The sequence below is a fragment of the Schistocerca nitens genome, chromosome 6 (assembly GCF_023898315.1).
Source record: "Schistocerca nitens isolate TAMUIC-IGC-003100 chromosome 6, iqSchNite1.1, whole genome shotgun sequence".
Classification (NCBI taxonomy): Eukaryota; Metazoa; Arthropoda; class Insecta; order Orthoptera; family Acrididae; genus Schistocerca; species Schistocerca nitens.
Genome location: NC_064619.1, coordinates 554,359,067 through 554,431,155, shown reverse-complemented (window position 1 = coordinate 554,431,155; position 72,089 = coordinate 554,359,067). Strand labels below are relative to the sequence as shown.

The 72,089-nt window shown below is 42.7% G+C and overlaps 2 protein-coding genes across 2 annotated transcripts; both read right to left on the bottom strand.

Annotated features, from left to right (window-relative positions):
- Positions 1-20,096: 20,096 nt before the first annotated feature.
- LOC126263457 (trypsin alpha-3-like) lies at positions 20,097-40,587 on the bottom strand. Its single transcript, XM_049960550.1, has 3 exons — positions 40,470-40,587; positions 26,368-26,756; positions 20,097-20,508 (listed from the first exon to the last, which is right to left on the bottom strand). The coding sequence occupies exons 1-3, from the start codon at positions 40,585-40,587 to the stop codon at positions 20,113-20,115; spliced, it is 903 nt and encodes a 300-aa protein (XP_049816507.1). The 3' UTR covers positions 20,097-20,112.
- Positions 40,588-40,620: 33 nt separating this feature from the next.
- LOC126263456 (trypsin-2-like) lies at positions 40,621-47,762 on the bottom strand. The gene is made up of 2 exons (XM_049960549.1): positions 47,391-47,762; positions 40,621-40,794 (listed from the first exon to the last, which is right to left on the bottom strand). The coding sequence occupies exons 1-2, from the start codon at positions 47,760-47,762 to the stop codon at positions 40,621-40,623; spliced, it is 546 nt and encodes a 181-aa protein (XP_049816506.1).
- Between the last annotated feature and the right edge of the window lie 24,327 nt (positions 47,763-72,089).

Below are 72,089 nucleotides of genomic sequence, written 5' to 3'. Positions count from 1 at the left end.
TAACCTGCGTCAACTGATCTTGTACTTCCCGGATTTCTCTTTTGTACTGTGTATTGATTTGATTTTGATTTTGTTTGAATTTTCTAATTTGTTCATACTCTTCTGTGTCAGTGAAGGCTACAGGTGTAGTGTCATTCAGATCATCATCTACCTTCGTAGATAAGTTAGTGAACTGATCTGAAAGTTCGGCTACTTTATCCGATAGTGTAGTTATTTCCTCAGTGTGTTTTTCTGAACCAAGTTTCAGAGTATCTACTGTGTCCTTTAAGTTTTCCTGAGATTTTGCAAGTTGCGTAACCGAATCGGTAGATGCAACTGAGTCAATTTTAGCTTGCAAAGTCTCATGATTTTCATGAACAATAATTTGCAGTTCTTTTATGGCTGCTTCGTGATTCTGTAATGCATTTTCATGCCGCGAAAAAATAGGTTGAAAATGTTCACAAATTTGTGTTTTTACGTCATTACAGACTTTTTGACATTTCGATTCGATGTTATGTAACTCAGTAGTTAAATCCTCACGTGTTTGTTCAAGCTTATTTTCCACTGAGTCTAACTTTTGAAGCTGTTGTTCCATTGCGTCTAACTTTTGAAGATTTTGTTCCATTTGTTTCTGATTTTGCTCCATTGTGTCTAATTTTTCAAGCTTTTGTCCCATTTGTCTCTGATTTTGTTCCATTTGTTGCATTAATTGCAATAATAATGTATTAGTGTCTGGAATCTGTTTCTCTATGTTTTTTGGCAGTGCATTTTCACCGGCAACATTCACATTTTGACAAGCAGAAAATGTGTCTTGACTCATTTGAGAAAACGGTGATGACCCAGAACCTGAATCTACAGTATTTGCGAAATTGTGTCCTGTCATTTCGGATTCCTGAGGCGAGCTGTTGCCGACCGACCGATCGATAATGCTTCCCTGTTCTCTAATTGTTTCGCTGTCTACACCATTGATTGCCGCCCGCTCCATTTCCCTATGCACAATTACCAAATTATTACTTTGAACATCAGTTAATTCATTACTCGGTGGCACTAACATACTGCTTTCGTCTTCGCTGTCATTTCTCAATTTACTTTGGAGCCTAGTGTTACGTTTTTCACACGCCATTATTGTCACAGTATTTCACACGACAACACAGAAAAACACAATTTGAAGAGCAAAAATAAGAGAACACATTAACATAACACTGACAATAATATCTAGTTAATTGCAGCTGCGAAATACTTGGTGCAAATCTACAACAAATCTACAACAATGAAAGACTGCAACTACAAAGGAGATTTTCTCTACAATTACGCGCTAGCAATATACAAAATCTACACTAATTACACAAACTACAAGAAAAAAAAATCAGAAGATTCCAGTGAGGTATCCTGGCAGGGTCGCCATATGAAACTTCCCCTTTGAACAATTTTACACGACTTCCCCTTTGAACAATTATACAAGACTGTGCTTGAACCTGACGCACAATATTTTTTTTAGCGCAACGCAATCTGACTTTCAACACACAATATTTTGTTAGCGCAACGCAATCTGACTTTCAATAATCTCTAGAAGAGAATGGCCCTGACTAACATTAAACTATCTCTTTCACAAATCACTTACCTCACAAAAATCATCGCTGCTCAAGCTACTGCAATACAGCGAGCGCCACTACTGCCAGCTAAATAAAAGATTCAAACTATGGAAGGCACTAACTACTGATAGGGATAGTTAGCAAATGAAAGATATTAATAGAGAACAAACAATGTATTTACCTTGATGTCATGACAAATTACAAAACTCCGCCATCTCTCTCCCCACATCCACCACTGCTGGCGGCTCACCTCCAACTGCCCAACGCTACGCGCTGTTCACAGCCAGCTGCCTAACACTACAATGGTTGAGTATTACAACAATGCAAAGCAGCCACAGACTGCACACGGCACAGCCGGTGATTTTCATACTGAGGTGGCGTTATCAATAAAAAAACCTAAACAGCCTACTTACAACTGGACATGAACACATGTCCAAAGAAACTTTGGATCGTAATCAAAATAACACAGGCACTGTAACATCGTATAAAACTGGCATGTATCATTGACGAACTAGCCATCACGCGATCTGCACTCTCAGCATCGAGACAGGACAGATTTTATAGCGTTACAGGAAGAGACGTACAGAACTACGAAGGAATCACTACCAGCTTCTCTGACCACGGCGCAGTTACCCTTAAACCAATGGTTTACCCCATCCCAGCACAATAGGGAAGCGGTACTGCAAGTTAAACTGCGATCTGCTCCAAGTTGAGTGAACGAAAACAGAATTTGGTGAATGGTATCGAATATGGGTTGGTTGGAAGTAATTATTTATCAGATTTCTTGAATGTTGGAATAAACTTGTGACAACAGGAATTTGTAAACTGTTCAAAATCGTAGCGTATAGCGTAGCTTGACACTAGAAGGATAAACATCGTATACTATTACATGATTATTCGAGAATCCCAAGAAAAAGTGGATAATGGACATGATCGTTCTCGAAAATTGAATAAATTCAAGAAGGACGTCCTAGAATTGAAGGAAAGGTACTGGTAGGCAAAACAAACACTTGCAGAGGCAAGGAATGTATCCCAGGCGAAAAATGGAGCATTTACCACCTCAGTAGAAAAATGGTTCAAATGGCTCTGAGCACTATGGGACTCAACTGCTGAGGTCATTAGTCCCCTAGAACGTAGAACTAGTTAAACCTAACTAACCTAAGGACATCACAAACATCCATGCCCGAGGCAGGATTCGAACCTGCGACCGTAGCGGTCTTGCGGTTCCAGACTGCAGCGCCTTTAACCGCACGGCCACTTCGGCCGGCCCACCTCAGTAGAGGACGGAAGCGGTGCGAACAGAGATTTATAGGAAATCTAATGTCTTTCAGAGGGAATAATACGGTAAACACGGAAGATATTAAGGACCATTTCCAGAAACTGTTCAGCAAATAACCTACCAGGTCCTACTGAGACAGCAAATTTGTTACACAACTGCATGACTTACTTCGGCATCAAAAAAGTCACTATGCTCGTACAGCCAATATCAGAAGAAGTAACTGGAAACATTGTAACTCATTTACCTAGATATAGGTCCCTGCGTTGCAGGCATAACGTATGAATTTTACCAAGTCTTTTGGTCCCTTACCAAAACGAATCTCACGGAGCTCATGAAAGAGAAAGAGTGGGTCAAATAAATTCAGCGAATGAGCCAGCAACTATAGTCCTTGTACCCAAAACTTCGAAACGAGGGAGAATAAGATAACACGCCAATAACTTTGTAAAGCGCAGGCTAAAAAATAATGGTGCGCACTATAGCCGCAAGACTAAAATATACTCTTTCTTTGACAATGAAGCCTCTCCAAACGTGTAGTGCCTCGAAGTGGAACGGTAGGGTTACTAAAAATCGGCCTTGAAAATGTCTTTAGCAGAGTCACTCATCAGTAACAAAGGGCACTGTTCGCCCGGGCCACAATAGACCTACTAATACCAGAAGGGAATATAGTGGTCTCAAAAATTCAAATTAACCGTCAAATCTGAGGAGAATTCTCAATTCAGCGTTCATTTACCGAGGGACGCCCGTCATTAATTATACCGTGTTATCTATAACTTCCTAGGAACCAGTGACCAGCTCAGCCGCAACCAGACCTCTGGAGTACATGTGTGATTAGATTAGATTATACTCAGTTTTAGTTCCATAGACCCAGAAAATGAGATGATTCTCATGGGTGTGAAACATGTCAGAAAACATAGAATAAAAACATAAAATATTTGAATGCAATACATACTACCCTGATCATTTGTTAGGAGATTGTCGAAATAAGTGAATACAATGCAGTAAACAGGAACAGCTAATATTTACAGAATTAACACGCTGTCAGAATGAAACACTGTTATGCACTATTAACAAACGTTCACCGTTAACGCTTGCGCCAACGATATAAGAATTGTAAACACGCAGCGTCAAGACACTGAGAAGTATTAGAAGCAATGGATACTTTCAAGGCACCAAAAATTAACAAGACCTGAATCATGGAGTTGAACTAAAGTTCATAACTCACACCGCATCGCTTCACAGAAATCGACGAAATGGAAGTGCTAAACGTTGATCCGCAGAAGAGCATGAAGTAACTGGTAAATGATACGATATTGCAATGACTTTGATGTTAAGAGAAACGATGTTCCGTAGGACATACATGTCCACCTCGCACTCTTAATGGATTTATGGACATCCCTGCAGGATTCATGGTGCCATATGCATATGCATATGTACTACGTACTCAAGGATGGAGGTGAATCTATAATTGAATTAAAATTACTTTTGAACCAGAAACGGGCAAAATTATAACAGGGAAAAGGAAAAATTTGGGTGGTCCATACAGTTTTTATAAAAGCAAGGATATCATAAAAAGGGAGGCACCAGGAACTTACGTCTCAGAGGAAGTTTCGAGTTTATGTTCAAGTACAGCTTAGTTTCTGCATTTTAAATAAAGTAAAAACACATTTTCAATTCGTCTAGGATGTCATAAATTAACAACAAACGCTTTACAAGAAGGTAGGTAAGGTTTTCAGAGGTAACAGAAGTTTGTCGTTAATTATAACGAAGAAGAATTTAGTTCACTAAAAAAAGTTGAATATGGCTTAAGTAATCTAGACGATGAAGGCCTAATCTAGCGACCGCAAACACGGGCTATGTTGCAAGAGTGGTCGGAGGTAGCCGTTTCGAGCTCTGATTGTGGATAACAGTTTCTCTCCCAGTGTTTGGCTGGCCAGGGGAGGAGATGTTCTAGGATAAAGGTCAAGATGCCCGCCCGGTTAGCAGTGCGGTCTAACGCACTGCTTTCCGGGCGAGGGGGCATGCCGGTCCACGCCATGAATCCACCCGGCGGATGAGTATCGAGGTCCGGTGCGTAGGCCAGTCTGTGGATGGTTTTTAAGGCGATTTTCCATATGCCTCGGCACCTGCGGGCTGGTTCCCCTTATTCTGCCTCAGTTACACTATGTCGGCGATTGCTGCGCAAAAAACTTTCTCAGCGTACGCGTACACCATAATTACTCTATCATACAAACATTGGGGTTACACTCGACTGGTGTGAGACGTTCCCGGGAGGGTCCACTGGGGACCGAACCACACAATAACCCTGGGTTCGGTGTTGGGCGGCTGTGGGGTGAGTGGACTGCTGTAGCCTGTTGTGAGGTTCTGTAGCACTGACGGCTACGTCGGGGACGAAGACTCTCCGTCGTTTCTAGGTCCCCAGTTCCACACAGCATAATAAGATACAAGGTGCAGATCAACAATCTTTGCACCTGTGTCCTGAATTAAATTCGAAACATCTCTGCAATGTCTGAATTGAGGCCATGTGACACAGTTGATGTCGATTCATCCGTCGGATGGGGACGTATAAGTTGGCCGACACCTTCGGTGTAGGCTACGTGCCGGCATCGGATTCTACCCTCTCCCTTCTTTCGTCATCAAACCACATAAACATAACATTACACCATCCGCCACGTTCACCTACGATGTACAAATACATACACAATCACTCTCACAGATCTACAAGAAACGGGCCCTTTGTGCGCAGAGGCAGAAAACCCCCTTCTGACAGGAGACTAAACCCATCCGTGCGAAAACCAGTCAACAATACCATCAGACACAACATTTGTCATTGTCTCAGATGAAATAAACACAATTTAAGAGATGGCAGAATAAAGCAGAATATGTTATCAAATGTTTTCGTTTCATTTCCGATTAATGCACGACAGTGAGAAGTGAAACTTGCAAATAAAGGCATCATACACATAGTCTATACTGCACTTTCTTTGGGACCCTTAGTATTAGTACTTAGGGCCGTTTCTGTTTTGCTATGGCGCTGTGACCAAATTCTTCTTCCAGTAACTACGCCCATTTCCATCTGTCTAGAAAGTTAGACAATGGAAAATTCAGGACCGACTCTAGCAATATTATAAAATAGTTGCGACTCACAATATAGCGGAGATGGTGAGTCGCAGATAGGCAAAACAAAAAGACTGTCGGAAAGTGAGTTTTTGGCCAATCAAAGCCTTTTTCGAGAACAGACAGCATACGTACACTCTCACGCAAACACAACTCAAACAGACATGGCCACATTCCCTGGCACCTGAAACCAGACCAAGACACAATCAATCCGACTTGCCTTTAGTCTCATTACCTGTGGTATCAGCACCATGTATGTATGTATTGAAGTGGGGACCTAGAAACGATGGAGAGGCTTCGTACCCGCCGTATCCCGCAGTGGTTCACAACCCCACAACAGGCTACAGCAGTCGACTCACGCCCCCGCCGAACCACACCCGACTCAGGGTTATTGTGCGATTCGGCCCCAGTGGGAACGGCACGCCTTCGCGATCGGGAAGCAGTGCGTTAGACCGCGGGGCTAGCCGGGAGGGCTATGACCATCATAGTATGTCCAGCTACTTCGTCCCATGATCAACATTTTCTCCAAGTTCTTAGATTAGGGTATCATTGAACATGTCTGCCAACTGTTGTCCGCAGAATGATATCTCTTACGTTTTGTATAAAAAAAGAAAGTTTTGAAAAACGTCTCTCTCGTGTTACAGGTAATTTACCGTAGTTTGTTAACAAAGAATAAACTTTATACACCTATATTTAGAGTATAACTATACAAAAGAAAGAAATCTTTATTGAACTCTGCATTTTTACAAAATTATCGAGATCGAAGTTTAACGTGTAGCGCCACCAGAGCGTAGCAGATGAGCTTGATCACCCAGAGACAGTGATGCCAATGAACCACACACTCATTCCAACATTAAAATGTACTCGATTAAGATAACGAGCTCAGGCACTGTCCAAAAGTTACGTTGCCTCAACGATAGCTGACGCAGCCATCCACTTAGAGTCACTTCGCACTCATCATTCACTCATATTAGATACAAAGATATATTTCTACATGAAAAAGACTATCAGCAACTAACAGAATGGAAAAACACTGCAATGTCTCGAGTGTTTTCGCAACGTAAACTGATAGTCGTCTAGGATAAGCACATACCTCTAGAGTGATAATATTTCAACGCCGCTCGCCGATAGATAAGACGCTGCAAATAGCGACGTCTTTGAGAACAGAGATAACAGTACGGAGAGAGTCTCTATATATATGGCTTGGTCATTCACTGAGGAGTGATTCACGCTCAGGCTGCGCAGCTGCGTCTGGTAGCGCCCCGAGCCCTATGGGTGCCAACACAGAATCACCGGTGGCGTACACGCCACCTCTGCCCACTACCCTTGGTAGCTACGTACAACGGCTTCCAGCAGTGCGGCGCTGCATAATCGGCCTCCGGTGGGCCCTCACTGTCACACATAGTCAGCTGGCACAAAGCGCATTATAACGCTACGTACAGTGTACGCATCGGCTCCTCCAGCCAAAGCAGCAGCGATATTTACCAACATGAACACCACGATGGCGTTTCTGTAGAAAAAGATATCGCGCCCCTGCTGGTAACTGGTCGTTGACAATGTTGGAGAGAGGTTAGAAAAATACCTCACCCAAACTACCTGCAATTCAGTATTGCAGTAGTACGGCCAAATTGCCGTGGGTCGCTGTCTGGAGCCCACCACGCTTCTGCTAAAACATTGACCGCTACTGTACATGTACACGTTTCTATTTAACAACGTATTACATCTCTCGCAGTGTCTCAAACGGAGCTTTAATACTTTGAGCCATTTTCCCTGAGAAATGCCTTTCGAGACGACAAATCCCCACCTCTCGTAATGCTGTCATTTATTAACACCGACAGCGATAAAATTCCGTAGATCCTGTTATGGTGGGGAGCTGCTATACCTTGATATGACATTGAATCAGTTGCATTATTCTTGTAGAATCAAGTTTGTCGAGGTCGCTAGGAATTCTTTCTATTATTATGATCGGGTTTGGCAGGTATAATGACTCATCTGTCTTTGTAACATTAGAAGATGTATATGCTTACTGCAAGAGTAAAGTCACATTGAGACGTTGCCCGAAATAAAACGTGGTAGGGAACATCAGCGTGTTAAAAATAAAATAACTCACAGTGATAACACACAACATATGGTGCTGATGTCCCAGCATCCACATACTTGAGAGTACGCTGGAACATCAGCACAGCAAGTTGTAAGTTACAACTGTGTTTTTTTTGTGACACACTGACGTTCGCTGCTACGTTTTATTTGACGCTACGGCACTATGTGACATTCAGTATTCCAACAAGCATGTACTCCTTATAATGTTACAAGATCCTGTCCCAGTAATGAAAGGAATTGTTAGCGATCTTGTCAAACTTGATTTTTCAATAATAATACAAACATCTAGTGTTGCCCTGAAGTAGCTTTAACCGGGTCAACTAGTGTCCTCAGTAACAGCAGTACGAAAACATAATAAATAAATTTCTTTTGTTACAGTCCATGACAACAAAATTGTTAGGTGCTTCGGTTTCGGTCAGCGATGACCATTCTCAGGCATGTTCTAAAACAGATCTGAAGGTGGGCGTCTCATGTAGCCTAAGGACTTAACGATCTTGGCTCACAGACGGATATATTAGAAATTTATCCTACACTTTCTGGATCACTGTTCTATTGGCGAACAAGTTGCAGCTTGTGAAGATAATCAATATTTGTCGTGAAAAATGTTTTTGACAAATAAAATTAAAGCAGGAGAACAGACACAATAATTCTGGAGTTGTTTTAGTTAAAGAAATTAAAAAAAAAATATTTTAAATTACCGTTTCCTAGTAGAGAAGCCACGCTTAACTAGTACCAAATGTTTGTTCCTACAGCCGTTTCGTAATTTCTCGTCTTCATACACATTATACAATATTACGTACTGTTGTTGTTGTTGTGGTCTTCAGTCCTTAGACTGGTTTGATGCAGCTCTCCATGCTACTCTATCCTGTGCAAGCTTCTTCATCTCCCAGTACCTACTGCAACCTACATCCTTCTGAATCTGCTTAGTGTATTCATCTCTTGGTCTCCCCCTACGATTTTTACCCTCCACGCTGCCCTCCAATACTAAATTGGTGATCCCTTGATGCCTCAGAACATGTCCTACCAACCGATCCCTTCTTCTGGTCAAGTTGTGCCACAAACTCCTCTTCTCCCCAATCCTATTCAGTATCTCCTCATTAGTTATGTGATCTACCCATATAATCTTCAGCATTCTTCTGTAGCACCACATTTCGAAAGCTTCTATTCTCTTCTTGTCCAAACTATTTACCGTCCATGTTTCACTTCCATACATGGCTACACTCCATACAAATACTTTCAGAAATGACTTCCTGACACTTAAATCTATACTCGATGTTAACAAATTTCTCTTCTTCAGAAACGCTTTCCTTGCCATTGCCAGTCTACATTTTATATCCTCTCTACTTCGACCATCATCAGTTATTTTGCTCCCCAAATAGCAAAACTCCTTTACTACTTTAAGTGTCTCATTTCCTAATCTAATACCCTCAACATCACCCGACTTAATTCGACTACATTCCATTATCCTCGTTTTGCTTTTGTTGATGTTCATCTTATATCCTCCCTTCAAGACACCATCCATTCCGTTCAACTGCTCTTCCAAGTCCTTTGCTGTCTCTGACAGAATTACTATGTCATCGGCGAACCTCAAAGTTTTTATTTCTTCTCCATGGATTTTAATACCTACTCCGAATTTTTCTTTTGTTTCCTTTACTGCTTCCTCAATATACAGATTGAATAACATCGGGGAGAGGCTACAACCCTGTCTTACTCCCTTCCCAACCACTGCTTCCCTTTCATGTCCCTCGACTCTTATAACTGCCATCTGGTTTCTGTACAAATTGTAAATAGCCTTTCGCTCCCTGTATTTTACCCCTGCCACCTTTAGAATTTCAAAGAGAGTATTCCAGTCAACATTGTCAAAAGCTTTCTCTAAGTCTACAAATGCTAGAAGCGTAGGTTTGCCTTTCCTTAATCTTTCTTCTAAGATAAGTCGTAAGGTCAGTATTGCCTCACGTGTTCCAGTATTTCTACGGAATCCAAACTGATCTTCCCCGAGGTCGGCTTCTACTAGTTTTTCCATTCTTCTGTAAAGAATTCGAGTTAGTATTTTGCAGCTGTGGCTTATTAAACTGATTGTTCGGTAATTCTCACATCTGTCAACACCTGCTTTCTTTGGGATTGGAATTATTATATTCTTCTTGAAGTCTGAGGGTATTTCGCCTGTTTCATACATCTTGCTCACCAGATGGTAGAGTTTCGTCAGGACTGGCTCTCCCAAGGCCGTCAGTAGTTCCAGTGGAATGTTGTCTACTCCCGGGGCCTTGTTTCGACTCAGGTCTTTCAGTGCTCTGTGAAACTCTTCACGCAGTATCGTATCTCTCATTTCATCTTCATCTACATCCTCTTCCATTTCCATAATATTGTCCTCATGTACATCGCCCTTGTATAGACCCTCTATATACTCCTTCCACCTTTCTGCCTTCCCTTCTTTGCTTAGAACTGGGTTGCCATCTGAGCTCTTGATATTCATATAAGTGGTTCTCTTCTCTCCAAATGTCTCTTTAATTTTCCTGTAGGCAGTATCTATCTTACCCCCTAGTGAGACAAGCCTCTACATCCTTACATTTGTCCTCTAGCCATCCCTGCTTAGCCATTTTGCACTTCCTGTCGATCTCATTTTTGAGACGTTTGTATTCCTTTTTGCCTGCTTCATTTACTGCATTTTTATATTTTCTCCTTTCATCAATTAAATTCAATATTTCTTCTGTTACCCAAGGATTTCTACTAGCCCTCGTCTTTTTACCTACTTGATCCTCTGCTGCCTTCACTACTTCATCCCTCAAAGCTACCCATTCTTCTTCTACTGTATTTCTTTCCCCCATTCCTGTCAATTGTTCCCTTATGCTCTCCCTGAAACTCTGTACAACCTTTGGTTCTTTCAGTTTATCCAGGTCTCATCTCCTTAAATTCCACCATTTTGCAGTTTCTTCAGTTTTAATCTACAGGTCATAACCAATAGATTGTGGTCAGAGTCCACATCTGCCCCTGTAAATGTCTTACAATTTAAAACCTGGTTCCTAAATCTCTGTCTTACCATTATATAATCTATCTGATACCTTTTAGTATCTCCAGGGTTCTTCCATGTATACAACCTTCTATCATGATTCTTAAACCAAGTGTTAGCTATGATTAAGTTGTGCTCTGTGCAAAATTCTACCAGGCGGCTTCCTCTTTCTTTTCTTAGCCCCAATCCATATTCACCTACTACGTTTCCTTCTCTCCCTTTTCCTACACTCGAATTCCAGTCACCCATGACTATTAAATTTTCGTCTCCATTCACCGCATTACGTACTACACACGCATTATTACTATTATATTCCTATTAAATAATTATTAAGGCAAGTACGTCGATAATACAAACACCTTACGAAGAATGGGCGTACGGTGAGCATTATTCTTTGTGCACTTGTATCACCATAGCTTGAAAAGGTCATAAAACCCTTGCTTGATAGCTAACAGCCCACGCGTGCGTATCTGTGGAATTGATACACATCATCAAATACAGGTTACTATATTCAGATTCAGTCCTTTCAACAAAAATGTTGATTTTTACATATTAAACCCGAAGGCAGGTTTGAAGCAGTAACTAAAATGCATTTGTTGAATGATAAAAGAAGATGACATTACAGATTCTTTATTATAGGCCGTAAGACACAATTGTATCAACAAAAGCTGGTAGATTATTAACAGCAATTATGCTTAAAAATCAGTACTGTTTTCCAGAAAGGACGTTTACCTATTACAGTCACTGAAAACATGTACTATTCAAGAAAACTTGCATCTACCTGAGCAACATAATTTTCGCTATTATTCATATGCAGATGCGAACGTTGTTTGACGCACATATTGTAACTAGTAGCTGCACTTCAACATACTACAGATCCCTACGTACCGATCCCGTAGATGTAGTGAAGGCTACAGTAGTTCCAAGTCAGTGGCGTTCAAACATTCATTCTGCGTTTCGCGATTGAATAGAACAGGAAGAAGCTATAATAACTATAACAGTCTCAGATGTTCGTAGAGTACATATGTAGATTTCAACAACGAAGAGGATTGACGAAGGGGGAAGATTGCCAGAAAGAATGCAGGAACGAAGATTTACTAGAATTTAAATTCACCGGGAGACATATGAAGAGTAACAGAAGGATCAAGTCATCGAAAGTACAGGAAATAATCAGCCTCATTGACAAAATGTGTGTAAGCTATGAATCTACAGAGACAGTGTGCTGAACAGCCATCCGCTTTATTTTGATTGAGTAGTGACTCAACAACAGCCGCGATACAGACAGTATGGAGAAGTCATTATTCAGTGATATCGTATTGTTGGATTAATTGGACTGTGAGCGTACAGTATATTTGTTAAATAATCTGTTGTGAGGACCTCAGTTTGATTGTTATTTTAAAGTAAAATATTAATGAAGTCACAACACACGATTCTGATACGTTATCAAGTGAGTGTCCATTGTTGTGTGCATAACGCAGTGTATATATTTCACTCCAAACACATCCTAGTCCCATACTTTCCAAAGGTTTACTGAGTGAGAGTCCTACTACGGGACAGTACATCAAGAATAGTGGCTGGAATTGATGGATACTTTTATAAAATAAATTTTTCATTGTAAAGGTTGTGCACACCGTCTCATAATTTTCCCATGGACTGCCAAACAACCGTTACGCTACGATGCAAGCGATTGTCAGCTACAGTAGCAGGATCCTAGAAGAGCCGAGGTAAAATGGCAGTAACTCACTTCTGACACCAAACATGGCTTTTAGTTCCCTGTAAACATTTATCTCATAGCAGATGTTCAGTGTGAACATAAACTAAAGTTAGACAAATTCAAAGGACAGTGCAGTTCGCAATTAGTTATTGACAAGAACAGTAGTTCAGCTAAATTTATTTTATTTTGGAGTCAAATAAAAATTTAAAGGAAAAGCTAATTTCACTGATATACACGCAACCATAAGAAAAAGTACCTACTCTTCCAATGGCAGTTGTGTTGTAATGTCAGTTAAATTGTCCTGTAGGGTATAGAGTGCTCATTACACTAGTTTGTTTATACCCTCTTAATGCCTAGTAACAAAAGACTTGATAAAAACAAGTTTACTGTAGATGATTAAAGCGAGTCACAAATTTTGTGTGGATATATTATTTGACATTCTGTCATAAGGAATGACACACACAGAAAGAGGCAAAACGTGTTTTCTTTTTTTGTGCATATTACAAGGGCACTGTACGAGTCCCCTACGGGCTATAGCGATGTATTCGATAGTCAACTTCTTCCCACGTTCGGCGCAGCGTTCCCCTGTAAGCCAATTCAAAAGCACTATTGGTGTGAACTCGCATTTCTGCTGCGTTCGTTTGTTGATGATCCGTAGATGTTGATACTTTCACTCAGCTTCACACAAAAGATTTCATGGGGTTAGGTCGAATTTTGTGGACTACATGCGAAAATCGTCAGCACGCGGTCAACCTTTTCTTCGCTCACTGCAGGCCGGTCCGTTGATTTCTTCATGCAGAAGCATCTAGATGCTCTAAGCTGCGCATACTGTCGTCAAATGGAGTTGGTAGTCGGTGGATGTTCGTTGAACTTGTTCTGAAGTGTGCTTTTTCTGTTATGGCAGGCTGATGTGAATACATCTCAAGCGAATCCTGCGTTTTCAAGGTGCCTGTCGCTGTCTTACCTAACTCCTCACTGCTGCGTTTTTGAGACAGAAATTTTAAGTGCGCTTGAAACAACATAAATTTCTTTTCAGTTGTTCTGTATGGATGCTGAGTTTTGTGACAATATGCCAAATAAGGTAGCTAAAGCGAATTTAGGAAATCGCTTGTTTCATTTGTATTAACGTTCTATGTCGCTTCTTAACATGTCTTAAGTTGAACTCACAGCAAGAGTCTATTTATCCGTGCAGTTATATTTAGGAATGTCGTTGCGAATTTGTATTTTTTCCTATTCTCATGTAAGTGATAATGTGTGCGTGTTTGCGTCTAAGGTCGACTGTCATAGACAAAAGCCGTAGCGAGACTACAGATTTATATGTTCAACTGGAGTAACAGTCGGACGTTGTTGGTAAAAAAGTAGCAATCAAACGTGTGGCATTTAGAGAGATAGTGTCAACCAGAAGTCATTCTAGCATACGTCAGCAGTCCTCAAGCAAATTAAATCTGTATTACAGTGTACTTGGGTAAACAGGTAGTAAGAGTCACTATGTTATTACGAGTATATTATTCAGGATACTGATTCAAATCGTTTTAGTAGTCAAGTTGGCGAACAGGTAGTGAACACGAGACTGCTGGGAGATTTACAGTTCCAGCAATTTATATTACACCCAAGGAAAGATTCACGAAACACTGTCGAAACGGGTGTACTAAACCATTTTCGATTTATTTTGGTGTCAATGTCGTTTGAAACAAATTTATAATTTGTCTGGGCGTTTATATTCTGTTGTGTGTGTGTGTGTGTGTGTGTCTATGTGTGTTTTTCCGTGTGGTCTTGAGAATAAATGTGAGTCGACAGGGCCCTTGCTGGTATGCATTTGAGTTCTTTCTAATTATTTTAATTGAATTCTTTAGCAAACACTACAGCCATTACAGTTGCATAGGATAGAGTCCAGTTAAATTGTAACTACTCATGAACTATAGTTGTGTAAAATAATGAAATTGCAATTCAGAGTTTTATATGTAAGAGTTTTATCTTTGCTTCTTGTAGGTAACTGGCTAGTACACAATCGCTTTTCATGTAGTTCTCACTCTTTAATGTTTCAATATTTGTTGGTAACAGAAACTTAATTTTTGCAAGGCTTCTCCACTGTTTATTTTGATGTGAAGTAAGTGGTGTAGCCCGTCAGAAAATGAAGTGGTCAAGATCTCCGTTGTTTTCTGGATGTTCGGTGCATGTGGGAGTGACTACCACACGAATGCGCTCCTGCTATGCAGGGAAAAAGGCATGTCCCAACCTTATTCCGGTAACTGATGTTACGTACCTTGTTGGGAGATCTTGCTGACAGTTCAACGACTATATTGACATATTGCACTGGGCTGAAGCGAAGGAAAAGCCCTTGCTCTGCTGCGATGTTTACCACTGTTTTCCTCATTGATTTTATATCTCTCTTTCCGAGAGATGGAAGAAGTGAGAATAAGGAAGCTGCTTAAATGTCAGGTCCCCTTCTTTGACGCTCTCTCTTGGAAAACCATCTACTACGTTGTTTTGCTGAATAGCTGTGTGGCGTTTTATCCATATCAGATGTATGGCCGACCGGAGTAGAAGAGCGGTTCTAGGCGCTACAGTCTGGATCCGCGCGACCGCTACGGTCGCAGGTTCGAATCCTGCCTTGGGCATGGATGTGTGTGATGTCCTTAGATTAGTTAGGTTTAAGTAATTCTAAGTTCTAGGGTACTGATGACCATAGATGTTAAGTCCCACAGTGCTCAGAGCCATTTGAACAATTAGATGTTTGGATTTATTTTCGTTTCATTATTAATTCCATCACATCGTAGATACAGCTGTTTTCAGCTTTCCACTTTCTACCTCTTAACTGCTCCAAAGCACTTCCAGATTCAGAATTAACGGTCTAGCTGTAGCCATGCGGCCGTCCGTCTAACCTTCTCTGTATGACGACGACTTTTGTCTTCCTGTTGCTCCTCCAGTACTGGCGTAGCTGAGTGGCGCCTACAGGACACGTCCAAAACGATCATTTATGCGCTCTAATCGAGGCTTCGAGTTTTCAGCCACGAAGTCGTGCGTCATGCACTTCTGTCGGCGTCGTATAATTCATCCGGCACCAGAACTTTACCTTGATTACGATCCGCTCGCTGTAGTGGAGACATTTAGAGTCTTAGGACTGGTTTTTGATGTCAGATTGACTTGGCTTCCTCATACTCGTCAGCTGAAACGGAAGTGCTGGCGGCACCCCAATGCCCCTCTGCCTGTCGAGCACCAATTGGGGTGCAGATCGCTCTACACTGCTGCGTTTCTACAAAGTCCTTGTTGAGTCCCACCTTGACCAAGGGAGTCTGGTTTATGGTTCAGTGGCGCCCTCAGCGTGGCGGTTGCTGGACTCAGTGCACCACTTTGGAATTCCACTTGCGACGGGAGCTTTTATGACGAGTACAGTGATCAGCCTACTGGTGGCGGCTGGGGTCCCTCCATTGCAGATCAGGCGCCGACATCTGCTCTTGAATTATGTCGCCTACATTCGCAGTTCTCCTGAGCAACCAAACTACCGTTTCCATTTCCCAACCACGGCAGTGCACTTCCCGCATCGGCGATCCAGGTCAAGCAAAACGATCTCTGTTCCCATCTGATCCCTTCTATCTGAACTACAGTCCTTTCCTGTGCCACCTCTCCTCCGGGTCCATTCACATACGTCTCCATGGCCTACAGCCACACAGCAGTTTCAGCGAAAAACCGCATAATTGTGGTGGTTCATTTTCTTTCTCAAAATTACATATAAACTTCATGACTCTGATAGCAGCTTCATTACACCCAAGGGGGCAAATTAGCTGTTCGCTAAATTGTGGAACATGATTTTTAAATTAAAACAATAGCCTGCTCAGGAAAATGTAACTCCCTCAGAAATTTCACTATTGCTTTGGAGCTGACAATAAACAAGAATTCTCGCAAAAGAGAAATAGTCAGCTGTGCGAAATACGCTACGGCTGACACATTAGTTCAACTTGATACGCGATAAAAGGTGCTGTAACGTTAATACCCATGACGTAAACATGAAAATGGGGATTCGAGCTTCAACAGGACGTTGTCATGGCGTAGTTATGCTGATGCCTTTTTCGAGTGTACAGATTCAGTTCTTTTTAACTTTCCAAATTAACCAGCAGTTGATTAACTGATGATTAGAAAGCTGTTATCGTTCAGTTTCAATCGCCCTTAGTTACATGAGATCTAAAGTGTACTACACTCTAGTGGGAAACATATTTCTCGGTAGATTAAAACGAAAAGTTGTTCGAACAAAATAGTGATTTCTTGTGTCGAAGTCAGCTGTAGTGTTACAGTGTGTCATGTTCTAAATGCAGAGCGACATGTGCAGGAAGCTGTGGTATAGCTTTTCCAGTATCTTGGTAAGTGCACAGTTAAGAATTCTCACTTAATATCATTCTTTATTAATTGGTACCTGCGGGATAGTGCTTCCACATTAGCAGCCCAGGTTTCGGCCGTGACTAGTAGGCAGCCAATAATGCTTGCAGAGGCAGAGGCGGCAGGCAGTGCGCTTTGACCTTTCTGACGCAAGATGCGTTGCCAGCTTGGTAACGTAGGCGCAATCCCAATGACAGCCAATACTCCCCACGCTCTGTGATTCTGGTAGGAAGTGCGCAGTCTCCATGTCCAACCCAAGGCTCTCGTACACTGGTGGAACCATTTCGAAAGTGAGAAACATGTGGATGACGAATTGTAGATTAGCGTAGACACTGACGCTACTCTACTAGTCCGGAGTAGCTAAGCATACATTCTACGAGATAAGTCACAAATATGCAGGAATTTCCAGAAAACTCATTATTTACTTATAAAGACAGTTGGGGCTACTGTGGTGACGTGCGCCTCGCTCGAGCTGCATCACAACAGAAAGGAAGTCGGTAGTGTCGCCGGCCGCTGTAGCCGAGCGGTTCTGGGCGCTTCAGTCTGGATCCGCCCTGTTGCTACGGTTGCAGGTTAGAATCCTGCCTCGGGCATGGATGTGTGTGATGTCCTTTCTAAGTCTAGGAGACTAATGAGCTCCGATGTTAGTCCCATAGTGCTTAGAGCCATTTGAACCGGTAGTGGCAGCGTAAACATGTTTGCTACGCTAGCTGATTGCACGAAAGAAGAACAAAGTCCAGTAATATGATTTCTTTGGATAGAAGGAGTGAAAAGGGCTCGTACACTGTTAACACAATACACGGACAGTACATTGCCGCAGTCAAGCTTCTTCGAATGCATCGAAAAGTTCAACAGTGGGCGGAGAAATGTGACACACAAACAGGAAACAGGGCGCCCGTCTACTTCCACAAAGGCTGACAAAACGGAGCAGGATCAGTTGATGGTTTTATTTTCCAGTATAGTCTCTCTTCTGCGAAACGTACTTGGTGGGGCAGTCCTCCAGATTTTGTGTTCCTGCCGAAAAGAAGGTTTTCGGTTGGTTGTAAAGCTACTGACGCACACTTTCTTGCACATCTGTGTCTGAAGCATAGCGTCTTTCAGCGCCCCAAACAAATGAAAGACTGTCAGGGAGATCTGCACTGTAAGCAGCTCGAGATCCAATTTCAGTATGGTTTCAAGGTTTGCTGCGAACTGCTAGCTTAAGTTTGTTAGTCGACAGTGCATAGTAATAGACTTCGATGATTTTTTTGTCCTTCTCCATGTAACCTTCCACTATAGGCCCTTTTGCACCCCAAAATGTGGTTGGCATAACCTTTCCGCCAAAGCTGCAGCGTTGTATTTCCTCTTCTCTGGTGATGATCGGTGTTTCCACTCCATACTCTGCATTTTGGTTGTGGCTCATAATCGTGAGCCAACGTTTTATCACACGTCACTGTTCTTTCAAAAAATGACTCGCCTTCTCTGTTGAAATGGTCGAGTAAGCGTTGGCAGATTTCAAGACATTTGAGTTGTTGTTCTTCAGTGAGTTGTCATGGCAGCCATCGTCAACAAACTTTACAGAAGCCAAGCTCATCATAGATGATTGTGTAGGGAGAACCATGTCTGACGTTAAACCCAGACTCTATGCCATCGACAGTAGCCCGCCTGTTGTGAAAACTATCAATTGAGCTTGCTCCATTTTGTCGGCCGTTGAGAAATTTGACGGGCGCCCTACTTCCAGTTTGTGCGTCATGTTTTTCTGGCCGCTTTTGAACTTTTCGATCCACTCACAAAACACTTGACCGCAGTAATGTACTGTCCATATACTGTGATAACAGTGCAGGGATGAATTTCAGCCCCTTTCACTCCTTCTGACGAAAAATGTTGTATCACAGCCTTTTGTTCTTCCTTTATGGAACCTGCTAACGGAGTGGACATGTTTACACTTCCACTGCTGGTTCAGTTTTTTTGGGATGAAGATCAAGGGAGGCATACATCACCGCAGTGGTACCAACAGTGAACACTCATCGCGGAATGCAGTGCCACTACAGCAAAATTTCTTGTACGCCAGTCTGAAACTCAAACTACAACACGTAACACTTCTAACTTTCACACATTGTTGAACATGAGATGCAGAGCACTATATTATCATATTTTCACAGATTTGTAGCCTCTCTGTCACTATGTGAAGAAACCGCTACACCCCAATGTGGAACAATACGCGGTTCTAAATGGTTCAAATGGCTCTGAGCTTTATGGGACTCAACATCTTAGGTCATAAGTCCCCTAGAACTTAGAACTACTTAAACCTAACTAACCTAAGGACATCACACACACCCATGCCCGAGGCAGGATTCGAACCTGCGACCGTAGCAGTCCCGCGGTTCCGGACTGCAGCGCCAGAACCGCTAGACCACCGCGGCCGGCAACAATACGCAGTGATATTGTCCATGTAGTGCTGGGATACTAGTAACAGCCTCAGTCTGAATGTACAATAGGTACTGAGAAGATATAAGATGGAAAATTTCTGAATTTCCAGCTCCAAATTCGACGGGGCTCCTCGTGGCACGTGATCTCATTATAAGGGCCAAGACCGTTCTGTTTGTCTCTTTTCTTTCCTTTCCTTTTTTTTTCTGTTCAATGTTATCAGGACGAAATTTTAAACTGCATTAGCTGATAATCGGTGGAAACTGATGAAGTACACTAGAAATTTTCAGGTGTGTGTGGTAGATTTTTCGGGTTACAAATAAACTTTGCAACAACTTCGCAAAGGAAGGTAGTTTATTAACGCTGCTAGGTAGCGAAATTCCTCGGTCTTCGTTTATTTTCCAGTGCAAATAATGTATCAGGATTAGTATAACAATATAATAAAATTGAGGAAGTTGAGCTTCTTGTCGAAATCATTATGTTATTTCAGTTTTGTATGTGAGAACACAACACAGGAGGTACAGCTCTGGCTAGTGTTCTGTTATGGCTGTCAGATGTTGGTAACGTTGGTTACCCACGAACGTAAGTTGCCCACGTTGGCGTAGACTCCGCCCGCATAATCGCAGTTGTCACTCCCCCACGATACGATGCCCAACTGCGTGCTGCCGCTCACCAGAGGACCGCCGGAATCCCCAAAGCACGGGCTCTTGCCAATCTCTCCGGCGCACAACATGCGCGGGGTCACTTCGCGACCGATGTCCGGGTAGTAACACGCGGAGCGCCCCATGACGCTGACGTCCACCTTCTGCAGGGTGCTGGGTTGGCTCGTCGTCTCTGTCATTCCCCAGCCTCTCACTGTGACTGCGAGCCCGACTGGAGGGTCGTAACCGTCCTCTGGTAGGTTCACGACTGCCACGTTGGTGCCGAGTGGGAACGAACCATCCGGCTGCAAAATCAAACGTCAGTTAAACTGTAGGAAGAGAATTGTTCGGTTTTAGCATTTCAGGATTAAGAGGAAGCTCATGACAGAGCTAAATAATACAGTCGATTGTTTTAATCAATGGTATTTTACAGCTGTTACTAAACTACAGTAAGCAACTTGAAACGCAACTACTGGGTTCAAAAAAATGGTTCAAATGGCTCTGAGCACTATGGGACTTAACATCTATGGTCATCAGTCCCCTAGAACTTAGAACTACTTAAACCTAACTAACCTAAGACAGCACACAACACCCAGCCATCACGAGGCAGAGAAAATCCTTGACCCCGCCGGGAATCGAACCCGGGAACCCGGTCGTGTGAAGCGAGAACGCTACCGCACGACCACGAGATGCGGGCTACTGGGTTCCATAAGAACGTCTGTATTCGCTGCAACATGTGAATGATAACGAAACTTAAATGCTATGTTGCTCAAGCAGTACACCTTTTCTTGAATGTTACCTGTTTCTCAGTCATTGTAATGTGATAAGGTTGTTTCGGAAAAAACAGAACTGTTTTTTTTGGGATGTAATTGTTGCTTTCATGTCAGATTATGATCCAACAGTTTTTTCTCACAAACAAAATTATGTCTGACTGCTTGATGTCGTCTTTTAGTGTGCAATAGGTACGATTTTCAGACTGCTCTCGATTCTGTCTTCGTACTTAACCTGTCAGTATCAGTATGTACAGGCCCTAAATACCGTAATAATGTAGTTTATCAATTTCATTGTACTCGAGACACCCATGTGTGGACTTCTAGCTTTCAAGAAAGTGTTTTGCAAATGATTCAAGTTTGACTGATATGTCTGTACAGATTACATAGTTCATTGCGGCATTGACAATATGCTATGTCGGGGTTTTCTGTATCAAGGGGATATGTGTATGAAAGTAAGAAAATATTCTGCTGTTCATTCTGTGTTCGCAGCCCGGACGCCATTATGTTGCAGGACCGCTGCTGGATAAGTATTGCACTAGTGGCAAGAAACCTTTCCCAAATGTATTTAATCCAGAGAGCAGCCATCCAGAAGTAAATAGACGAGGCGAGAGGCATTGCTTATAACAATCTGCGACGCAATATTAAGTCTGTTTAAAAATAAGGCATATAGTAAAAATACATTAACCCCTGTAATAAATCTACCTCCCTATCAGTGGCATACCATCCAAAAGGTCAGGCTTCAAAATAAAATCCGTTACAAATTTGAATAACTGCTTACATTCAAAAAATGGTAAAGGAATGGGGATTCATGAATCAGTCTTCACGGGACTTTTGGAATCGGTTATAATATGTATTATTTTCTCTTTATTAAAGTGTTTGTGTAGCCTAATTACATACAATAATCACTCATCATCCATTACAAAATCAGTTTTTTGGTAAAATTTTCGACGTCGCCTATAGACTTGAAGATAATGTACGAAATGCTGTGAAGGGATTTGAGTGCACAAGAATTTTCCCTACAGTCCCAACAATAAACCACTCTAAAAATTCCTTCCTTGAGTCGTGATTGATGAGTCCCTCTCTGTTACCAGAGTTTCAGAAGTAAACCCAGGCGCTCAAACTCCTGATCTTCCAAGAAATACAGGAAGTCAGATCTCAGCAACATCACCATCATTTTTTCCGTTTCGCCAACTACAACGAATACCACGGGTACCAAACGTAAGAAGAGATAGGAAAACTGGAAAAGCAAATTGCAGTTTGAAAACTCCCAAAGAAAGAAGGTGAAGATTGCACAAATGCCCTGGGTTTTCAAGAGAAACCTTCCAATCCAGAAAAAGATTCATCAAGATCTTCACCTGAAGCAAAATATCTTTTGGTTTCTGCAGTATTAAATATTATGACGCTATATCTGTGAAAAAAAAAGACGAATTGATTAGGTACGTTAAGCGCTAGGAGTAGTTTCGTGAAATTTGTATGGGAACTGCTGGTCGTAACTAATTCCGCTGTGGGAAATGCATGTAACAACTACTGGTACAGTTAAAAGTTATAGTATTTCATATTTTGTATAGCTGTTCACAATGATTTACGTAGCCTCATATACGTTTCAAATAGAAAAACATTTTTCCGTTGTTTAAACATTTTAAATGTAGCTATTTGCAACAATGAAGAATAGATCTTGAAACAATGTACCTAATGTTACCGCTTAGCAGGTATTAGGAGGACCCCTTAGCAGGATATGACAAAGTCAAGATCAAATCCTGGAAAAGTGACGACGCTGTTCCATATTACGACCTTGCTTGGCAGTGCGAATTTGCAGTGCCCAAAGATGTTACATGATCTTAATGGCTTTCGAAAATCTGGGATCTACTTCGTGACAAGAATGCGTATCGAAATGAAGATTTCCTACGATCAGCAACCACTGATAACCACCGTTAGCAGGAGCGCCACACTCGTCTCGCAGAGCACGGCTGCAAGCTCCATCACAGGGGGCAATTCCTTCACCACAGTCAGAGCACATCCCATGCCACCTTATGGCGTAGCGGTGGCTCCTGAACGTAGTATACAGGTTTCCTGTCTAGAGAGCGTGTTATTAACTCCAAAAGCAGCGCAGAGAAACAAACGAGTGTCAAAAGATTGAGGAAAAATAGCTATTTCGACATTTACATCTACATGATTACCCTGAAGTTCACAATCAAGTGCTTGGCAGAGGGTTCATCGAACCACCTTCAAGCTGCTTCTCAGGCGTTCCATTCTCGAACAGCGCGCGTGAAAGGCAAGCACCTAAATCTTTCCGTTTGAGCTCAGATTTATTTTATTTTGTTATGATCACTTCTCTTCATGAAGACGGGTGCCAACAAAATATTTTCACATTCTGACGAGGAAGTTAGTTATTTAAATGTCATGAGGCTGTCTTGCTGCAGCGAAAAACTCCTTTGTTTTAACGTTTACCATCCCAATTCGTGTATCATATCCGTGGCACTCTTTCCATTATTACGCGATAATACTAAATGAGTCGCCCATCCTTGAACTGCCGGCCGGAGTGGCCGTGCGGTTCTGGGCGCTACAGTCTGGAACCGCGCGACCACTGCGGTCGCAGGTTCGAATCCTGCCTCGGGCATGGATGTTTGTGATGTCCTTAGGTTAGTTAGGTTTAAGTAGTTCTATGTTCTAGGGGACTGATGACCTCAGAAGTTAAGTCCCATAGTGCTCAGATCCATTTGAACCATTTGAACCATCCTTGAACTATTTCGATGTTTTCCGGCAATCCCAGGTAATGCGGAGCCGCCACAGCACAGTAGTACTCCAGAACAGGGAGGACAAGCGTAGAACAATCAGTCTCTTTAGTAGACCTGTTATGTTTTCTAAGTGTTCTGTTGATAAATAGCGGTCGTTGGTTTGCTTTCGCCATAACAATATCTATGTGGTCCTTCCAATGAAAGTTATTCGTAATCGTAATTCATAACTATTTAGTTGGGCTTCCGGCCTTTATCCATGTGAGATTTATAGTGTAACTGAATTTTAGTCGATTCATCCTTACAGTACTCATGTGGATGACTTTATACCTTTATTATGAGTCAACTGCCACTTTTTTCCCTGGTACAGATATCCCGTCTAGTTAATTTTGCTGTTCGTTTGGATCATCTGAGGACTTCTTTTAAGTCGGAGCTAATTAACGCGGAGGAAGAAGAAACAAAACGAAAGCCGTGCCATACAGACCAATGCCTGCAAAACGGCTCCTTGAGCTGTCGGAGGGAGTCCACGTAAAATCTGATGAAGCAAAAAACATAAAGATAGAAACAGACCGAATGCAACTAAGAACAGTGGTCCTAGCTCCAAAACATCAGCAACTAAAGCAGCCGAATTCGTCCAGTGATGCGGTAAATTATAAGAAGTCGATGAGGACCTCTACTTTGATGAGGGTTATATCACTTGCAGCGTGTGCCTCAAGTAGGCTCACTATTCGTGTGCATTGGACGAGGTTGTCCAAGTGTGCACTCTATGTGAAGCATAACGCTTATAGTTTATGTGTGATTTATAGCTTTTTTTATGTGAAATACATTTAAGCTGTAAGGATTTTCATTTACGACTAATTTTTTATATATAATATTGTTCCTTAATTTGTCCCAACAATTGCGCAAAATAGAGAAAACTAACATTTATCAACTTTTTCAACAAAAATATAAAGTCAGTTAATTAAAGATTAAAACTGTGTAATGCTTTGAAAATTAATACTGTAATAAAGATGTCTGAAGCAGTTTAGTTATTTATTATAATTTTCTTGTACCTAAAATGACAAACATTAGGTACCCCGTTCTGCCGAAGGTTCTCCTATTTGCAATAGCCATAGTTATAAGAGTCGAGTTGCATGAAATGGAAGCACAAGGGAAGGAGAGTAGGTTGTAGCCTATACCCGATGCTATTCAATCGGTTTACTGAGCAAGCAGTAAAGGAAAGAAAAAATATTTGCAGTAGGAAGTTCAGGGAGAAGAAATAAAAGCCTTCACGTTTGCAGATGACATTGTAATTCTGTTACAGAAAGCAACAGATTTGGAAGAGCAGTTCAACAAAGTGGATAGTGTCTTGGAAAAAGGATATACAAGGGCTATTCGGAAAATGAGATTCAGTCTGTCCCAAAATGGAAACCGCAGTGAAAATCATATACTTTTATTTGCAACAGTTAGCTACACCCTACAGCTACTCGTCTACATAGTAGCTTATATCACTCAGACATTTGTCCTAGCGGTCTACCAACTTTCAAATACCGTCGTCATACAAGGCAACAACCTATACTTCCAACCAATTCTCTACGCTGGACTACAGCTAGTTGTTTGAACCAAAATGTAGTCTTCATAGCCAGCGTTTCAGATGCGCAGAGATGAATGTCAGGGGAAGCCAATTACAGACTATATGGTGGGTGATCAGACACTTCCCATGGAAAACGCTGCCGGAGCGTCTTCACTAACCCTATAGAGTGTACCCAAGAACTGTCATGAAGGACACGCATGACCGTTACGTTGTGTTCGCTGCATGACATCAGGCGAAATTCCTGACCAGACCCTCATACTAGGCCGAGACTCTATTTCCTAGGAGTCTTTACGTGCTCACTGTGCACTAAGTACTGAGAAGAGCGACATGATGCGATCGACGGGCATACTAGAGTAACTGCCCAACACATATGTTCACAATTTAATCGGATTTTCGCTGTGATTTTCGTTTAGACCCAATCGGACCTTACTTTCCGGATAGCTCTCATAAGATAAATATTGACAAAAGGAAAACAAAGAAAGAGGAATGTAAGCGAATCGAACGTGGTGATGTTGAGTGATCTAAATTAAGAAAAGGGTAGCAGATGAGTTTTGCTACTTGGACAGCAAACTAACCCTTGATGGCCTAAGTAGAGAGGGAGTAAGATGTAGACTGGTGACGGCAAGAAAAGTGTTTCTGAAGCAAAGAAATTTGTAGTCACTATATATAGATTTTTAGTGTTATAAGGACTCTCTGAAAATATTTGGTGGATTGTAGCCATGCATGGTAGTGAAACACGGAATAATGCTGAAAATTAGATGAGTTGATTACGTAAGTAATGAGGAGGTACTGTGTAGACATGGGGTGAAAAGAAATTTGTGGGGCAGCCTGACTAGAAGAAGGGTCGGTTGACGGGACACAGCAGTGATATCTGGGGATCACCAGTTTCGTGTGTGTATGTCTCAGGGGGAGGGGGGGGGGAGGATGTGGCGGGGGGCAGCTAAAAACAGCAGAGGAAAGCCAAGAGATTAATACGTCAACCAGATTCGGAGGGATGTAAGTTGCAGTACAAACCAGTCTTCGAGCTGAAGACCACAATAACAAAATTTTTCTGACTTCTCTTTAACGTTACCAACGGGCGCTCACCCGTACAACTGCGACGTCGTAGTCACCAGAAGTGCTGTCGTACTGTTCGTGTTGGTAGGCCACGGCCATGTCCAGCACAGTGCCGCCGCTGTCGCGACTGGAAGAGCCAGCACGCAAGTGGTACAGGACGTACTCTGAGAAGGGAACGCAGTGGGCGGCGGTCAGCGCCCACTGGGGACCGATTATGGAGGCGCCGCACGCAAGGCTGGCGGCGTACGTCAGGTACAGCTGCCTCGGAAGTCCTCGATGCTGGCGTCGGAGCCGCCTATGATACGGCCTTGGATACTCGTTCGCAGCCGCAGCGCCCATGAGGCCACCAACTGCAGCTGAATTGCCAGCAGCAGGCACAGTGCGGCCACGTGGATGCGTGACATAGCTGGTCTCATATCCTAGTGAACGAGAACGTCTCACTTTATAATACCTCCATCTGCTATATCTGCCGTTTTCTTACTGTTATCATGGTAGTCCAAATAACTCAGATAAGGCACACTATCACGATGTCCAAGAGGGGATTCCGGGCAGATTTCCAGCTATCGGCGAATAGTCTCCAAATCTGGTAATGCGGCCATTACGTACTACGTATCGCAGATGATCATCAGCTTACGCTTCCAACTCGCTCGATTAATACTGCAATATTCGCATACATAAACAGTAAGCCCTCCACAAATCTTGGACCTTGCCGGTGGCTGGCGTGTCCCAGCGATACAGACAGCCGTACCGCAGGTGCAGCCACAATGGAGGGGTACCTGTTGAGAGCCCAGACAAACATGCGGTTCCTGAAGAGGGGCAGCATCCTTTTCGGTAATTGCTGGGGACTGACAACGTCAACCAAAACGACACTGTTGTGTTGGTACTGCGAACGGATCCAGGAATCATCTTGGGTAAAATATTACTGTTGTAAAATAATCTCCCTCTCGCATCTCCGGGCGGGACCTACTCAGGAGGACGTCGTTGGTTCAAATGGCTCTGAGCACTATGCGACTTAACTTGTGAGGTAATCAGTCGCCTAGAACTTAGAACTAATTAAACCTAACCAACCTGAGGTCATCACACACATCCATGCCCGAAGCGGGATTCGAACCTGCTACCGTAGCGGTCGCTCGGTTCTAGACTGTAGCGCCTAGAACTGCACGGCCACTCTGGTCGGCTGAGGACGTGGTCATCAGGAGAACCAAAATTGGCGTCCTATGGTTCAGAGCGTGGAATGTTAGATCCATTAATCAGGCAGTTAGCTTAGAATATTTAAGAAGCAATATAGATTGGCTGAAGTTAGATATAGTGGGTTTTGGTGTTGTCTGGTAGTAGGAGGAACAGGAAAATCACGAAGCAAAATTGTGTAAGTGGAAGATGTGGACACACTGGAATGTTTCAGGTTGATTATCTAATTGTAAGACAGCGATCTCTGAACCATATTTTAATTTGTAAGAAATTTTTCGGGACAGATCTTCGTTATGACCACAATTTACTGTTTATGAACTGATGATTAAGACTGAAGACACTGAAAAAAGGTAGAAAATTAAGGAGGTGGGACGCGGATAGGTTGAAAGGACCAGAGTATGTTGAGAGTTTCAGAGGGAGCATTAGGCATCATTTGGCTAGAAAAGGGGGAAGGAACACAGATGAATGGATAGCATTGAGAGATGAAACAGTGAAAGTAGCAGATGACAAAATAGGTAAAACACAAGGCCTAGTAGAAATCATTGGATAACACAGGAGATGCTGAATTAAACTGATGACAGAAGCAAGTATTAAAAATGTAACAAATGAACCAAGCGAAAAGAAATACAAACGTACAGAAATGAGATTAGCAGAACGTGAAAAATGGCTAACCACGAATGGCTGGACGACTAATGTTAGGATCTAGGGGAAAGATAGATACCGTCTGCAGTGAAATTAAAAAAGCCTTTGGCGAGAAGAGAACAGCTCTATGAATATCAAGAGCTCAGATGGGAAATCTGTTCGAAGCAAATAAGGCAAAGCTGAAAGATTGATGAAACATATAGAGGCTCTATACAAGGCGGGCCTATACAAGGACGGCAATATAATAGAAATCGAAGACGACATAGATAAAGTATAGACGGAGATATGGCACTGAGAAAAGACTTTGACAGAGCAGTGAAAGACGTAAGCCGAAACAAGGGTCCTTGATTAAACGACCGTCCCCCAGAACTACTGATATCCTCGGGAGAGCCAACTATGTCGAAACTCTTCCATCTGGTGGGCAAGATGTGTGAGGCATGCGGAATACCCTCATCCTTCAAAAAGAATGTAATAATCATAATTCCAAAGAAAGCAGTTGCTGACAGGTGTGAACATTACTGACCCCTCAGTTTAATAAGTCGTGGGTGCCAAATACTAACACGAATGCTTTACAGAATGCTTTACCCTACGGCGTATCTTAAAACACAGGTTAAGGACAGGCGTGCCTACGCTTATAGCAATTGTAGACCTAGAGAAAGCTTCTGACGATGTTGACTGCAATAGCCTCTTCCAAAATCTGAAGGTAGAAGGGGTAGAAAACAGGGAGTGAAAGTCTATTTACAACTTGTACAGAAAGCAGAGGTGCATGAAAGGGAAGCAGTGGTTGAGAAGGGAGTGAGACAGTTTTGTACACTATCGCCGATATTACTGTATCCGTATACTGACGAACAGTTAAGAAACAAGAGAAAAACTTATAGTGGGAATTAAAGTTCAAGGAGAAGAAGAAAAAGCTTTGAATTTTGCCGATGATGCTGTAATTCTATCAGAGACAGCAAAGGGCTTGGATGAGCAGTTGAAAGGAGTCGACAGTGTCTGCAAAGGAAAATATAAGCTGAACATTAACAAAACCAAAACAAGGATAATTTAATGTAGGGCTTGGAAGAGCAGTTGAATGGAGTCGACAGTGTCTTCAAAGAAAAATATAAGCTGAACATCAACAAACCCAAAACAAGGATAATTTAATGTAGTCGAATTAGAGCAGATGATGCAAAGGGAATTATATTAGGAAACGAGACCATTAAGTAGATAGGTTTTGTTATTTGGGCAGCAAAATGACTGCTGATGCCAGAAGTAGAGAGGATATAAAATGTATACTGACAATGGCAAGGAAAGCGTTTCTGAAAAAGAAAACATATTAATTTCGAATACAGTTTTAAGTGTTGGTAAAACTTTTCTGAAGGTATTTGTTAGGTGGAAGTGAAACATGGACGATAAGCAGTTCGGACAAACAGGGAACAGAAGCTTTCGAAATGTGGTTCTGTAGAAGAATGTAAGAAATTTGGTGGGTCGATCACTTAATTAGAGAGGCGGTACTGAACAGAATATGGAAGACAAGACACTTGCCGAACAAGTGCCCAAAAGAAGGGATCGATTGGTACGTCACATTCTGAGATATCAAGGGATCACCAATTTAGTATTCGATGAAAGCGGGTGTTTGTGTGGGGGAGAAGGGGGAAGGGTGGAGAAGGGTGAGGGGGGGGGGATCGTACAAAAAAGTGGTTGAAATGGCTCTGAGCACTATGGGACTTAACACCTGTGGTTATCCGTCCCCTAGAACTTAGAACTATTTAAACATAACTAACGTAAGGACACCACACACATCAGTGCCCGAGGCAGGTTTCAAACCTGTGACCGTAGAGGTCACGCGGTTCCAGACTGAAGCGCCTAGAACCGCACGGCCACACCGTCCGGCGAAATCGTAGAGGAAGACGAAGAGATGAATACAGTAAGCAGATTTGGAAGGATGTGGGTTGCAGTAGTTATTAGGATATGAAGAGGTTAACAAAGGATAAAGTGGCATGAGGAGCTGCATCAAAGCAGTTTTCGGACTGACGACCACAAAAACCGCAACTTTTTACAGCGGGTTAGGACCTCTGCAATGAAACAATTGTGAAAATAAACAGACTCTTCTTGGGAATGAGTAACACCCGAATATGTAAAACAGGCTAGAATTGATATCGTAGTTCAATTAAAAGAGTGTGTGGTGTCACCGCCAGACACCACACTAGCTAGGTGGTAGCCTTTAAATCGGCCGCGGTCCGTTAGTATACGTCAGACCCGCGTGTTGCCACTATCAGTGATTGCAGACCGAGCGCCGCCACACGGCAGGTCTAAAGAGACTTCCTAGCATTCGCCCCAGTTGTACAGCCGACTTTGCTAGCGATGGTTCACTGACAAAATACGTTCTCATTTGCCGAGACGATAGTTTGCATAGTCTTCAGCTACGTCATTTGCTACGACCTAGCAAGGCGCCATTACCAGTTACTATTGACGCTGTAAAACATGTACCGTCAAGAGCGATGTTCACCAATTATGGATTAAAGTTAAGTATTCCAGCAGCTCCGTACGTTTTTTGCTAGTCTCATTTCCCTGACCTGTTCCAGACCTCACGCCAGCCTGCGTGAGCTTAAACGCGTGCGTTTCGGCTTCCTCCTAGTGGATTGGCTGTCTTGCCAGTCCACAACAGAGTGCGTATACAAAACTGAAGCCCACTGCTGGAAATAGTTTATTTCCTTATTTAAACAAATGCTAGATGGGGCCTTGATAGTCTTGCGCTTTCACACCGATTCCGGTTTTCGCTGTGGCGCACAGTCCACGGATAGAATCGCATTAATGGCAACATCCACTATGGAGGCCTGCCTCATTGTTGTTTTGTGTTGTATTCCACGTCCAATTAGGTGAATACTGGGCCGGTAACCACGTTCCACCTCAGTTACATAATGCACAAAACATTTCGAACAAGTTTATCCCAGTTTCGCATGGGACAATATGATCTGCAGACACATGGGGTGCATAAATTTCGTCCCAGGCGAGATGGAATGGCGAAAGGAATGGCATCTGGCCGCGCTCTGCCACTAATATTGCCAAATCCGGAATTACATGCCGACAACGTTAACATACGGGAAAGTGCTAGAAAAACGACGACCGAAAAGGATAACTTATTCTGAGCTAAATCGTACAGCTGCTGTCATTGATATGAACTGGAACGGAGAAAGTATAAATGTGTTACAACGTTACCGATCTATAAGTAAACATGGAAATGGCATCGGAAATGTGTAAACAACTTCTCTGACTCGATCATTGTTTAGGCATTGTTCTAACGTAGTTATAATAACGACATCTGCGACTGTTAAGATTCCATTGTAGTGAGACCTAAGGACATCACTGACATCCATGCCAGAGGCAGGATTCGAATCTGCGACCGTAGCGGTCTCGCGGTTCCAGACTGTAGCGCCTAGTACCGCTCGGCCATTCCGGCCGGCCACGCGAGATCAGACTGTCTGCTATTGTCCACTGGCATAATATATTTATTAAAATATTAAAATTAAACTTGTATCAACGAAAGTGCAGCTCTAATGTTACAGGTTGCAGTGTGCTCCCTGCCGCCGTTGGATAAGCAGCTGCAGCAGCAAGTCGTATACTCCTAGCTCACTCATTTGTTACATAGTTTAATTCTTAATTTCTTTGCGTGTTTTTGGTACTTGCATTGTTTGATACATAAACTTCGGGCGTATTATAGTATTTGAGAGTTGTAGCATCGCGTTTTAGTACCTGAATAGTGTAAATTCGCATAGTCGTTTGTCCTCTGTTTTTGTTTTGAACGGCCAGTGTCGGTTGGTCACAGTCAGTGTGCTCCCTGCCGCCGTTGGATAAGCAGCTGCAGCAGCAAGTCGTATACTCCTAGCTCACTCATTTGTTACATAGTTTAATTCTTAATTTCTTTGCGTGTTTTTGGTACTTGCATTGTTTAATTCATAAATTTCGGGCGTATTATAGTATTTGAGAGTTGTAGCATCGCGTTTTAGTACCTGAACAGTGTAAAATCGCGTAGTCTCCTTCCGCTGTCGAGCAGTGTGTCAGCAGTGCGCAAGTAGCAGCATTACTGCATTTACTAGGCAATCTTGTATTTTAATAACCGTTTAAATTTTGTCGATTTGTTTGCGCTCTCTGTAGATTAGTTCAGACGTTCTTTGCAAAACAGTTTTTAGCATGGATAGGGACTGCAACTGCTGTGTTCGGATGCAGGCTGAGTTGGCATCCCTTCGCTCCCAGCTTCAGGCAGTGTTGGCTTCGGTCACACAGCTTGAGGCTGTTGCCAATGGGCATCGCTGTGGGGGTCCGGATGGGGGTTTGTCGGTGATGGCCAGCTCGTCCCACGCATCCCCCGATCGGACTACGACTGTGGTTGCCCGGGATACTGCCCGCATTGAGGCTGATCCCTCACCTGTGGTAGAGTGGGAGGTCGTCTCAAGGTGTGGCAGGGGGCGAAAGACATTCCAGAGGGCTGAACGGAAGGCCTCTCCAGTTTGTCTGACGAACCGGTTTCAGGCTCTGTTTCAGGCTGATACTGATCTTCGGCCTGACATGGCTGCTTGTCCTGTTCCAGAGGTTGCCCCTCAGTCTGCAAGATCCTGGCGGTCGCAGAGGGTGGGCTTACTGGTAGTTGGGAGCTCAAACGTCAGGCGCGTAATGGGGCCCCTTAGGGAAATGGCAGCAAGAGAGGGGAAGAAAACCAATGTGCACTCCGTGTGCATACCGGGGGGAGTCATTCCAGATGTGGAAAGGGTCCATCCGGATGCCATGAAGGGTACAGGGTGCACCCATCTGCAGGTGGTCGCTCATGTCGGCACCAATGATGTGTGTCGCTATGGATCGGAGGAAATCCTCTCTGGCTTCCGGCGGCTATCTGATTTGGTGAAGACTGCCAGTCTCGCTAGCGGGATGAAAGCAGAGCTCACCATCTGCAGCATCGTCGACAGGACTGACTGCGGACCTTTGGTACAGAGCCGAGTGGAGGGTCTGAATCAGAGGCTGAGACGGTTCTGCGACCATGTGGGCTGCAGATTCCTCGACTTGCGCCATAGGGTGGTGGGGTTTCGGGTTCCGCTGGATAGGTCAGGAGTCCACTACACGCAACAAGCGGCTACACGGGTAGCAGGGGTTGTGTGGCGTGGGCTGGGCGGTTTTTTAGGTTAGATGGCCTTGGGCAAGTACAGAAAGGGCAACAGCCTCAACGGGTGCGGGGCAAAGTCAGGACATGCGGGGACCAAGCAGCAATCGGTATTGTAATTGTCAACTGTCGAAGCTGCGTTGGTAAAGTACCGGAACTTCAAGCGCTGATAGAAAGCACCGAAGCTGAAATCGTTATAGGTACAGAAAGCTGGCTTAAGCCAGAGATAAATTCTGCCGAAATTTTTACAAAGGTACAGACGGTGTTTAGGAAGGATAGATTGCATGCAAACGGTGGTGGAGTGTTCGTCGCTGTTAGTAGTAGTTTATCCTGTAGTGAAGTAAAAGTGGATAGTTCCTGTGAATTATTATGGGTGGAGGTTACACTCAACAACCGAGCTAGGTTAATAATTGGCTCCTTTTACCGACCTCCCGACTCAGCAGCGTTAGTGGCAGAACAACTGAGAGAAAATTTGGAATACATTTCACAAAAATTTTCTCAGCATGTTATAGTCATAGGTGGAGATTTCAATTTACCAGATATGGACTGGGACACTCAGATGTTTAGGACGGGTGGTAGGGACAGAGCATCGAGTGACATTATACTGAGTGCACTATCCGAAAATTACCTCGAGCAATTAAACAGAGAACCGACTCGTGGAGATAACATCTTGGACCTACTGATAACAAACAGACCCGAACTTTTCGACTCTGTAAGTGCAGAACAGGGAATCAGTGATCATAAGGCCGTTGCAGCATCCCTGAATATGGAAGTTAATAGGAATATAAAAAAAAGGGAGGAAGGTTTATCTGTCTAGCAAGAGTAATAGAAGGCAGATTTCAGACTACCTAACAGATCAAAACGAAAATTTCTGTTCCGACACTGACAATGTTGAGTGTTTATGGAAAAAGTTCAAGGCAATCGTAAAATGCGTTTTAGACAGGCACGAGCCGAGTAAAACTGTGAGGGACGGGAAAAACCCACCGTGGTACAACAACGAAGTTAGGAAACTACTGCGAAAGCGAAGAGAGCTTCACTCAAAGTTTAAACGCAGCCAAAACCTCTCAGACAAACAGAAGCTAAGCGATGTCAAAGTTAGCGTAAGGAGGGCTATGCGAGAAGCGTTCAGTGAATTCGAAAGTAAAATTCTATGTACCGACTTGACAGAAAATCCTAGGAAGTTCTGGTCTTACGTTAAATCAGTAAGTGGCTCTAAACAGCATATCCAGACACTCCGGGATGATGATGGCATTGAAACAGAGGATGACACGCGTAAAGCTGAAATACTAAACACCTTTTTCCAAAGCTGTTTCACAGAGGAAGACCGCACTGCAGTTCCTTCTCTAAATCTTCGCACAAACGAAAAAATGGCTGACATCGAAATAAGTGTCCAAGGAATCGAAAAGCAACTGGAATCACTCAACAGAGGAAAGTCCACTGGACCTGACGGGATACCAATTCGATTCTACACAGAGTACGCGAAAGAACTTGCCCCCCTTGTAACAGCCGTGTACCGCAAGTCTCTAGAGGAACGGAGGGTTCCAAATGATTGGAAAAGAGCGCAGGTAGTCCCAGTCTTCAAGAAGGGTCGTCGAGCAGATGCGCAAAACTATAGACCTATATCTCTGACGTCGATCTGTTGTAGAATTTTAGAACACGTTTTTTGCTCGAGTATCATGTCGTTTTTGGAAACCCAGAATCTACTATGTAGGAATCAACATGGATTCCGGAAACAGCGATCGTGTGAGACCCAACTCGCGTTATTTGTTCATGAGACCCAGAAAATATTAGATACAGGCTCCCAGGTAGATGCTATTTTTCTTGACTTCCGGAAGGCGTTCGATACAGTTCCGCACTGTCGCCTGATAAACAAAGTAAGAGCCTACGGAATATCAGACCAGCTGTGTGGCTGGATTGAAGAGTTTTTAGCAAACAGAACACAGCATGTTGTTATCAATGGAGAGACGTCTACAGACGTTAAAGTAACCTCTGGCGTGCCACAGGGGAGTATTATGGGACCATTGCTTTTCACAATATATATAAATGACCTAGTAGATAGTGTCGGAAGTTCCATGCGGCTTTTCGCGGATGATGCTGTAGTATACAGAGAAGTTGCAGCATTAGAAAATTGTAGCGAAATGCAGGAAGATCTGCAGCGGATAGGCACTTGGTGCAGGGAGTGGCAACTGTCCCTTAACATAGACAAATGTAATGTATTGCGAATACATAGAAAGAAGGATCCTTTATTGTATGATTATATGATAGCGGAACAAACACTGGTAGCAGTTACTTCTGTAAAATATCTGGGAGTATGCGTGCGGAACGATTTGAAGTGGAATGATCATATTAAATTAATTGTTGGTAAGGCGGGTACCAGGTTGAGATTCATTGGGAGAGTGCTTAGAAAATGTAGTCCATCAACAAAGGAGGTGGCTTACAAAACACTCGTTCGACCTATACTTGAGTATTGCTCATCAGTGTGGGATCCGTACCAGATCGGGTTGACGGAGGAGATAGAGAAGATCGAAATAAGAGCGGCGCGTTTCATCACAGGGTTATTTGGTAACCGTGATAGCGTTACGGAGATGTTTAATAAACTCAAGTGGCAGACTCTGCAAGAGAGGCGCTCTGCATCGCGGTGTAGCTTGCTCGCCAGGTTTCGAGAGGGTGCGTTTCTGGATGAGGTATCGAATATATTGCTTCCCCCTACTTATACCTCCCGAGGAGATCACGAATGTAAAATTAGAGAGATTAGAGCGCGCACGGAGGCTTTCAGACAGTCGTTCTTCCCGCGAACCATACGCGACTGGAACAGGAAAGGGAGGTAATGACAGTGGCACGTAAAGTGCCCTCCGCCACACACCGTTGGGTGGCTTGCGGAGTATAAATGTAGATGTAGATGTAGACATCTTCCTGTAGAAATGCATGTGCAGAAAGTTTTGGAGTAAGGGTCTTCAGTACCGCGGAAAGAGCATAGTCAAGAATGCTTACTTCACATTTTCGCTCTTCATTACTTTGTTTCCTTCCATGCAGTACTTCAACCATAGGGGCTCAGGCGCCGGTAGCCACTAGTCAGCAGCTGGTGAGGTATGCTGAGCCTGCAGCGGCTGCTCTCTGTGGTGACTGATATGACGTAAGGCAACAGATGCGCGGAATAAGACTAAGTGATGTCGCAGTACTGCCTGTGCCCTCTGGTAGCCGCAGGAAGCGCACAGTCTCCACATCTAATCCAGGACCGTCGTAGACTGGCTGGACAGAGGCTACTGCAGCCATTTGACGGCCTCTCCTCGACGGATCCAGTTCTTATTATTACCGGAACCATCAGGGCTCGCTCACAGCTGTCTATTGCCTAGAGACTCACCCTGCACAGTGAGGCTGGAGTTAAGTAGCCGTACATTCTAACAATGAATTTCACAGAGCTACGACACGTGAATGGCTAAGGAAATTACATTACTGACTTTGCTGGGAACTGCTCTACTCTCTGTCTAGATGTGTTATGACAAGTGGTAGGCACAGTCGTGGTGAGGTGACAAAAGTCATGGGATACCTCCTAATATCATGTCGGACCTCCTTTTGACTGGCGCATTGCGGCAGCTCTACGTAGCATGTACTCAACAAGTCAGTGGAAATCTCCTGCGGAAATACTGAACCATCCTGCCTCAAAGACATCCATAATAGCGAACATATTGCCAGCACAGTAATTTCTCATGAACTGACCTTTAGATTATGTCCCGTAAATGTTCGTTGATGTGATTTGGGTGGCAGCTCATTGTTTCGAATGTTCGTCGAACCAATCGCTAACAAGTGTAGCCTGGTGACATGTTTGGGAACATGCAGTCCACGAATAGCTGCAAGTGGTCACCAAGTAGGCGAAGATAACCACTTTCAGTCAATGATCGGTTCACTTACACGAGATGATCCAGTCCATTGCATGTAAACACAGCCAACATCACTACAGAGCAACCACCACCGTGAATAGCGCATTGCTGACAACCTGGGTCCAAGGTATAGTGGTGTCTGCGACACAAATGGCTCTGAGCGCTATGGCACTTAACATCTGAGAACATCAGACCCCTAGAGCTCAGAACTACTTAAACCTAACTAGCTTAAGGACATCACACACATCCATGCCAGAGGCAGGATTCCAACCTGCGACCGTAGCAGTCGCGCGGCTCCGGACTGAACCGCCTAGAACCGCTCGGCCACCGCCGGCGGCGTGTGCAACGCATTCGAAAAAGTGGTTCAAATTACTCTGAGCACTATGGGACTAAACATGTGAGGTCATCAGTCCCCTAGACCTGGGAACTACTTAAATCTAACTAACATAAGGACATCACACACATCCATGCCCGAGACAGGATTCGAACCTGCTACCATAGTGGTCGTGTGGTACCGGACTGAAGCACCTAATACCACTCGGCCACAACGACACATTCGAACTCTGCCATCAGCTCTTACCAACTGAAATCCACACTCGTCTGACCACGATAGGGTTTTCCAGACTTCTAGGGTCCAATCCATAAGGTTACGATCCCAGGATAGGCTGTGCAGGCATTGTGTGCTGTTAGCAAAGGCACTCCCGTCTGTCGTCCGCTGTCTTAGCCTATTAACGCCGAATTTCGCCCCACTGTCCTAACGGATACTTTCGTCGTATGTCAACATTGATTTCTGCGTTCATTTCAAGCAGTGTTACTTGTCTTTTAGCACTTACAACTGCTGAGGTCATCGGTCCCTAGGCTTAGACATTAGTTAACCTCACTTGAACCAGTTTACGCTATGAACAACACAAATACCCACGCCCGAAGGATGACTCGAACCACCGAGGGCGGGGAGCCAAGCGACCGTGGCAAGGCGCCTAAGACCGCGCGGCTACCCTGCGCGATTTTAAGTGAAGGCCGTCGGCCACGGTGTGGTCCATGCTGAAAAGTATTGGATAAAATTTTGTATCCTCGGCACAATATTGACAATGTGGCTCTCGGAATATTGACTTCGGTAACGATTTCCGAAATGGAGTGTGTTTCGACGTAACGGCAAGCACCGGCACGACGATGAACAGCGGAAGAGCAGAGAGGGCTGTGAGATGACGTCAGCCAATAGTACGCTGCCTGGGACGACACCGAGACAGGAGTGGCCTCTACGTGAAGAGAATATAAGCGCCGCGCCGCCTAGCCGTGGGCGCAGTGGGAGAAGAGCCGTCACATGAACGCTACAGCAGTGACTTATGAACCGTATTATTTGGTTGCAGTGAAACTCCATACACGGGTAGACATTGATTATTTGCATGTCGCCGTTTGGTTGCGACTCACCTTTGTGAATACGCAAAGTTAAGTATTGTCAATTTAACTTACTGTAATAAACTTCATTAATACTATTTGCTGGAATTGTTGTCTAGCGATCCGAGAAAATAGCTTCTTTGGCACCCTATGTTAGACAATTTGGCAGGATACTACAGAATGTCTCATGCATCTGCCTCTAACTACGAGTCCATGGTCAGATTCTGTTAATTCCAATCATGAGGCCACAAGCACGTCGGAAATTGAATCACCTGTGTACAAATGGTATCTCGGCCAATACACCATCCCTTTATACCTTGTGTACTAGTTACTACACCACCTCTACGTGTGAATAATACTATCCCATGACTTCTGTTCCCTCAGCGTATAGGCAGTGAGAACGCCATATTGTGCTGTACCCTGTAGGAAAACAGCCCACCAATACCGGGGCAATGCCGCATTTCAGTGTGCTGCTTCATCACTATTACCACACTCAACTACGGAATTAGACCGGAGGCTGGCCCACATGTCCCTTCGGTGATTACGAAGGCCTGCTTGATGCTCAGAAAACAGTTAAAGGACCGTGGAACATAAGACGTGGGGCACTACGTCTATCACGGAATAGCTCGTACTACATAAAATGTGTTACGTTGCAACCGTGTCGTAACCCTGGTGTAACGAAACAACTCTCTGGGGAGGGCAACCACAGCTTAGAGACATGGTGAATAACAATAACAAACACTTTGCAGTCAATAAGCATTCAAACTCGCGTCAGTGTAGATGCATCGTGCGGTTTATCTTTCAAGAATAAAAACCTCTGTGCGAAATTTTTTGAAGTGGTAGAAGTACAGATATGTAGGGTTGCATATAACAAAAAACAATGCAAGTGTTCATAAGCCTGTGACTGGCTCATTGACCGGTCATGCTTTGTATGTTTGGCAGACATCTTACGGATGTTTTCAATTTTATTATGACAGCCCATAAATGTGGTTCAAATCTTAACATGGATAACTTCGCGAATGCTGGGGCTCCGTAATTGGCCACCTAAGTCACGAAAGTACAACCATTGTGAGAACCTGTCACTGTATTTTTGATGAACGCAACACTATGGTTCTGTATTTCTCCATTCCAGAAAGAAAAGAAAAGAAAACCATTCTTCGCAGATAAACCTGAAGGTGAGTCTATACTGGCGTGAAACTGGTAACTGCTAATAAACATCTTCATACAGCTCTGTGACAGTTGCAAACATCTCATCATTCTTGACTTTTTTAATTGTTGTAATTTCTACGAAAATTTTGATGGTTATTGAGTGCTGAATATTTTTACAGTTATTCACTTGCTGTAATTAGTCGTGCTGACAATTTACTGTGAAGTAGGAGGTATGATGATACAGTGATGGCCCAGTCCGAGCATACAACAGAGAAATGAAGGGGCTTCCCATGGATACTCTCTCTGTTTCTGGCTCATAGATCCAAATGGCTCCTGGTGACCAGGGCTCTCCCTGCAAGAGCAGCAAACGTCATACATGACTCGCATTCCCAATTTGAAACTGGGCTGTGGGCAGGCATAGGGGATCTAATTATGGACATCTGACCATTTATTGTCAGACGGAGAAGCTGCTGGTTACAAATAAACTTAGGAACAACTGCACAATAAAAATAATTAAGTAATGTCAGTGGGCAGCGAAAATACTAATTAATTGATTACTTATTGGACTAATAAATTTGACAAACATGTGGTTTTCGTCGTTGTCTCATTTCAGCTTCGCGGCCAGAAGAAGACTCAGGAGGTACAATTGCGGCTAGCGTAGTTTCAGAGTGTTGTGTTATGGCTATGAGACGCCGGCGACCCTGGTTATCCAGGATCGCAAGTTGCCCACGTTGACGTGACGGCGCCACCAAGGGTGCAGTCGCCGCTGCCCCACGACACGATGCCCACCTGCGTGCTGCCGCTCACCAGAGGACTGACAGAATCGCCATGGCACACGCTCTTTCCCGTCGCTCCAGTGCACAGCATGCGCGGAGTTACTTCGCGTCCGCCCGGGAAATCTCACTCGGAGCGGCCGCTGACTCTGATGTCCACTTTGTGCAGGATGAGGGGGTAGTCGGTCTCCGTGCATCCCCAGCCCCTCACTGTGAGCGCCAGGCCGACTGCCGGGTCGTATCCAGCCTCTGGAAGGTTCACGATTGATACGTTGATGCCAAGTGGGAACGAACCGGCAGTCTGTAAAATTAAACGTCGGGTAAAATGAATGAAGGCAGTCCTATGTTTCTAATTTTAGAGAAAGCTCTTGATAATGTGGAATAGTGCAGTCGATTTTCATAATCGTCAGTATTTTCCATGATTTCTTCTCGACAGTGCTACAGTAAACAATTCGAAATACAGCTACTTGATCCAGTATTTCTGCCAACTAGTGTTCGGTACTGCATATGGATCTTAAAGATAATTAAATGTTTTGTTGCTTTCTTTATTAGTGCGTATTTCCAAACACTGTAATATGTAATGGTTTGTTTATCGAAACCAGACATTTTTCTTTTTTAGCACAGTTGGTCTTTTAAGTCAGTTTATTACCTAACAGTTTTTATTGTACCAAAACGCAAGGCTTTGCAAAGTCATCATCTTTTATTGTGCAGTCACGTCTGTGATTCCATTCGTCCCTACACTCGCATCTAATGTGTCAACGGCAACATTAATGTTTGAAGAACAGAACCTAAATACAGTAACCTATGCATGATGACTGAATTGTCGCGACAAGACGTCCGAGGTTGTTTTATATAGTAGTGCTGTCGCGAAAGGCTTCTTTCAGTTTCTCTGCACTCAAGATACAGGTGTGTTTGCTATTAGCTGTCCGACGAGGTTCTTGTAAATATTTCATGCTTAGGTGATAGATCTGTACTGCTCATTCCGTGCCCGTTGTTCATAAGGAATTTTCGTTTTCCGCAGTACTTTCCTTCAGTAACCACTGTTTAACAAAATATAACAATATTACTGCATGCAGTGTATACTCTGTCTGTGCTGTAAAACAAGAGCTTACGGAACCAGTGCAGTGAATAAGGTTGCAGAAGAAAAAATATACGCCGGCCGGAGGGGCCGTGCGGTTCTAGGCGCTACAGTCTGGAGCCGAGCGACCGCTACGGTCGCGGGTTCGAATCCTGTCTCGGGCATGGATGTGTGTGATGTCCTTAGGTTAGTTAGGTTCAATTAGTTCTAAGTTCTAGGCGACTGATGTCCTCGGAAGTTAAGTCGCATAGTGCTTAGTGCCATGTGAATCAAAAAATACACTATGATCTCTTAAATACGTTTGCTGCCGGAGAAGCATTGTTTCATAACTAGTAATTCTTTTTCGTAATTTCTTTAAGCAGGATTCTTCCCAAATTTTGGTCTTTCTTCCACTGATATGATTATTCTTCGTAAAAGTGATGTTTCCCCACATAATATTGGCTACATTTTTGTACGGCTGTTACTGAGGGTTGTAGATTACCAACTGAAAGGTACTCTGCGACAACACTAGGTATTTGAGTTCGCTGCCGTAACAAAAATTGCGGTATTGGCCGCTATCTATCTTAATTCCATAGTACGAAAGGTGGGGGTTATATCCTCGTCAGAGGAATGGAATTTCGAACGAATTTTGTCCGCATTTCTACGAAATACGCAGGTTCAAGCTTTACATGACGTAGTGAAGAAACGTATACATGTACAGTACCGTTCAGTGTATGAGCAGCAGTTTGATGAGCATAGTTTGGTGACCACCAGCGGGTTGGCCATACTGTTGCAATACAGAGTTTCAGATAATTACAGTGGAATATGGGGCGTCTACATCGAAATGCTCTGTTCTTTTCTTTATTATTATTTTTTTTTGAGGATGTTCAAAAAGAGTAATTGTTTTTTCGTTTCGTGTCTAACATTTATGTTGGATTCAGAAGTATCTATAGTTGCTGCCAATTTTTTTTCAACATTTGTGCGTTTTCATTGTTTCATTGTTATCTGTGCAAGCGGGAATGACGTTAAGTGAGAAGAAGGCGCAAACTGTACTTTGGTAGGCAGAGTATAAAACGACTGTTGTGGTGCGCAGGGAGAAAGTAGCAAGCATCGCCAAGAGGATAAAAGCATGGCATAGGCAGTTTCTGCACTGGCAGAATTATGAGCGGCATGCCGGAGGTCAGCGTGTTTCTGATGAAGGTCCGCTAAGTGTTCCAACGAAATCCACGCAAATCAATTTGTCAGGCTACATTGGTGTTATAGATACCACGTATTCATTCATAGGCTCGATAAAAAGTGGTTGTGCTTGTATTCGGATAGTGTGGATATTCTGCAGGCCATAGATTCCGATGACACGGTACCACGATATGAATTTTTCACGGAAAACCTAAATCAGGATGGCCGGACGCGGGATTGAACCGTCGTCCTCCCGAATGCGAGTCCAGCGTGCTAGCCACTGCGCCACCTCGCTCGGTCAAAAGACGTCGAAGAGCACTTGAACGGAATGGACAGTGTCTGGAAAGGAGGATATAAGATAAACATCAACAAAAGCAAAACGAGGATAATGGAATGAAGTCGAATTAAGTCGGGTGATGTTGAGGGAATTAGATCAGGAAATGGGCCACTTAAAGTAGTAAAGGAGTTTTGCTATTTGGGGAGCAAAATAACTGATGATGGTCGAAGTACGAGTAGAGAAGATATAAAATGTAGACTGGCAATGGAAAGGGAAGCGTTTCTGGAGAACAGAAATTTGTTAACATCGAGAATAGAATTAAGTTTCAGGAAGTCGTTTCTGAAAGTATCCGTATGGAGTGCAGCCATGTATGGAAGTGAAACGTGGACGAAAAATAGTTTACACAGGAAGAGAATAGAAGCTTTCGAAATGTGGTGCTACAGAAGAATGCTGAAGATTAGATGGGTAGATCACATAACTAATGAGGAGGTATTGAATAGAATTGGGGAGAAGAGGAGTTTGTGGCACAACTTGTCTAAAAGAAGGGATCGGTTGGTAGGACATGTTCTGAGGCATCAAGGGATTACCAATTTCGTATTGGAGGGCACCTTGGAGGGTTAAATTCGTAGAGGGAGACCAAGAGATGAATACACTAAGCAGATTCAGAAGGATGTAGGCTGCAGTACGTACTGGGAATGAAGGATAGAGTAGCATGGAGAGCTGCATCAAAGCAGTCTCCGGACTGAAGACCACAACAACAACATCAGGGAAAAGATGGGAGATAACTCGAATGTGAACGTTTGCTGTGGTCTCAAGTCTGACAAGATAATTGAATCGTTCTTCATTGACTAGGGAGACTGTTACAGGAACGATGCACCTAAACCTATTACAGATGCTTGCTTTTCTGAGTTTGAAGACATGACGCAAAACCTTTAGTTTCAACAAGATGGTGCTCCACCTTCCTGGTCGTGGGATGTACGGAAACCTGTGAATCGAACATTTCCAAGACGATGCATTGGACGTGATGGCCCTGTAATTTCTGCTCCACCGTCTCCTCACATCAAACAGTGGATTTTCATTCCTGAGGCAACGTGAAGGACAGGTCTGTCGCCCTTGCAGTGCGGGACTCTTAAGATCTACGTCCTAGGGCTGTGGAAGGCAACGGCGACTTGCCCCTGAACATGCAGTGGACGTGGATGAAAATTGAATGCATACTTGTGCTAGATATTCTTTGCGTCTTAACAGTCGCTCATATGGAAGTTTTGTAAGTTAATGTAACTCTTTTATGTTCACATACAATTTATTTTTGACGAAGAATTACATTCATTTAATTTAACTTAGTGGATCGAGTAAATTGAAAATAGGGCATTTCGGTGTAGGTACCCAGTATTCTTTTACGTTTCTTTAACGGAATGACAGATACATCATTTAGAAAAGTCATAATAACATTACGTAAAATTAAAGCAAGAATGGTAACAATAAGACTGCAAAGGCGATTCCACAGTTAAACGCCAAGTGCAGAGCGGATACATGGAATAGTACGTCGGAGGACTATGTGAAGGGCCGGCCGTTGTCGCCGAGCGGTTCTAGGCGCTACAGTCTGGAACCGCGCGACCGCTACGGTCGCAGGTTCGAATCCTGCCTCGGGCATGGATGTGTGTGATGTCCTTAGGTTAGTTAGGTTTAAGTAGTTCTAAGTTCTAGCGGACTGATGACCACAGCAGTTAAGTCCCATAGTGCTCAGAGCCATTTGAACCATTTGAACCATTTGACTATGTGAAGGGGAGGAATTGTCTGAGAAGCTGTTAGAAGAAGTAACTGGAATTCATATGGAAGAGACAGTCGATTATTACTTAGCCACAATTTAAAAGAGCTATGAAAGACGTGAGATCGTGTAAGACAAGAGATATACGCAACGTTTCATCGGAATTTCTAAACTCGGTAGGAGTAGCGGCAGCAAAGCGATTATTCAAGTTGCTGAGTAGAGTCTCTGAGACAGGCGACATACCATCAGTCTATAGGAAAATATCATTCACACATTTCCCAAGATAGCAAGGAGATAAGTGCAAGAAATATCGCAGAATCGTTTTAACAAATCATCACCCTTGTTGCTGACAAGAATAAGATACAGAATAGTGGGAAAGCAAGCTGAGGGTTGGTTGGCTTAGGAAATGTGAAGAAACCAGAGAGGCAAATCACGCGTTGCACTTGGTAATGCTAATAAGACTGAAATAAATCAAGACACGTTCATGGGATATGTCGACCTAGATAAAGCATTTACCAGTGCGAAGTGGTGTACGATGTTGGAACTTCTGAGAAATAGAGGACTAATCCAAAGGGAACGACAGGTGATGTACTGAATGTACAAGTACCAAACGGTGACAATACAACTGGAAGATCTAAAAGGAAGCTATGTGATTAAAATTGTTGTAAGACAGGAATCAGGTCTTTCGCCCCTCCTCTTGTCCTAAGACAGAAAAAGAAATGACGGAAATAGAAGAAACGATCGAGACATTAAAGTGATATATTTAACTGATGAGACTGCTACTTCAATGAAGGTGAAGAAGGATTACATAGAGAATGTGTTGAATGGAACGAACAGTCTTATGAACTGAGAGCAGACTGAAGAAAGACGAAACGCAAACGAAATGAGATCAGGGACATGCTTAATATGAAAACTGGCGGTAACAAAGTAGATGAAGTTAACGGATTCAGCTACCTTAGAAGCCAGATAAACGATGACGGACAAGACAGACTAGCACAGAAAAACAAGCGTTCATGACCAAAGAAGTCCGTTAGAGATCAAAAACCGCTGTGAATTCGAGAAAGAAACGTATGGTGATACATTAGTTTGATACATAAGTTCGTAGCGTCTCCATTTTGCATTTTGGTATTCCAGTTGCTATGTGTTTAACTGTCGATTGTCATTTTTTATTTTTACTTCAGTCTTGCTATTTGAGAATCGAAAACGTCATTTTGTCTTTTCTGGATAGGGACTGGTGCTGTAGAAGTTACAAAATGGAGTGCCAAGAGGAGTAATCGACATATTCTTCTGCTTCAATTCAGTAGAGCGTAGGCAGCCAGTGATATTTACCCCGTGCAAGAGGATAAAGCCACTGGACAGAGCAAGGCAAGATAATAGTTTTCACGTTTTAAGGAGAATATTTTTGAGATTAATAACTCTCCACATTCAGGAAGACTTTCGGGGTCTAATGAAGATCGTTTAAACGCACTAATCCACAATGATTAACGATAGTTTATTCGAGAATCAGCAAATATAGTTAACTGTGATTATTCCACTGTCACACGACATTAGCATGCAACGGGAAGGGTTCAAAGATCGAATTCATGGGTACCGCACGCACTAAGCCAAAATCACAAACATCAGCAACTGGCACTATGTACAACTGCTTACACATCATCAACTGGCACGTGAATAACACCGACCAGTCCTATCCTGTATCATTATTGGTGACGAGAAGTGGTGTCTTTATGCTAACGCAAAGAAAAGAAAGGAATGGTTGACCCAGACAAGTAGCTCCCCATACAAGGACCTGTACAGATTCACAAAAGATAATGTTAAGCATCTGGTTGAAGAGCGGCGGTGTAGTGTACTACAAATTGCTTCACCGAGGTGAAACCATCACTGATGACGTTTATTGTGAATAACTGAGACGTTTTGCAGATACACCCCAGACACTAAGAACGACCATGGAGAATGCGTGAAGTTGCAGTTTGCTAGACTAAAAAAAAAACACAATAAAGGAATTTGGTTGGGAAGTCATTTCGCACCCATCATATTCATCTGACCATTCACCCTCAGCTTTTTACTTGTTGGCAGACTGTTGTAAATTGTGAAATAGAGTGAATTATTGATGACTAAAGTTTCTGTTAATGTATATCTGTTGTGTTTATTGAACTTATGGAGCAACGCTGCGAACTTATGCACCAACCCAGTACTTTTGGAAGGAAAGATTGTATGGCAATGAATCATAGATTGTGGGAAAATTTGAACATAAGAGAATGGAAGCGTTAGAGATGTGGTGCTAGGTAAGACCGTTGAGTAATAGGTAGGCTGATAAAGTAAGGAATGTGGAGGTTCTCCGCAGAATCGGTGAAAGATGAAAGCACAAGAAGAATAAACAGGATGATAGAAAAAAGTGTTATGACAGCTGGTGATAACCTCCATGTTACTAGCTGGAGCTATAGAGGGTAAAAATTGTAGGGGACGACAGACACTGGGTGGGGGTGGGGGGGGGGGGGGGCAGAACCTAAACACTGAAAGTGGAGTGCGATGACTGAACGGTGATTGTGAGATGAAGAAGATGACATTAAAGACGAATTCTTGGCCAGACGCGTCAAACAAGTCAGACGACAAACTTATCACCTGCATGAGAGCTATGTCGTAGTCACCAGAATTGCTGTCGTGCAGCTCGTGTTCGTAAATCTCGACCACGTCCATCAAGGTGCCGCCGCTGTCGCGATTGGAGGACCCAGCGCGCAAAGTGTATAGCGAGCTTCTCTGGCCGATGCAATGCGCAGCAGTCAGGGCCCACTGGTTGCCGATTATGGAGGCTCCGCACTGGTGGGAATCGGTGTACAGCAGAGCCAACGTCCACGGGAAGTCCTCGATGCTGGCTTCGGAGCCGCCGATGATGCGGTCGTGAATCCGCGACCTCATTCGCAGCGCCCGTGACGCCACCAGGTGCAGCTGCACAGCCAGCAGCAGGCACAGCACGGTCACGTGGAAGCATGCCATCTGTTCTGTGTCCTGTCTCCGTACCGTTATCTCTGGCCTCCAAAATAGCTCAGATTAAAAAAAAAAAATGGTTCAAATGGCTCTGAGCACTATGGGACTTAGCATCTGTGGTCATCAGTCCGCTAGAACTTAGGACTAATTAAACCTAACTAACCTAAGGACATCACACACATCCATGCCCGAGACAGGATTCGAACCTGCGACCGTAGCGGTCACGCGGTTCCAGACTGAAGCGTCTAGAACCGCACGGCCACACCGGCCGGCTAGCTCGGATAAGATCGGTTATCATTATGTTCAAGAGTGTGTTCCTTGCTGATTTCTATCTCCCGTGAACCAGGGGTTCCTTCCAGAGCTTTATGTCTCGTGAATGGCCTAGAAATTTTGTAACACAGGAAGTATGTACTAATCCAAGACAACGACCAGTTTACTACAATATTTCCACACATAAACAATTCATATTATCCCTCTGATACGTACCGGTGAATTCAGTATGAGAAAACCAATAATAAACAGCTCCGATTGGAACAAAAAACAGGAGTACATACTCTAGTATACTTAAAAACTCTGAGTGAGGAAGGGGGTATCAACTGACTCATTCTGCCCTTCTCAGTATCTGTAAAAATGTTACCGAAAGTTTGGCATACGAAGATATTCCACCCCCTTTAAATATTCAATGCACTTCTCAGTCCCACAAGCTCCTCTAACTGAAATTCTTTCTCAACTACTAGTCCATAGCTTTAAGTCCCTCAAAACGATCCACTCCCACTTGCTCATTCTCACTCACTAATTCAGCCCAACTCATTGTCATTATCTCTCCATGTCTCTCCAACTGTCACTCTCACGTGTGTCCTAGTCACAGTATCCTTCGTTGTGCCCCACTACTATTGCCTACTCTCACTGTCACTGTCCCTCTCTGGCTCTCTCTTACTGCTGCTACTTCATTCATTCATTCCAACTCTTGCTGCCTCTTCTCACTGTCACTTCACCTCTCTTCCTCGTTGTCATCGCCATAGACTTGTTTCTTACTATCAATGGCTCTCACACGCTTCTAATTTCTGCCTCTCATTATTCTCCTCCGTCTGGTACTGTGTCCTCCACTATTTTCCTGACACCGTTCTGTCACAATCAACTGCGTTGCATTGCGTCCTTCTATTTCTGCCACACTGCCATTGTCTCCTAGCTCTTTGTATAGAACAACCACTTTCTACTGTCTTCCAGTATTGAGTACTTTTCCATCTTCTCCTACACTACTGGCCATTAAAAATGCTGCATCACGAAGATGATGTGCTACAGACGCGAAATTTAACCGAAAAGAAGAAGATGCTGTGATATGCAAATGATTAGCTTTTCAGAGCATTCACACAAGGTTGGCGCCGGTGGCGACACCTACAACGTACTGACATGTGGAAAGTTTCCAACCGATTTCTCATACACAACCAGCAGTTGACCGACGTTGCCTGCTGAAACGTTGTTGTGATGCCTCGTGTAAGGAGGAGAAATGCGTACCATCACGTTTCCGAATTTGATAAAGGTCGGATTGTAGTCTATCGCGATTGCGGTTTATCGTATCTCGACATTGCTGCTCGCGTTGGTCGAGATCCAATGACTGTTAGCAGAATATGGAATCGGTGGGTTCAGGAGGGTAATACGGAACGCCGTGCTGGATCCCAACGGCCTCGTATCACTAGCAGTTGAGATGACAGGCATCTTATCCGCACGGCTGTAACGGATCGTGCAGCCACGTTTTGATCCCTGAGTCAACAGATGGGGACGTTTACAACAGAACAACCACCTGCATGAACAGTTCGACAACGTTGGCACCAGCATGGACTATCAGCTCGGAGACCATGGCTGCGGTTACCCTTGACGCTGCATCACAGACAGGAGCGCCTGCAATGGTGTACTCAACGACGAACCTGGGTGCACGAGTGGCAAAACGTCATTTTTTCGGATGAATCCAGATTCTGCTTACAGCATCATGACGCCCCATCCGTGGTTGGCGACATCGCGGTGAACGCGCAATGTAAGCGTGTATGCGTCATCGCCATACTGGCGTATCACCCGGAGTGATGGTATGGGGTGTCATTGATTACACGTCTAGATCACCTCTTGTTCGCAATGATGGCACTTTGAACAGTGGACGTAACATTTCATATGTGTTACGACCCTTGGCTCTACCCGTCATTCGATCCCTGCGAAACCCTACATTTCAGCAGGATAATACATGACCGCATGTCGCAGATCCTGTACAGGCCTTTCTGGATACAGAAAATGTTCGACTGCATCCCTGGCCAGCACATTCTCCAGATCTCTCACCAATTGAAAACGTCTGGTCAATGATGGCCGAGCAATTGGCTCGTCACAATACGCAAGTCACTACTCTTGATGAACTGTGGTATCGTGGTGAAGCTGCATGGGCAGCTGTACCTGTACACGCCATCCAAGCTCTGTTTGACTCAATGCCCAGGCGTTTCAAGGCCGTTATTATGGCCGGAGGTGGTTGTTCTGGGTACTGATTTCTCAGGATCTATGCATCCAAATTGCGTGAAAATGTAATCACCTTTCAGTTCTAGTATAATGTATTTGTCCTACGAATACCCGTTTATCATCTGCATTTCTTCTTGGTGTTGCAATTTTAATGGCCAGTAGTTTATTTCAATATAAAAAGCGTGAATTCGTTCACTTACCAAAATCATTGGGATATTTCAAAGATGCTGAAGGTGCTGAGGAAAATGTAATGAAGCAGCTGGTGTACCACTTCCAGGGCTTTTTAATAAATTGTTGTATATCCTCATTTTATATGCTCCTATAGTAGTATTTTCCAGCTGGTTCCCTTCTTTTCACTGCAAGGTATGACTCTCATCTGAAAAGAAGACTGGAGGACAGTATAATTATGATAGGTTGCTTATGTGAAATTGAAATAACGAAACACTGTATAATTTAGCACCACAGACCAGATTTCCTGGCCGGCCGCGGTGGTCTAGCGGTTCTAGGCGCTCAGGCAGGAACCGCGCGACTGCTCCGGTCGCTGGTTCAAATCGTGCCTAGGGCATGGATGTGTGTGAGGTCCTTAGGTTAGTTAGGTTTAAGTAGTTCTAAGTTCTAGGGGACTTATGACCACAGATGTTGAGTCCCATAGTGCTCAAAGCCATTTGAACCATTTTTTGAACCAGATTTCATGTGCACAAAAATTTTACGTGTTACTTCAGTACTACCAAAACATGGAATTCCCAGACTCACATGGTGACAACGGGGATACTTTACAACATATTTCGCTGTGCTACGTAACTGTACAAACTTTGTTTTTGCCTGACACCTGATTTTACACGTACAGTTACTGTAAATGTGAACCTCTGTATCTCGGAAATGGATAGAGATATGTCGATAATTTCCAAGGTAGTTAGGTACAGGAATCCTAGAAATATCTCACTACAATTTCACCCATTTGCTATGCTAAGCCGTCTTGGAATCCGCAGCTCGGTTTTGGTACCCAAAAACCATATTTTTCGGATTTTCTCGGGAACGGCCCATTAACTAAATGGTGGCTCTGTATGCTAATTAAGGCGAGTCGTGGATCACATGTAATGCATAAAGAACAAATCGGTTGCTCCATTTGTCTAAGCTGGAGGAACAGTGTAGTATTCAGAATTTGACGCTGTACTTTTGGATAACTACATTAGCCCTGTCCTTCTATTGGGCATGCAAAGAGTCCCAAGACCAAGGACTATCCAAGACACTTGACTCTGCCCTTCTCTCACTAACAGAAGTTAGTTACGAACTAAGCATACCGATGGAAATGGAAGACAGCATGGAAGGCAATGGAAGTTGGCATAACATAAGCCACCTGATAAATGAAGTATTAAAGAATGGCTAAACTGTCCAGCGACTCACACGTATAAGCAGAATTAGACAATATTCTACTTAAATATAGTAAAGATCCATTAAATAACAGACATGAAGCAGTATAATTACGAAAAATCGGACGTCAATGAATAAAATGAATTGCGGGACCCAAAAGCACCAGTCAATATTTAAATGAAACGCCAAAGCCATTAAATGACTAATGAAAATTATATAAAAACTATTATCCTAAAACAGAAGACACTTGTTAATATTTAAGGCTGGTAGATTATTGTTAAGCTCAACTAAGCTAATTCAATGGAATAGAAACCGCCTTGAAGAAAGCTGGCCAGAATGCCACAAAAGGAACCGTGCATATAATCTACAGAATGATATGATCGAAAGTACCTCTTGCTCATACTGCAAATTAGTCACGCTGCTCAGTAACGTGACGCATAAACAACAAAATTTTAGTAATGGGACTTTCATGAGAAATAGTGAATGTGTGCCAGTCATCAAAACACAAAGTAAGGCCTTAATCTCACAAGACTAAAACATTGACATAAGCAAATGCTTCACCTATATCTAAATGATTTCTGTGCAAATCACAACAAAGGGCCTGCAAGAGAGTTCATCGTACTACTTTACATTTACTTCCCTATATTTCCGATCTTGAACAGCGCACGGGAAAAAATGAAGCACTCTCTACAGCTGCCAGTAGTAAGATGTAACTTAAACCATAATGTCTTAACAGATGCCCTGATATCCTGTTCCTTATTCTTCTCAGTGTTTTCAATATATTCCTCATTCTGCGGAGGACCTCGTCATTGCTTACCTTATCACTCCACAGAATTCTCAACGTTCTTCTGTAGCAACAGATCCTCTTCTTTTCCGGTTTTCCCACAGTCCGTATTTCACTACCATACACTGCTGTGATTCAAACGTACATTCCGAGGAATTTCTTCTTGAAACTTATATCTCTGTTTGGTACTAGCAGACTTCTCTTAGCCAGGAATGTCCTTTTTGCCAGTGCTAGTCTGCTTCTTATGTCCTCCGTGCTCCAGCCATCATGCGTTATTTTGCTCCATAGGTAGAAGAATTCCTTAACTGCATCTGTTTCGTGATCTCCTCATGTTCAGCTCCTCTCTTTTCTCACTTCTTCTACTTCTCATTACTATCGTCTTTCTTCAATTTATTTTCAATCGATATTCTGCGCTCATTAAACTGTTCATTCTATTCAGCAGGACCTCTCATTCCTCTTTCACTATCACTCTGGATAGCAATGTCATGAGCTATTCACGTCATTGATATCCTTTCACCTTGACATTTAATTCCTCTCTCCAACTTTGCTTTTGTTTCCGTCATTGCTTCTTCAATGAATGGACTGAAAAGTAAAGGTAAAAGACTACATAATGCCTTAAACGCTTTTTAATTCTAACCCCTCAGTCTTCGTCTTCTATTCTTATTTTCCACCTCTTGGCTGTTGTACATACCACCCATTACCCTTCCTTCCCTATAGCTTACCGCTCTGTTCCTCAGAATTTGAACATCTTGCACCATCTGACTATACTGAACGTTGTTTCCAGGTCGACAACTCCTATGAAGATTTCTTGATTTTTCTTTAGTCTTCCTAGCATTATCAAGTGCAGCGTCAGAATTGCCTCTCTGGTGCCTTTACCTTCCCTAAACTCAAACGGATCGTCACCTAACAGTTTCTCAATTTTATTTTTCATTCTTCTGTATATTATTGTTATCTGCTGCATGGATGCGTGAGGTGTTAAGCTGATTGTGCGATAATATTCCCATAAACACCCCGGATATTTGATACTTCCTGGTTGTAACGTAATATTCTATATCAGTAACAGTAGACGATCTTGTTGTAGGACTACTTCAGTATTTAATTTTTTTATCACATATGGACCAAGCCCGATTTTCATACATCGTCCAAATAACAGCCCATTCTCTTCACAGCTATTAGTTCCATTGTACTGTTATGTCCGTACGTCTCGGCTATTTCGTGGTCCTTTGCATCATTAACTGCCTCAGTTCCCCCCCCCCCCCCCCCCCTCACACCCCGCCGCATTTCCAACTATTCCTTCAACTTCTGATAGAAAATCTGAGGAATAAGACATAAGATTTCACCTATGAGATTCCACCTATTTTTGGACTGTGAGTTCTGCACTCCCAGTTGATCGGTTTTTGGTTTTGGAGCAAATTTTGCCGCAATTTTAAGAGAAATTAACGCACTTGCCATGCTGTTACTGCCCAGTCTGATACACTTTAGAATAGTTCGATCTGATTTAATTATGCTGCTTATTTTATTCTTTGTGAACTTGGCCAAAAAGAGAGGAAGATGAGTATGGCGAAGAAGACGGTTATAGTTTTGATGAAGGGTAGTGAAACAAAATGGTAACAATGACCTGAAGAAAACTGATAGTATCCTTTTTAATATACCTAAGTATCAAAACACATGGCACTGTACACAAAATAAGATTTGATCTGACAGAAAAGGTTGGACGATTTTAACTTACAGGTAACAGTCGAAGAGATGTAATGAGTTAATAATGTACAGTTTAAGATATTGGGGAGCCGGAGGCTTACGTTACCTGTAGTTAAAAATGATATCTCCTAAAAGGGGATAAACAGACTGATATCTTCAAAATTATGATAAAATTCTCAGGTCTACCATTGCTCATAGGCAATGCTATCTCTCTTACAGACCATCAAGTTCCAGCAGAGGCAATAAATAGATTGCATTAGATAAAAGCAGTAGATCATTATTGCGAGATGATGAGATACATGTCGGTATGGGAGAAAACAATTATGCACTTGAAGTTTTGAGATTGCAACACAATCACCAGTGAATCGTCAGCACCCTTCGATTTAGTTTACTGATATAAGCTAAATTAATTGGTATACATATTCGTTTTCTTGCCACCTGTGGGCAATAATTCACTGGTAACGAAATAATACATAGTGAAGAGGAGCCTTATGAAGGATCAATAATTGCTTAGAGTTCATTACGACTATTGAAAATAAGAAAATGAAAAACGCAGTTTTAGATTTCGTGTAAGAACATTATATCATTGGAAAGATACCCACTAAATGTGCGTTTAGTAGATTTGAGAACATTTCACTTCATCGTTGAACTGAGTGCCATTTCGCAAATGAAAGATCTTGGGAACAAATGCAATCGAGAATTGAAACTATAGGTTAAATTATAGCCCCGGTTTTACGGATTCATCTTGACGGAAGTTTGGGACATAATACAATGGACATGTGAGCCGTACCCTGCCAAGCCAGTGCAGGGGTGCATCTAATCTCACCTTCTAGGAAGACAGAGTCTGCTACTCTATTAACACCCAAAAGCAGTGGCTTGGCTTATCATCATGCATTCATGAATTACACAGTGGTGGGAAATTATTATCACAAAATTTGGGTAATCGATATAAGACCAATGAATGGAAACAATTTTGTGTCTTATGCTGCATTGTGGTAAGGAGTCAACATATGCGTTTGAGATTGTGTTACACTTTTTTTTTAATACGTACCTTAAGAGTTAACCTGTATTTGAGATAATGCTTCCGGTCATGAGAAGAGTAGATGACATCCAACTTTGAGGATACGACTCTACAATACCAAATGTTGAATTGCAGTGCTGGTTTATGTGAGGGACAGTACCGTATATCTACCATCAAGATATCCGACTCTCAATGACGGTGAACCTGGTTTTCTCAACTGTAGCTTCACTTATCGCAGTAAGGTGAACAACATGGACACAGTGGGTTATAAAATTAGTAGTACGAACCACATAATTTAGTTTTATTTTTCATACATGCCGAGTAGTTAACAGTATACATGAAAATGTATGTTACTATTCATAAGGTACCATGTATTGGGACCATAAGAAACTTTAATATTCGCTCTCTAAAAGAATATTGTTGGATATCCTTACTTTCAGGACTGCTAGTCTAGCAAGGTTTGCGGGAGAACGTGTGTGAAGTTAGGAAGGCAGGAGACGAGCTTCTGGAGCAAGTAAAGCCGCGAGGACAGGTCGTGAGTAGTGCAGTGGGCACATCACCTCGACGTAGAAGCCAGTCGTATTGGGTACCACATCTCAGTGAATGGGAAAGTCATATTTTATAATGCCACTAACAGCTCTCGCTGCCCTCTCTGTATCCTTATGTTATTGCTCCCAATTGGTCAGATAAGAGCTGCTATCATGATGTTCAAGAGGGGGTTGCTTGTTGATTTTTATCTGTCGTGAATGAAGGGACACAAGCTGAGTTTTATCTTGGGTGAATGATCTAGAAATTTTGTAACACGTGCATTACGTACTTAAACAATCAGTTTACTGCGATTTTCCTATGCACAAACAACTAACATTTTCGGCTCTAGAGAACCGTTGAGAAGTGTCATAAGAATGCTTCGATCTGAGCACAAGAAAGAAGATTTTGCTCCTGTATATTTTAAAATCCTGAGTGAAAAGTGGGTACCCCCTGTGTCATTCTACCCTCCTTGAGCCTTTAAAAATATTACCAGACGTTTTGTCAAGCGAACCAGTTCACGCACGTTTAAATATGCGATGCACATCTCAATCCCACAAGCTCCATTAACTGGAACTCACTATTCCATCGCTGTAGGCCGCTCTACGTCATTCCTAACCATTCACTCCCAACAGCCCAGTGTCATTCGCTAATTCAGCCCGACTCATTGTTATTTTCTCTTCGTGTCCCTCAAACTGCTGCCTCTTGTCTCACAGTCGCCTTCATTCTGTCCTACTACTACTACCTACTCTCTCTAACTGTCACTGTCTCCCTCTGGCTCTTTATTAATGCTGCTACATCATGTATTACTGCCCACTGCTACTGTCTCTTCTAACTGTCACTGCCCTTCTCTTCCTCGTTGTCATTGCCATAAACTTATTTCTCATTACCACTGGCTCCCACTCACTTCCAGATTCTCTGTCTCTACATTCCTTTATAAATGCCACGGTGTACCTCACTCCTTCCCTTCCACTGCTCTGTCACGATCAACTATGTTGCACTGCCTCTGTGTTCCTCTCTTTCTCTCACACTGCCGTGGTCCTTTTCCCTCTTTATATATGGCAACCTGTAGCGTTGCTCTTGGGGGACGAAAATAAAAAGAACTGTTACTTTTTTTTTAATGTCGAAAAAGTGAATATTTTGGTGGGCCACTTGGCAACAGAATCAGGGATTTATTACGCTATTATAATAACATACGTTGACCATTAAATACCTGAATAAGAGCAGCATATTGATATATTTGAGATCGTTCGGAAGAAACATTATCATTTCTGTGCATTTTTATAGTCGCGATGTAGTCATACCCGGATCAACACTAAGGGACCAAAAGATTTATAGACTTTGAAAGAAATGCAACGCTACACAAAAAAGTTGGTTCAGAAATAATAGGTAAACGATAATGTTCCTTCTGCCTCTTGCTGCGTTCGGTCCATCAGCGTGATTGTAATTTCTGGTGATGAAGTAACACAAACAATAATTATCATTCAGTTAAATAAGGAGATGGAATGATCAAGGTTAATTTACGAAAATAAGCACACTTATCTTTAACACACTTTTTTTTTTTACTGTTACGTACCTTTTCATATTAAATTACAATAGATGACCATTGTGGTTAAATACTTTATACATAACAGTCAAAATGTCCTCTTGACGCTGTCTGTTCGATATCAGTTACAAGAAACTACATGTTTTCTGATTGGAAAAAATAACAATTAGCATATTCACTCAATATTTTCACATAAAATATAAAATACAGTTTTGGAACGCAGCAAGTTCGAGTCCGCCTTACATAGAAGACAAACAGTAAAAGGTGAGGCGCCGAAAGCCTCATTTGTCTTTAAACAACAGAATTCTTTTTTATACCATTAATCGATACATGTACATAGAGATTTACTGGCACCGCGCAAGAACGGCAAAGATAAAGAATAATAGATTCTGTCGCTGCTATGCGATGGTTCATTTCTTTTACTTTACAATTGTTCGATAACTTTAGGCCATCAGGCGTTTACTATTGAGCGTATATTAATGTTTGTGAGGCGAAAATTACTAATAATACAAACCACCGTCAGCTATCTTCCATTATTTATAACTTTTCCGCCTCCCTCCCAACGCCGTAGTTTCCTTCTCTGTGAGTACACAAAAATGCGAATATGTTTGTATGCCTAAATATTTGGGAGCATTTTCAAAGGTGCTGCGATAAGCAGAATGAAGATGCTGGTACACCACCCTTCAGAGTATTTTAATAAATAATACATATTCGTAATATTTTTTCTCTTATAAGAGCATTTTCTGCTGGTTCACTTCTTTTCCCTGCTACAGCAAGTGGTGTCATATATAAGGAAAGTAATTTAGGAGGCAGCGTATTTTTGGTAACTAACTAATGTGAAATCAAAATACGAAAAACTATACAAATCTGCAGCACAGAGCATTTTATATGCCCAAACATCATGCATGTGAATGCAGTACTATCACAACACGGGGCTCTCAGACACCACGGGTGATAGCGCAGGCACCGTACACCGTATGTCACTGTGTATCTTATATACTGTGTTTATGCACGAAACCTGAATTTACTTGCGCATTTTACTTGTACAGGTATGGTAAATTGGAAGGTCTGTATCTTGGGAATGGATAAAGATATATAGGCAACTTCAAGAATGCTCGAGATCGATATCTTAGAAATATACAGTTAAAATAAATTTGCTATCCATAGCCGCGTCTGATTCGCCTCTCGGTTTTGGTACCCAAAAACCATATCTTTCGTGTTTTCTTAGGAGCTGCCCATGAGCTAAGTGATGGTTCCGTAAGCCAATTAAGGTGCATCGTGTATCACATGCAATGCAAAAAAGAATCAACCAATCTGTTCGATTTGCCTAAGCTGGAGTAAAAATGTAATATTCAAACTTTGACGCTGTACTGTAGGATAATTACATTAACGTGATCCATTTGTTGTGTTTACAAACAGTCCCAAACCCAGGGGCTATTCATTACACTTGACGTCACTAATAAAATAAACTAAAAACAAAACTCTTCCCGCACAGGCCATGAAGGCCCAACGGTACCGATCGACCGCCGTGTCATCCTCAGCCCATAGGCGTCACTGGATACGGAGATGGAGGGGCATTTGGTCAGTACACCGCTCTCCCGGCCGTACGTCAGTTTACGAGACCGGAGCCGCTATTTTTCATGCAACTAGCTCCTCAGTTTGCCTCCCAAGGGCTGAGAGCACCCCGCTTGCCAACAGCTCTCGGCAGACCGTTCGCTCACCAACAGAACCATTTTTTAAGAGCAAAGTTACGGAACAAGCATGCCGATAGCAATGGAAAACCACAACTTGATTGTCTTAGATCTGCGACTTACCTTTCACGAACGTTTCTCTTCTGAGTCGAAAACTAACGATAATATTTGACTATCACGCGAACTTAAGCTACATGATACCTTCTCTCCGTCTCAAAACTGTACAAATTGTGCTTATACAGGAAAACAAAGGGTAAATTCAATACGCGTACTGTCAATACAGAACAGTTTTCTTCATACAGAGTATATATATAGTTATTCCTAGTTAAATATGTTCATACAAATAATAAGTTTTTCTTCCCAAACGGTAAACATATGTACTAAGGTAAAAATTATCACATAAATCTTTTTTGGGGGTATTAAAATCTATGGACATTCTCGCATGATTCTGTGACAATTGTCAGCCATTATATGTATCTCCTATCAAAGTTGATACTATGCCTCCATGACTTTCAAATATTAGTAGAATCACCTACACTGCTCATGACTGTTTGCACGAAGATTTTTCGGTAAAACAGAAATGTGGCTCTGTAAGGAAACAACTTCTACTCATTTTGCAACCAAGAATTTTGAATCTCTACAAGAGTAACTGGATGATTTCGGTGTAATTCTGTGCTCGTATACTTCTAATAAAGTCTTTGACAATATTTCTGAATGCCAACCAAGCACCCTTCTCAGGCTCAATTGGTGTTCGAATGAAATTTTCATCTTTAACGAGCTGCCGAATCTGTGGACCATCAAATACGTCTGACTATATTTTTTCATATATCTGTCTAACAAGTGACGAAACGAGATTGTCGAAACAGTTTCCTTTAACTGACAGAGCTTTAACAGACGCAGTCGTGTATACTGAAGTATACTTGTGTCGACAGTTGTCTGATGAATTGTTTAGATTAACAGGTTTCAGATCGAACCTTGGCAGCAAATTTGACGCTTTGCGTATCATGAAATCAGATATCCCATATACACAACTAGTAGGGATACTTGTTAGATCTTGCATTGCTGCCCAAGGAAGAAGCAGACCATTTTAAGATCTGCGCAAATGATCCACTGGTTTATGTGGTATTCCATAATTCAATGACTCTCTTTATGTTTTCATATTCTGTATGCAAACAAACTGAGTTGGGACAGTATCAGATGAACTTCCATTGTGGCAATTCAAGCACGGCGTGAGCGATCGACGAACATTCACCATTCAGTTGTGTTATAGGCTGAAAATTCACAAGTCTTCCAATAAACCACGCACTTTACGATAATATTCAAATCCGTTACAGCTTTGAAAGTATTGCGCAGTCGTATTTTCTCTTCATCGAATGTAGGACTCCTTAACTACATCTTCAAGCAAGTTTTTCTCACACAGCTATGACGCTAACAATTCTGAACCATTTGAGACAGTCCCTAACCTCGTGTGAAATCATTCCACTCATACTGCAGAGATCCCTTACGAAATAAATCATCTTCAGCAACAAAATTTTCGTCATTTGGATCATTTTGAGCTTTACCGGGTTCGTATTCCTGCGCTTCCAAAGAGAGCAATTATTTGAAAACTGACACTTGGATTTCAGCTGAATAAGGCACTGGGCCTATAGTTAATGGTAATCTAAGATACTATACTTTACATTGGCTTTTCTTCTTGTATCCTGACACTACCTATACAAAAAGAACGTCACCTTAGTCATCGTTGGGTGCTCGCCAAATAATATGTATATCTTATGGAAGTTTATTACGTGTTCCCTATGTGCACACCCATAACCTATTGACACACTGCTTACACAATTTTAAAGAGGCTCGTGATTTTTATTTTGATCATCAGATTTCACTTTAAATTGGCCAAATCGGCTTGCCTGTTGTGTAGTGGGATTTGTCCTTTCGTTAGGAATGGTACAACGTCCATGTACATGAGGATCATTCTGTAAGTAATGCAACTAAGGTACCTTTCAGTAAGGCGACAACATAACAAATCCACGATATGCATTGAACCAGTGTGCCAATGTATAAATTAAACAGGGGTTCCAGCACAGGACGTCAGGGTAAAGGTTAAAACGAAACATAAAGACTTGAACTCTGTATAAATCTATTGTGCACGAGCACAAATGGAACAAAAGTGAATTAGAATCGACTGCTGTGTTTGAGAATAGTCCTACAGTGTATACATGCAGCATTGCCAACGATGGAGAAGGTGATGAATGCTTTCCCATTAATGTGTGCCACCTTCGCAGAAACGTCATGAGGACAATCGCTCTGTTGGCAAACTGGCTCACAAACAGTGGTTTCCGATATAGTGGAATATGTCCGAATTCGCTTGAACTGAGGTCTGATGATGTGGTTGGCAGGGGGAGGATCCATATTGCAGCACATCCGACCTCATATTGAGTTGTTCAAATGGCTCTAACCACTATGGGTCTTAACATCTGAGGTCATCAATCAGTAGACTTAGAACTACTTCAACCTAACTACGCTAAGGACATCACACACATCCATGCCCGAGGCAGGATTCGAACCGGCGACCGTAGCAGCCCCGTGGTTCCGGACTGAAGTGCCTAGAACCGCTCGACCACAACGGCCGGCCTCATAATTAGTGTTTCAGGCGCTGTTACCGAACCATCCTCATGTGCAGTCGCAAAGTGTAGGTTTATTTCGGAAATCTTTGCAGCGGGCTTTGCAAAGCATTCAATGTTATTACGTATATGCTACACGTTCCCACGACTTGCTATAGTTGCCATGACTCATCGAGTGGAAGTAGTTAAAACAAACGATTTGGGGCTGGATAAGTGCTTACGACGTGTATTGCCAGAGGCGGACACAAGGAAACGTTTCAGTTCATAAATAAATAGAAAGTGAGCCGGCCGCGGTGGTCTCGCGGTTCTAGACGCGCAGTCAGGAACCGTGCGACTGCTACGGTCGCAGGTTCGAATCCTGCCTCGGGCATGGATGTGTGTGATGTCCTTAGGTTAGTTAGGTTTAAGTAGTTCTAAGTTCTAGGGGACTGATGACCACAGCAGTTGGGTCCCATAGTGCTCAGAGCCATTTGAACCAAATAGAAAGTGAACACTGCAAAGCTTGTACACGGACAAGAAGGCGAACTCCACCTCGGAATGTGCTTCGCTATATCAGTGGGACATACAACGTCTCAGTAGAGTGGCTCAAGTGTAACTGGTCTAGACAATGTGAACCTGTCACTGGTAAGCTGCGGCTTCATTCACCCCTCTCGTAGTCGCTTGTAGAAGGTTTATGTCAGTCAGTAGGAGAGCGACTGTGCACGCTCGAACCCTCTGAGAGAGGTTGCATTCATATAAGGTGTAGAAAAAAGAGCCTTGACGTGGTAAAAGAGAACTAATTACAGTTCTGATATCAACATCCCTATTTAAAACAGCTCATAACTTGGAATTCAACACGAATTGTGTCACAAAATATTGTTCCCTAGTGTCAAGATTGAGAAATAACTAAGTGGTACGCTGCCGGCATCTGCGGCTGAGGCAACGTCAGTTGGGTTGTGGCTGTGCTGTGTACCTTAAGCTTCTGAATGTTTACGCCGGATATCTGCATGATGGAATGTGACTGCCAACTCTGGATGAGTCAAAGCATATCTGCGTCTCAGCTGCCATGTGTTGGTGGTGGTATATCTCCTTCTATAACGTAGAGAATACAAAGATTTACATCAAAACTAGCGATCTGTCCCAGTTCCACACTGGTAGCACTGTATATATACGGCCAAACGACTTGTCTGGCATAGTGGTAGTAAATTTTACGCACGAACGTTCCTCCTGAATCAGTCTGTGTATTAGTAAAGACGGAAAAAAATCCCTACTGCAGTGTCTGAGATTAGCCTCACACAGTACCTTCAGGGAAGATGCGCGTCCACATGGGTAACCCACGCGTTCCGAATTCGTGTTAGCACACGAAATCCTCAACGGTTGTACTACCGTGGCTTTAGTAAATAAAGTGGTTGAAACAGCCTTTAAAAATAGTGTGCCATCAGGAAACGCACTACTTTACGTTAAGCTGGCCCTTTGCTCTTTTCATGTGATTCGCTAATACAGTTTGGGCTAGGTTACTTGAACTGATCCAAATTCGTTCTCTTTCTGACTCGAAATACCTTTGCATCCACCTTTATTTTTGCACATCAACCCCTTCTGCTGGCCACAGAGAGTGACACAGATTGAAGTCAGCATCTATTGTGGAACTGAAGTTGAGTCTTTCCTTTGAATGTTGTCTAATTTAAAGAGTTGGTAAAGTGATACTGATCTGATAAAATCAAGCCTAGCCTGAAGTGTGCTACCGAGCCTGATATTCCTCTGTAATGCAAAATACTCCGGAACTTGAGTTGGTGAAGAGGGAAGCATCATTAATTACTGGCTGTATTGGCAAATGTGATAATGTATCTTAGATTGATGGTTTAATAATCCTTATCCACTCACCTGTCCTTAATATTCACATGTCTTAATGGCTTTCTGAACTATTAAGGAAGAAAATTATCCCAAATGTGAATCGTTCTTGTGATATCAATGTTCGTACCTCATTTTCGTTAAGGCATGAAATTATATTAAACTTAGTCAAGAATGACCAAAAAGAAGGAATGCACATGAAACATAACATATAGTTCAACAACTGTAAACAGTAACTTGGGGTAATGAGAATGTATTGTGGAAGTGCTCCTAAAGCCACCCCATTTGTCCCAGTCCTCTAAAGTCGTTTTCCGTTGACCTATAATATTTCTGAATACACCCGATAATGGGAATAACGTCTTCACCAGTGTGTAGTTCCCGAAGAGAACTTCTTTGAAGGGGAAAATTTTGTTCTTTTGGATAAATAAAAACTTTGCTACGCAAAAATTCAGTCTCGTTTGTTTTTCACACTCCTGCTATTATAAGTCTGACGAACTTCACCAGATGCACTAAAGCTTAACATGCGTACCTGATAAATGAAGCATAAAATAATGGCTAAACATGTAACTCACAGATGTATGCGGAGTTGAACACTTTTCTACTTATACAGAAAGCAAAGGAATTAAAAATATAACTTTGGCAAGCTCTGGGGCATGAAATGGCACACTAACAAAACATCGGAGGCCAATAAATATTGTCGATAGGGCAAGCACCAAACACTAATCGATATTCAAATGAAATGCCTAATCCACCAAAAGACTGATGAACATTGAAAAAAACACTGTTTTCGGAAAACGCAGGACATTCGTTAATATTTAAGGCGGGTGGGTTATAGTTAACTCAACAGTAACTCTCTCGAAGTTGACTTTAATCAAAGAGAAAACACGTTAAAGAGAAAAGACCAGAATGACACAGAAGGATTAGGGTCGGTAATCTACAGAATGATATAATGGAAAGCATCCTCGTGCATCTTGCAAGCAAGCTACGCCGCTCGGTAAAGCGAAACATTAATACATGCGTAGCATCAAAACACAAGCGAGTGTTCAGTTCTCAACCCAAGACCAGAGTAACGACATAAGTTACAAGTACACCTACATCTACATGGTTAGTTAGCTAATCGTAATCAACTGCCTGGCAGTGGGTTCATCGAACCACCTTTAAGATACTTTTCTACTGTGTTACTTTTGAATAGGTCTCGGGAAAAAATGAAGTTGGCACTAAACAACCGTAATACAGTAGTTGACTAAATCAATGCTTGTTACCAAGAGTCCTTGTAGTTTTGTCTACTAACATGAAAGTTCTTCCGTAATGTCTTAATCTATGTCCTTATCATCCTGTTCCTTCTTGTTCTCTGTGTTTTCCATATATTCCTTTCCCTGCTTATTCTGTGCTGTCCACCGAATTCTCAGCTTTCTTTTCTAGCACCACATCTCCAATGACTCGATCCTCTTCTTTTCCAGCTTACGAACAGTATACATTTCACTACCTTACAATGCTGAGTCCCAAACGTACATTCTCAGAAATAACTTCTTGAAACTGAGGTCTACGTTCGTAGTAGCAACTTCTGTTTCCAGGGATGCTCTTTTTGGCAGTGCTAGTCTACTTTTTATGTCCCTGCTCCATGCGTCTTGGGTTATTTTGCTGCAAAGATAATCAACCATCCTATAAGTTCCTGTGTGTTCTCACTTCTGCTACATGTACTACGTTCGCATTTCTTCGATTTACTTTCAACTGATACACTGTACTCATTAAACTATTCGATCATATAATTCTTCTTCACTTTCACTCAGGACATCAGCGTCAACAGCGATTATCATCGTTGATGTCTTTTCACCTTGAATTTTAATCACTTTCTTGAAATTTTCTTTATTTCCGTCACTACTTTTTCTACATATGAATTTCACAGTAAGGGCGAAAGACTACATCCTTGTCTTACACCCTTTCTAATCTGAACACCTCGATCTTGGTTTTCTCCTCTTCTTTTCACGTCTTGGCTCTTGTACATACTCTATATTACCTGCCTTACCTTATAGCTTACGTCAATTTCTTTAAGAATTTAAGCATCTCGCACCATATCACATAGTGTAACGCTTTTTTCCAGGTCGACAATCCTATGAAAATTCTGTAACGTTTATTTATACTTTCTCCCACCTTCAATAGCAACGTCAGAACTGCCTCTCTGTTACCTTTGCTTATCCTGAAGATAAACGGACTGTCATGTATCAGACCCTCAATTTCGTTTTTCATTCTTCTCTATATTTTTTAGTCCGCTACTTTGATCCATGAGCTGTTAAGTTAATTGTGCATTAATTCTCCATAAGTTTTAGCGTAGTATTCTACATCAAGATCAGTGAAAGGTATTGTTGAAGTACTGCTCCAGTAAAAAGATTTTTTTGTAAAACAAGGCCCAAGTCCTATTTCCTTATGTGGTCTGAATTACAGCCCGATCCCTTCACGGCTATTGCTTCTTTTGTACTGTTTTGTCCTTGAACCTCAGCTATTTGGTGGACCCTTGCATCATTACCTACCTTAGCAGTCGCCACCGCACTACCAGCTGCCCAACTTCATACACTTTACTATAATTCTCTAATTTAATTAATCTGCTCATTACAATCTTTGTGAACTTGGCAAAGGAGAGGAAGAAGAAGATCAGTACGACGAGGATGGTTATGATGTTGACGAAGGGTCATGCAAGAAAATGAAAGCAGTGACATCGGGTAAACTGGTAGTTTCCTTTTCAGTAAACCAAGATACCAGTACATATTGTACTGTTCACTAAACAGTTACAGATACAGTTTGTGAGATGTAATAATTTGATAGTGCACAGTATAAGACACTGGGGACACAGAGGAATGTTATCTATAGTTTCAAACTGAACCTTCTAAAAGGAGTTAAAAAACCTGAGATCTTCAAAATTATGATAAAACACTTAGGCCCAACACTGCTAATAAGCAAGGCTATTTCTTCTCAGACCATCTGATTCCAACAGAGGCCACAAATATATTACCTTCATTAAACCTAATTTAAATAAACGTAGTAGCTCATTACTGAGAGCTGATGACATACATATCGGTATGGGAAAAAACAAACACGCACTTGAAGTTAAAGTAGTAGATCATTAATGAGAAATGATGAGATAGATATCGGTATGCTACAAAACAAACGTGCGACTTTTTGTCGTTTCTGATTGCAACACATCAACTTATGTTTGATTAGCAGTAATTTGTAATTGAAGAAAGCGGGGATTCTTCTTTGTCCGTCTTGTAGAACTTAAGCATCTGGGTTAGGTCACAAAAGTCCTGAAATGCTATTAGCATTGGAGAAGAGAGAGTAGCATCCAACTTTGAAGGCAAGTCTCATCAAACGCATATATGGAGTTGCATTGCTAGATTATTGAAGGACAGCGAAATATATGTATGATCAAGATTTTTGTCTGCCAGTGACGATGAACCTGGGTATCTCAACAATAGCACATGAGTTATCTTGGAAGAGTGAACAATGTATAGTCAATAGATTACCAGGTTAGCTGTACCAAGGATATAATTTAGTTTGATCCTTCATACATACGGACTGGAAAACTATATATAAGAACGTGACTTCCTACTCACAAGGTATCACCTCATTTGGACTATAAGAGATATTACAGTGCTGTTTCCAAAAGAAGACTGTTGGACATCCTTTCTTCCACTAGTGCTAATCTAGGCAAGGTTCGGAGGACAACTTGGTTGAAGTTAGAAAGGTGGGAGACGAGGTACTGGCGCAAGTAAAGCTGTAAGGATAGGTCGTGTGTCGTGCAGCACGCACAGCACCGCGGCGTGAAATGCTCCTTTTTATTGGGTCATCAGTCTTCTGAGTGGTTTGATGCGGCCCGCAACGAATTCCTCTCCTGCGTTAACCTCTTCATCTCAGAGAAGCACTTACAACCTACGTCCTCACTTATATGCTGGATGTATTCCAATCTCTGTCTTCCTCTACAGTGTTTGCGTTCCACAGCTCGCTCTATGACCACGGAAGTCATTCCCTCATGTCTTAATAGATGTCCTAACATCCTGTCCCTTCTCCTTATCAGTGATTTCCTCATATTCCTTTCCTCTCCGATTCTGCACAGAACCTCCTCATTCCTTACCTTATTAGTCCACCTTATTTTCAACATTCGTCTGTAGTACCCCATCTCAACGCTGCCACGCTGGGGTCTAACGTCTCAGTGACTATGCAAGTCATATTTTATATACGCCACCATCTGCTCTGTCTGCTATCTAGGTAACGTTATCTCCGCCTTCCTGTCGTATAAAATCTGCAATTATGATGTTCAAGACGGGGTTACTTGCTTATTTTTATCTCTTTTGAATTGAGGGATTCCAGCAGAGTTTTATCTCTTGTGAATCGTCTATATATAACAGAAAGAAAGAGAAAGTAATAGAAAAACAGTCGCCCTTCAGTTGCGACTTAGGCTGAAAATTCGCAACTCTTCCATTAAGCAATGTACGTTATGACAATATACAAATCCGTCATCGCATTGAAAGTATTGCGGAACTGTATTTTCTCTTCATCGAAAGCAAAACACCTAGTTACTTCTTCCAAAGCTCATGCCAAACCATTCCACTCACACTGCGCATATCCTTTACAAACAGAATGCAAACTCCTCGTCGTTGGGATCACTTCGATCTTCATGGTTCGTATTGGCTCTGAGCACTATGGGACTTAACATCTATGGTCATCAGTCCCCTAGAACTTAGAACTACTTAAACCTAACTAACCTAAGGACATCACACAACACCCAGTCATCACGGTTCGTATTCCTACGCTTTCAAAGAGAGTAATTCTTTGAAAACTGGCAGCTCGATTTCAGCTGTATAAGTCAGTGTGACTAAAGCTATTGGTAAAGTAGGATGTTATGTTATGTTATGTTAACCCGGGACCTAGGAACGACGGAGAGACTCCGTCCCCGCCGCAGCCGAAGTGGTCCACAACCCCTACGACGACTACCGCAGTCCACTTCACCCCTCCGCCGCCCCACACCGAACCCAGGGTTATTGTGCGGTTCGGCTCGCGGTGGATCCCCCAGGGAACGTCTCACACCAGACGAGTGCAACCTCTATGTTTGCGTGGTAGAGTAATGGTGGTGGACGCGTTCGTGGAGAACTTGTTTGCGCAGCAATCGCTGACATAGTGTAGCTGAGGCGGAATAAGGGGGATCAGCCCACATTTGCCGAGGCAGATGGAAAACCGCCTAAAAACCATCCACAGACTGGCCGGCTCACCGGACCTCCACACAAATCCGCCGGGCGGATTTGTGTCGGGGACCGGCGCTCCGTCCCGCCTGGAAAGCCGTGCGTTAGACCGCAAGGCCAACCGGGCGGGTAAAGTGGGATACTCTACTTAACATTTGTTGTTCTTGTTTTCTGACGTTAACCTATGAAAAAAAAAACAATCACTTTAGTGGGCAGTCGCCAAATCGTAGGTGTAACCTATGGAAGGTAATCACATGTTCCATTTGTTGAGCCTGTAAACTCTATTCACAATGCTTACACACTTACTGAGGGATCTGTGACTTATTCTGATAACAAGTTTTCACTATAAAGTAATCACAAACGCTTTCCTGACAGGTGTACTGATGTTTGCCCTCTGACTGGGTATGGTACGACCGCCCAAATATATGAGCGTCATTCTGAATGTCATGCCATCCATAGTATATCCTGCATGGAGCCACAACACCGCAGTTCCAAGATTTGCGTTGAACCAGTATGGCAGCGTGTATCTGAATGCCGCCATAAAATAGGGATTCCTACACCAGACGTCACGGTAAAGACAGAAACGGAACACATAGATTGGAACTTTGTGTAAATCTACTGTGGACAATACAAATGGAACAAAAATGAATCCGAATGGAATGCTGTACATGAAAATAGTCACCCAGTCTATGCACACAGCGTTGTCAATGATAGGGAAGGCGCTGAATGCCTTTGGCATTGCCATCAATGTGTCCCACCTGTTAACGAAATGCATTCTCCCGGTTTGAATAGCGCCTCACACACAATGGTTTCCACAATTGCGCAATGAGTTCGAAGTCTCATGGAATGAAGTCTGGTAAGTAGGGTGGGTGGGGCAGAACCGTGTTGCAGCACAGCTGATCACATAATAAATGTCTGAGGCACTGGTACCGAGACATCCTCACATGCAATCACAATCTTCCAGTTGATTTCGGTAACGTTTTCTGTGGACTTTCGAATGTATTTGATGCAATGACGGTGACGCTCCACATTCGCACAATACGCTATAGTTGCCATGACGAATGGAATGACCCTCGTATAACCAAACGAATGAGGGCCATTTCAGTGCTTACAACTACCAGAAGCTGACATAAGGAAACGTTTCATTTAATTTACAAATAAAAGCTAAACACTGCTAAACAAGAAGTCGAACCCCACACTGGAATGTGCATCGCTGTATCACAGCGACACGCAATGTCTCAGTACAGCGTCTCAAGCGTAACTGAAGTGTCTAGACATTGGTCTGCTGCAGTGTCATTCACCCCTCTCGTAGCCTCTAGTAGAAGGTTTGTGTCGACCAGAAGAAGAGCAAAAATGCTCTTCGATTCCACAAAGAGCGGTTGCTTTCACATAAGGGATAGAGAAAAATCTTCATGTGGTAGAACTAACTACAGTTTTGAAATTAGCAAACCTTTTTAAAACAGCTCAGAAATCGAAATCAACACAAATTGTGTTAGAAAGTATTGTTGCCCGGTGTCAAGAGTGAGAAGTGACAGAGTGTAACGCCCGTGCCAGCTGTGGCTGAGACAACGTGGTTTGACTGTCTCTGTGCTCTTTAAGTGCTCTGTAGAATTTCCACGTAATCCCTGTTCCAGAGCAGTTCTGCATCTCATCTGCTGTGCCTTGGTGGCACTAGGGCTCTTTCTACAAAGTAGAGAAATAGAAGATTAACACTGGCAGCACTGCATGTGTATGGCCAAACGACTTGTTTGGCTTACATGCAAAATTTCCTCATGAATCGGTTTCTCCAATTGTAAAACCAATAACAAAATCACTACGGTAGTCCCTGAGATTAGCCTTCACACACTCCCCTCATGGCAGATGCACATCATACAGAAACGAGGACCACTATATTCCACGCCGATGAGGCGAGCGCTCTGAATACGAGTTAATACGCTAAGTCCTCAGTTGTTGTCCTGATGTGGCTTTTGCACATCAGGTGGTTCGTACTCCCTTTAAAAATAATATATCTTCAGGAATCACACCACTTTACTCCGAAATTTATCCTTTCGTCTGTTCATGCGATTCGCTAAATTAGTTTGGACCAGGATATAGGAACTGATTCAAATTCTATTCTCACTCGGTGAATCTAAATCCATTCACATCCACTTTTGTTTTGAAAATCCCTATCCACACACGTGTCCTTAAGATTCACATGCCTTGTTGGCTTTCTGATAGTTCAATCTTAGCTACTAAGAATGAAAAATAATCCTAACGCGAATGATTCTTGTGATTTCAATGTTCACGCCACATTATGCTTAAGGTGATAAATTATCTTTAACTTGAATGTTGGCCTAGTCTCCAAGTTTCATTTAGTTAAGAGTGGCCGAAATGTAGGAATGCACAGGAAGCATAATCAGTTCAGAAACTGCAAACAATAATGTTTATTACCTTGAGGTAATGACAATGTATTGTGGAAGTGTTCCAAAAGCCACCCTATCTCTTACAATCCTCTAAAGTCGTTAGCCATTGACCTATAAAACTTCAGAATACACCTGATAAGAACATTCAGCGAGGGAGTTGGTTACGGCACAACTCGTTTGCTCAGCTTACCCAACCACAACATCAGTTAGGTTCCAACAAGTGCCTTTTCTTATGGGTTTCCTTCTCAGGATTAACATATTCTTGTCTACAACTGATAGCTTTTAAAGCCAATAAGCAACTGTAAAGAGATCTCTACGGTACAAAAGAATTCAGTTACATCAAACCATATAAAATTCAACTATTGGAAGTAGGGTGAGGGAAACGCTTAATCTCAGGGTAACAGATAGGCAGACAATGGCAGTAGCCAATCAAATATACAGACAGAAATGGAAATGCCCAGCTGACAGTACAGTAAGCAAACAAATATAAAGTAATTATCACACAGGCCGCTAGTTCCAAAAATAGCATATAAGTAACAAAGACTTGATGTAATACACTGGACAAATGCCTTACCAAAATGAATACCCTTTTACAGAAGCATGAAATGTGTGAGAAACGTTATGACGCTGGCAATAGGGCGAGTGATCTGGAAATTCTGTGTCGTTCTGTTTGTGTAGACCGGTGTGCTTAACCCTTTCAGACACTCTGTCCGAGTTCCAAATCCGTTGTTTGTGTTGTGTGTTAAGAAAATGGAAACGTAGAGTTTAGAGCAATGTTGTGCAATCACGTTTTGTGTTAAAGTAGGGGAATAAGTGAGTGAGACCTTTGAACAGATCAAAAAGGCCAATGGGGAACCCTCCCTATCAGGAGCACAAGTTTTTCGCTGATTTGCTTTTTTGACAGTAGGGATGTCGTGCATAAGGAATTTGAGTCACAAGGACAAATTGTCGACCTAATGCTTTGCACAGATATCATTTAAAGACTCAGGAAAATGGTTAAAAGAATGAGACTGGACATTGTAGAGAAATGGAAGCTGCAGTATGACAACTTCGCAAGACACACGGCCACTTTCAACACGAAATTTTTGACCTAAGAAGCATTCCCCCTGTTCCACAGCCTGCCTGT

Excerpts from the sequence above, each read along its gene's own strand:
- LOC126263456 (XM_049960549.1), bottom strand. The coding sequence starts at position 47,762 with ATGGCATGCTTCCACGTGACCGTGCTGTGCCTGCTGCTGGCTGTGCAG. Across the intron at positions 40,795-47,390 it reads ACGACATAGCTCTCATGCAG|ACTGCCGGTTCGTTCCCACT; the intron begins GTGATAAGTTTG and ends TTAATTTTACAG.
- LOC126263457 (XM_049960550.1), bottom strand. The coding sequence starts at position 40,587 with ATGCTGTGCACTGGAGCGACGGGAAAGAGCGTGTGCCATGGCGATTCT. Across the intron at positions 26,757-40,469 it reads CAGCGGCGACTGCACCCTTG|GATATGAGACCAGCTATGTC; the intron begins GTGGCGCCGTCA and ends CTCGTTCACTAG. Across the intron at positions 20,509-26,367 it reads ACGACGTCGCAGTTGTACGG|CCGGATGGTTCGTTCCCACT; the intron begins GTGAGCGCCCGT and ends TTGATTTTGCAG.